Raw genomic sequence first — 71,856 nt, forward strand, 5'->3', positions numbered from 1 at the left:
TGACCCTGCACCACTGGGGCTCACTTGTTTCCTTCCTATCGAGACCATTGTGACACTGCAGCGTGTTGTGGAGCCAAGGGGCATTGCTACCATGTAGGAACCTGTGGAACCAAGGGGATCATTGTGACACTGTGAGTGCCATGGATCCAAGGGCCCACTGTGACACTGTGGGGTCTTGAGGAGCCATGGAGACCATTGTGACACTCGGGAGTCTTGTGAAATGCAGGGCATCATAGTGACACTGCAGAGTACCATGGATGCAATGAACCATTGTGACACTGTGGGGCCTCATGGAACCAAGGACATCATTGTGGGTCTGGTGGGCTTCATGGTCCCAAGGGGCCAGTGTGAAGCAGCGGGGCTGTGTGGAACCAAAGGGCCGTTGTGATCCTGCAGGGCACTGTGGATCTGTGGAGAGCATTGCAAGGCCCCATGGAATCATGGAGACCATTGTGACACTGTGGGGCCCCATGGAACCAAAGGGCCATTGCGATCCTGCAGGGGCTCATGGAAGGAAGGGGCCATTGTGACTCTATAGGAACTTGTGGAACCAAGAGGATCATTGTTGCACTACTGGGCCCCAATAGAACCAAGGGGCCATGGTGATAAAGAGAGGCTTCATGGCACCCAAAGACCATTAGGACACTGTGGGGCCTTGTGGAACCATATACACCATTAAGATCCTTAAGGACTTGTGTAACCAAGGGGCCATTATGACATTGAGGGCATCATGGTAGCAAGGAGCCACTGTGACACTGCAGGGCCCTCTGGAAGCAAGGGAACATAAAATAGGCGTGACTGCCTTGGTCTCCCAGGGTTCACCTGAGAGGTCTGGCTGACCTTGGAATGTGGAAGGCCACTCCCATCTGCCCCTGAAACACTAGGGCCCTGGGCTTTTCTTTTTATGGAAAAGAACTGTCCATTTTTTCCAGGCGTCCATGGTCAAAATTTGGATTCCACCTCCAAATTTCTGTGTATGCAAGGATTGCTGCCAGACAAAAGCTGCCAGGACAGACAGGTCTGTCTGGTCTTTAACTCCTTAGTGCCAGCATTCACCTATTTTCCGAATACTGGAAAGGGCTCTGGCATTTCTTTGCATGGAAAAAATCATCCTTCTCCAGGCACAAATGTCTGAAATTAGGATTCCACATTCATAATTTTGAATATCCAAGTGTTGCTCCAAGCAAACCTGCACGGACAGACAGGTCAGGCTTGCCTTGGCCTCTGGTGGTTGCCGTTCATCAGCTGCTGAAACCTGGGGGCTCCATGGCTTTCTTCTTTTGGAGACCAATGTGACATTTGGGAGCCTTGTGAAATGAAGGAGCCATTGGAACACTGCAAAGCACCATGGATCCAAGGGACCATTGTGACACTGTGGAGCCTCGTGGAACCAAGGACATCGTTGTGGCTCTGTTGGGCTGCATGGTCCCAAGGGGCCAGTGCAAATCAGCAATGTGGGAGTTAGCCCGGCTGTAACTCAGAGTCAGCCAGATTTTACCCCAAAAGAACTGGGCGTGCATTTCACGTCCTAGGAATCATTCTTTTAACTTAGAGTGAGCTTGAGAAATCCCCCATAAGCCTTTAGTGTTGTTATGCTAAGTTGTCCAAGTTCTACTCCCCTATTGGTTTATTGGTTACTTATTTCTTCTATATGAATATTGTTCTAGTTTTCTAGCCCCAAGTTGTTGCTGCTTCCCCTTTGTCTCAGGTTTTAGGATCCTGCCCCTTGTAGTGTGCTAGATTTCTCCATGTTTATTATTTATCACCCTGTTATTAAAGTTCCTTTTAAACAACTCCTTTGATCCTGCTCCTTTTCATTTTCGCCACACTCACCCTGAACTCAGGGAGCCAGAGATGTTTGTCACAGCCACCCTCATTGGGACATTTGGCGCCCAAACAGGGACCATGACATTCAGGGATCCCTGTGTCAGTCATGTCAGCTGGGGTTAGCTCATGGATAGGCCAGTGCTCCCTGGGATTTTAGATTGTGCCGGGCTGGCGGATTCATAGTTGTTTCAAGGGACCTTGCCCAGGATCGGCAGGGACAATGACGGTTTCACCTGCATGGGATTTCAGGTGGGTTTGGGGAAATGCAAGATATTTATCGCCCATTTTGCCATTGTGTTTTTACAGTATGAACCCATGTCCCATAATTAATTTGAGGTGTTGCGGTGGCTCTTCTCCATAAGGCAAAGAAAGAAAAATGGCCAGCCATATGTCCACAGTAGAAAGGAGTGTATATGGATGCTTTAATTCTCACTGGTCATGATGAAATATTTTCAAAGAACGAATAAAAATCAATCACGAGGTGGATCATTAAAAAATTTCCAGACACCTCTGGTGTCGAAATCCATACCACTGAATTTTGAGACTAAGTGGAAGTTAAATTGTACAACCTTTTGATCAAAAGGGACTCCATAGCATCCCACATACTCCCCATCATCCACACCACCCTTGAGACCCTTCACCAGCCAGCAGTGTGTTGAAAACTCAATCCATTGGTCACTCCTAACTCGGGACCTCGCCCCAAACCTGCCTTTATCAGACCTTCCACGATGGTCCAAGATGGCCATGGCCATGCTCTCTTGGAGTATCATGCCCTGGAGAGTTTAGATGGAAGGAGCCTGAACGTGGCTCGAGAGCCCGATCATCCTCCCTCCATCTTGGCTCCTCCATTTCCTGCTACCACAACCTTCTCTTCCGCCTGAACGAACCTCCAGACTCCACCCCCACAACTGTGGGTCACACCCCCACGGTCAATCATTCCACCTCCACCCTGGGCCATGCCTCCAGAATGCCAGCCTAGTTGTTTGCCATCCTAAATCAAGGCCCTTCCTCCCCAACACCTGACAAAATGGCAGTGCCCTTTGCCTCACCCTCCGGCAACAATATGACCCCATGGTCAAAGATACTAAAGCCAACTGTAACACTATTTCTAACCCAAATGTTTCTCCTCCAAGTTATTCTTCCTCCTTAGAAAATAGTTTGGATTACCCAGAGCCACCTCACCCCTTTAACCCCAGAAGATCCCTGGGAAATGATCTGGAAATAAGCAGGTAAGGAAGGAGACTGGCAAATAGTCTCAAAACCGTTCATTGCCCCCCGTATGTTATGAAAGAAGGGGTCAGAATCTCAGGTATCAGCCATTGGTTTGAGGGGAAATCAAGGATCTGTGTAGGGCAGCTAAAGACCATAGGAGGGACTTCCCTTGTTTTAATGGCCGAATGAGGCCCATGTTTACAGCACATGTCTTAACTCCCTATGATTTAAAATATATTATGACCATGTTGTTGTCGCCTACAGAATACAACCTGTGGGAAGGGGGATGGAAGTGTTTACTAAATCAATTAATAGCGACTATGCTAATAATGAGGCAAGAGCGGAATCAACCATCTAGCTGGAGAAGGACAACACAGCCTACCAGATGACCAAGAGGCAGGTATCCCCAGAGAAATATTGGATGATATCAAAGAGATGGCTTTGCAAGCTTTAATCCAGGTATTGGATGGTAGCATTCCCAGTGTGGACTACCTTGGGTAGCTGCAGCTAAAGTTTAGGATATCTTGGGTGCCTGTTAAGTAAGCAAACCAATGCTACCTCCCGCACATTGAGTGGCCTGCTCTCAGACATAGAGACCATCAGACATGCCACCTGGCAGAACAGTGATAGAGTTTTTACTCTGGGCACAGGGGCATGGCTGTGTAGACTCTGAGGGCATGTGTTGCATGGACCTCTCCATCCACAGCGAGTCAATCCACAAGAGCATTCAGGTACTTGAAGGATTCAAGAAGCTTCAAGTGGAAAAAAAAGACTGGTTCAATAAACTCTTCCAGTCGAAGGGACTAAAGGGTTGGATGATGTCTAGCTAAAACAGGACTATTAATTCTCTTAGTGGTTGTTGTTGTATTGTTAATGTTCCCATGATTGTTTGAATGCTTTTAGAAAGTCTTACAAAGTTCTTTAAGTTTCATCTTTGTTGTAAAACAGAAAGGGGAAAGATACCCAACACAGGCTCCTCATGGAGGAGAGAATTGGAGGCCAGGATGGCACAAAAACCTCTCAGAGACTCAGTGAGGAAAGGAAAATCCTTAAAAGTACCTAAAAGTATTCTTAAATCCATAAAGTACCTTAAAAACCTGGAGTATCTCAACGCATTAATGAACCCTTCTAAGTTTCAGTACAAAGCTCTCAAGGGACTCGTTAAAGCAGATAATTGGGGCCATGATTGCACAAACCTCTCACAGAGTCTGTATCAAAAGGGAAACATCAAGTACTTTGAAAAAACTGAAGTACCCTGAAGCATTAATGAGCCCATTGAGTGTTGTTACTGACAAAGCCTCTCCAGGGACTAATTACAGCAGTAATTGGAGGCCATGATTGCACAAGCCTCGCAGAGACTCCAGGGCAAAAGCCAAACCCAAAGTCCTTTGAAAAACCTGCACAGAGGCTCCTGGCACAGAGGCAGCTCCTGGCAAGGGCAGCGCTGCAGAGAGACATCTCTGCCCAGGAGCAGCTCCTGTGCACAGCCCAGCAGGGCTGGGGCACTGCCTGCAGCCACCCCGGGCACAGCACAGAGGCACAGAGGGGTTAAACTCAGCCTGGGCTGGGAGCACAGAGCAGAGCTCACTCAGGGCTCACTAGAGCAGAAATTAGCCCAGGTTTGAAACAGTCATTCCCTGGCTTTGGGAAGAGAAGCTGCCGTTCCTGCAGGGATCTCCTGGAACTGGCACATCCCACAGCTTTGAGGACCTTTCAGGAGGACTCTCAGAGCTGCTCCAGGCCAGGGCTGTGGCCCCAGGGCAGGGCTGGCTTTCCCTGCTGCCCCAGCCCAGGCACAGCCCAAGGCAGCTCCTGTTGCCAGGCTCTGCTGCAGGGCTGAGCAGCCGGGGCTGCAGCCAGGGGTGCCCAGGGCTGTCGTGCAGAGCAGGGTCCTGCAGCCCAGGGCGCTGTGCTGGGGCAGGGACTCTGCTGCCTGCCAGGGACAGCTCTCAGCCGGCCCGGGGAGCTCCTCCCAGCGCTGGGGAGAAGCTGTGGGGGGAAGGAGCCACCCTGAGCAGGGCAGGGGCTGCTGCTGAGAGGGGCTGGGTGGGGCAGGGCTGCTCCCAGCTCCAGACCTGCCTGGGCACAGCTCCAGAGGACACTTCTCAAAGAAGGTAAGCCAGGGATTGCTGTAAAGTTCAGGAGCTTTCCTGAGAGTGTTTCAATTTCCTACTTGGAGAAAGATGGGAATGTTGGGGTGGTGACAAAAAGTTTTTTGTACTTTTTACATTTTTATATATTCGTAGGTCTCTAAATTACTATTATATAGTTACAATTCTATAATCCTTACTTAACTCTATTAAACTCTTAACTGTATTAAACCACTATTATATTCTTATATAGCTTTAATCCTGAATTAAATCTAGTATGTTTCCTTATCTTTCTCTTAATAACCTGAATGTCTAAATATATTCTTAAAATGCTGTATAGTCCTACTCTTTTATATAGTCCTGAAATACTATATAGTCTTCTAGGAACTGGACATATAGGAGCATTTTGGGTTTTGAGAATGAGCAGAATATGAGCAGTCATTATAAAAAGTGAAGGCAAAGAAGCCTTTGCACCTACGCCAATGGGTTGACCCAGGGGTGTGTAACTAGGGAAACTGAATCTCCTTTTGGATGCTCCTGTTAAATATCCTAATTATCAACCTTAATAAATTGTTGAAATCAGGAGGTGGGTGTGCCCTTTCCCACTGGGACACCTGGAAGTTTCCAATAAGTGTCTGGCTTTTACTTTACTTTACTGTTCTAACACTGCTGCAAGGGTTTTTTTTTTTTTTTTCTCTTTGGATTATAGACAACAGGGGGATGAGAGAAGCAGAACAGGAATTGTAATCCCAGAATCACAGAACATTCTGAGTTGAAAGGGACACACAGGATCATCAAAGGAATGTTTGAACATTTACACAGACTCCAGAACTGTGACTTAAGCTGGTCAGTATCTCTGCTGGGAGCCTCCCAAAGGCCCTCAGCCACTCCTCAGCCCTGGACAGCAGCAGCATCACCTCTGCAGGGCCCAGCAGGGCTCTCCTGAGCTGCCCTTGCCCAGCTGCACACAGAGCCTGCCCCAGCCAGGGCCCTGCACACGGGCAGGTTTCTGTAGGGCCCCGGCCAGGGCACAGAGGCTGGGATGGGCTCTGTGAGTGCTGGCAGGGACAAGGCTCCTCTCAGGAGGGAATGTCCAGGCCCAGGGAGATGCTCAGGGAAGGAGAGGGGGCTAAAGAGAGCAGTGCTGGGGGCAGGATGAGGGCACTGTTGGTGTGTGGGAGGTGCCAGGCACAGCTGGGTACAGGAACACTGTCCTGAGTGCCCGGCTGTCTCTGCCCTGCCCTCTCAGGCACAGCACCACAACATCTTCTCTTGGTTCTGCCCTGCCCTGATATTGTCACTGTTATCTGCTGCTCTCAGGGAGGCTCTGGCATTTGCAGCAGCTGAGTCAGGCTCTGCCCTTGGCATTCCTGCCCGGCAGCGGTGTGTCCATGGGAATGGGGTGTCCAAGCTTCCCTGGCACCTGTGGGGCTGTGGGCAAAGCAGTCCATGGGAAAGGGGAATGAGCTGAGCCCCCTCCCTGAGATCCCATCATGGGCACAGCCAGGGGTCTCCTTGCTGTGCCCTTCCAAGCTCTGAGCTGCCCTCCTGGGTGCAAATCTGTGCCAGAGCCTCTGGGAGTTCCCTGAATGTCCCATGGGGAAGGGCAGAGCTGCCAGAGCTGAGGAAATGCTGCTGGGTTTGCCAAGGGAGCCGTGAGTATCCTTGGCACAAGGGGGTGCTGAGACCTTGCCCAGAGACCTTTAGAGAGGGTGAGACATTCAGGGATCCCTCTGCTCTGGGTAGGGTCTGGTTTATCCCATGGTGATCCAGGAGTGTGATTGTGCTCTGATTGCAGCCTAAGGTGCAAAGCCAGGGAAGTTGGGAACCATCCCATCCATCCCCTCACCTTCCCTCAGCCACAGGGAATACTTTCCCTCTCACATCTCTAAGTGGGAAACTCTGAGTGCAGCCGAAATGCTGGGGATTTCTGACCTCAGAGAGCCAGGAATGATGTGTGGGGAGGCAAACAATTCCTAAAACCAACTCCTGCCCTCTATTTCCTTTAGAAATGGGAGTGCAGACACTACCAAGCCTTTCTGCATTAGGAGTGGTTCCTCAGACAAATCCTGAATATCCAGCCTTGTCCCTCTGCCCCATGGCCACAAACCCAGAGCAGTGGGGCAGGGATGGCTCCTCAAGAGCCCCCATACACAAGCCTGGCTGCTCCTGGCAAACTCAGCCTGCACAAATGGAGCTCAGGCAGGGACCCAGGTGAAGGTTTTCCCAGAGAAGGAACAAGGGTGGGTGAGTCCCAGCAAGACAATCTGCAGGGAATGGCCCAGGTTTGGCTCCAAGCAGCCTCTCCTGACCTATCACTGTCCTTTCTTCATGAACAGCTCCCCAAGTGCAGCCCCAGCAAATGTCCAACAGCAGCTCCATCAGGCACTTCCTCCTGCTGGCATTGGCAGACACGCAGCAGCTGCAGCTCCTGCACTTCTGCCTCTTGCTGGGCATCTCCCTGGCTGCGCTCCTGGGCGACGGCCTCATCATCAGCGCTGTAGCCTGCGGCCACAACCTGCACACGCCCATGTTCTTCTTCCTGCTCAACCTGGCCCTCTCTGACCTGGGCTGCATCTGCACCACTGTCCCCAAAGCCATGCACAATTCCCTCTGGGACACCAGGAACATCTCCTACTCTGGATGTGCTGCTCAGCTCTTTTTCTTTGTGTTCTTCATTGGAGCAGAGTTTTATCTGTTGACCATCATGTGCTATGATCGCTACGTGTCCATCTGCAAACCCCTGCACTACGGGACCCTCCTGGGCAGCAGAGCTTGTGCCCACATGGCAGCAGCTGCCTGGGCCAGTGCCTTTCTCCATGCTCTGCTGCACACAGCCAATACATTTTCCCTGCCCCTGTGCCATGGCAATGCCCTGGGCCAGTTCTTCTGTGAAATCCCACAGATCCTGAAGCTTTCCTGCTACAAATCCTATCTCAGGAAATTTGGGCTCATTGCAGTTAGTGTCTGTTTAAGTTTTGGCTGTTTTGTGTTCATTGTTTTCTCCTATGTGCAGATCTTCAGGGCTGTGCTGAGGATCCCCTCTGAGCAGGGACGGCACAAAGCCTTTTCCACCTGCCTCCCTCACCTGGCTGTGGTTACCCTGTTCATCAGCACTGGGTTTTTTGCCTACCTGAAGCCCCCCTCCATCTCCTCCCCATCCCTGGATCTGGCCCTGTCAGTTCTGTACTCAGTGGTGCCTCCAGCCCTGAACCCCCTCATCTACAGCCTGAGGAACCAGGAGCTCAAGGCCGCAGTGTGGAGACTGATGATGGGATTGTATCACAAACATTAACCTTCTGGCCAATTTGTGCAACTCACGTGTATTAAAAGCCATCTTTGATACTCCTTTTTGTTTTCATTTTGGAGGTTCTTTACTGTTGTTTTTATTTTTTTCATATTTACACAGAGAAATATCACTTTTTCTGCTATTTCTCATTTAATTTCTCTCCACCTTCCCTGTGGTCACAGACTGTGCCAATGAGGAGCTATTCCCTTGGTGGGTTTTTAGGGAACTAAATGATGTCCCAGCAGAGTTTTCTGCAGAGATGCCGTTTAGTTGCCTTCTCTGGAGCTACAGCAGCAATGTCTGTGTGCAGAGCTGGTGGCAGATCAGGGCTGGCCCAGCAGCTGTGCCCAGCAGCAGCAGCAGCACTTGTCGTTGCCAGCGTTGCTGCCGTGGCCCTGCCCCACTGCCCTGGTGGCCCTGGTGTTGCTGCAGGGCCTGAGTGCTCTCGGGGCCGGGCACAGTCCTGGGGGTGGCAGTGCCAGGGCTGCAGCAGGGACAGGCCATGGGCACTGCTGGGGCAGCGCTGACGCCACAGCCCAGGCCCTGGGGGCTCCCGGCTCCTTGCCCAGGCTCTCTCAAGAACACACCCAGGCCAATGCTCAGCACAGAAAAGCCCCGTGAGCAGCCCCAGGCTGGCCGTGGGCAGGCTGGGGGCAAACAGCATGGCTGGGGCTCTGCAAGGGCCCTGGGGGAGACGGGAAGGAGCAGCAGAGCAGGGGCTGATCCATCCCCAGTGCGCTGCACAGCTCAGGGCAGTGTCCCAGAGCGTCCTGATGGAGCTGCCAACATCCCCCCTCTGCAGCCCTGGCCTCTCCCCCAGCTCACACAGGTGCCCCATCCTTGCAGGCACAGACACGGCAGCACTGGCGCAGCAGCCCCTGTTTGCATTGCACAGAGCAGGGGGAGCACCCCCATGCTGTTGGTGTGGGGACATGAACCTGAGGGAGCACAAATGCCATCAGCCCCTGGGGCCAGCAAGGGCTGAGGGACACCAGGGAAACCACTCAGCTTTGTCCTGGCCTCTGCAGTCAACCAGAAAGTTTGTTCCCATCAGCTGGGAGTTTCCTGTCCCACTGCAGATGCTGTTGCTCAGAGCCAGGACAGCCTGGCAGCCACCCCCAAACTGCCCTCAGCATTTCCTCTGCTTCGCATTTGCTTTTTTTATGCCCCCTGCTTCACATTTCTACTAATTGCCCACCCCAGGGGGCCCACAACTGGACACAGCACTTGAGGTGCTGCCCAACCAGTGCTGAGCACAGGGGAAGAATCACTGCCCTGCTCCTGCTGGCCACACCATGCCTGATCCAGGCCAGGAGCCATTGGCCTTCTTGCCCACCTGGGCACACTGCTGCCTCATGCCCAGCCTGCTGTCCATCAGTGCCTGCAGGTCCCTTTCTGCCTGGCTGCTGTCCAGCCACTCTGTCCCCAGCCTGCAGCACTGCAGGGATTGTTGTGGCCAAAGTGCAGAACCCACCACTCGGTTCCTAAACCTCACCTTTTTGGATTTGGGCCCTGGATCCAGCCTGTCCCAGGCACTGTGCAGAGCCCTCCTACCCTCCAGCAGATCAACACTCACACCCAGTTTGGTGACATCTGGAAAGATGTCCTTGGTTGCATGGGGCCCCTCAGTGTCACAAAGCCTCTTGGTCACACCAGGCCATGCACTGTCACACTGGTCTTCTTGGATCCATGTGACCATGCAGAGCAAATGGTGTCCTTGGTTCCATGGGGCTACACAGTGTCACAATGTTCTCATTGGTGCTGCAGTTTCACAGGAGCCCCTTGGTTCCATGGGCCCCCGCAGTGTCAGAATGGCCCCTTCGTTCCACTGGGCCCTGGAGTGTCCCAATGGTCTCCTTGATTTTGCAGTGCCAAAATGGTGAAACCCCTTGGTTACACAAGGCCCTGCAGTGTCACAATGGCCTCTGTGGTTCCACGAGGACCCCGAGTGTCACAGCGCACTCCCTGGCTCCGTTTGGCCCCAGAGCACCACAGTGGACCCCTGGTTCTGTGGGCCTGCACGGTGTCACCACGGTCCTCTTAGTTCCCTAGGCCCTGCAGTGTCACGATGGCCCCAGCGCGTCCCAATTATCACAGAATGACAGAGTCAAATAGGCTGGAAAAGACCTTTGGGATCATCAAGCCCAACCAATACCCTAATACTGCCTTGTCACCCAGATCATGGCACTAAGTGCCACTGGAGAGGGACAGTGACTCTGCCACCTCTCCCCTGGCCAGCTCATTTCAATGCCCACTCACCCTTTCTGTGAAGAACTTCTTATTGTCCAGCCTGAACCTTGCCTGGTACAGCTTAAGGCTGTATCTTCTTGTCCTGCCCTCCAGCAGATCCACACTCACACCCAGCTTGGTGCCATCTGCAATTTGTGAATAGTGGACTCGATCCCCTCACCCAGATTATCAGTGAAGATATTAAACAGGACTGGGCCCAGCACAGATCCCTGGGGAACAGCACCAGTGCCTGGACACCAGCTGGGTGCAGCACCATCCCCACCACTCTCTGGGCCCAGCCTCCAGCCAGCTCTTTACCCTGGGAAGGGTGAACATGTCCAAGCCATGGGCTGCAGTTTTTCCAGGGAATTCTGTGGCTCATGGTTTTAAAGCCTTTGAAGTCCAGGCACACAACATCCACAGCCTTTCCTGCATCCATAGGTGGGTCACCTGGTCATAAAAGGAGACCAGGTTGGCCAGGCATGACCTGCCACCCCTAAATCCACGCTGACTGGCTCTGATCCCTCGGCCATCCCATGGGTGCCCTGTGATGGCACTCAAGGTGATCCGTTCCATAACCTTGCTGGGCACCCAGGTCAGGCTGACAGGCCTGGAGTTCCCCAGATCCTTCTTCTAGCCCTTCTTGGGGATGGGCTCACACTGGCACCTCCAGTGCTCTGGAACCTCCCCATTAAGCCAGCTCTGATGGTAAATGTTGGTGAGCAGCCTGGGGAGCTCACCCACCAGCTTGTTCATCCCATTAGGATGGATCCCATCCAATCCCATACACCTGTGAGAATCTGAGGGGCTCAGCAGGTCAGCAACTTCTTCCTCCTGGATTACAGGGGGCTGTTCTGCTCCTTGTGCCCACCTACCAGCTCAGGAGAACACTTGTCCTGAGGACAGCCTGCCCTAATATTGAACATTGAGACATACAAGGTATTAAGCAGCTCAGCCTTTCCGTATCTTTAGTGACTATATTCTACACTGTGTCAAAAAAAGAGTAGAGGTTCTCCTTATCCCATATTTTGCTAAAAATTTATTTGTAGAAACATATTCTACTATTTTTCACAGAAGTGGCCAGGTTAAGCTCTAATTGATCTTTCACCTCTCAGCTTTTCTTTCTGCATGACCTAGCAAGATCCTTAAACATTTCCTAAGTTGCCTGAACTTTTGTCCAAAGTTGATGCTCTCTCTTTTTTCCCCTGAGTTCCCACAAAAGCTCCATGGACAGCCAGGCCAGTCATTTTCCTCAATCGCTCGTCTTTTCCCACACTAGGACAGGCTGCTTCTTCCCCCTTAAGATTACTTTCTTGAAATATGTCCATCCTTTCTGGACCTGTTTGTTTTTAAGGGCTGTTTCCCCTTCAAAAAAATCAATACCTGATTTGGTACTCCCCAAATCAGCATCCTAAATAGGACAAAGTCTGCCCTTCCTAATTCCAGTGCAGAAGTTTTGTTGCTGCCCCTCCTTCTTTCCCAGAACATTGAAAACTTGATTATTTCATGGTCACTCTGTCCCAGGCAGCCTCCGAACCCCACATCTGCCACCAGCTCTTCTCTGTTTGTGAACAGCAGCAGACAGAGCTTTCCTTGCCAGTGGGAGTGTTACCAAAAATTCAGTAAAACAGAAAACTCCTTAACACCAGTGTAGCATTAAGAATCAGCATTCTTTATTCAGCTGGATGCACGGGGGAGAGCTCCTCCCAAAGCCCTGCAGGTTGAGTGCAGGAAAGTTTCTCTTTATTTTCTCTATTTTGCACACATATTCATTGATTTTCCTGGACTAAACTTACATATGATAATCATTTCCCCAAAATCATTAACATATTTCCCATCCCCTATACCCATGGGTTCTTCTCTTCTGGGGGTCTCTCTGTTGGTCCCTGGTGGTCGTGGACCCCAATGTTCCAGCGGGCCTGGCTGAGCTGGCAGGACACTGAGGCTGCTGAACTTCCAGTTCTCCTTCTCACACAATGGGATTGTGTGGTTTCCATAGGCCTGGGGTTTTGGAGAACAAGCTCCAGGTGTCAGCTCACCTGGTGTAGACAATTTATCATCTGGTAACATGAGGTGACAGAGTGGGCTTTGACATCACAGAGTGGGTTATGTGAGGTGTTTGGGCAATATGACATCATATACTACCTCTGTGACATCACAGAGCTGGCTGTGACATCAGAGGGCAGATGTCTGACATCACAGAGCAGACTGTGACATCACAGAGTTGGCTGTGACCAGCTGTGACCAACCATCAGAGACCAGCTGTGCGGCATTGGAAAATGGGCTGTGAAATCACAGAGTTGGCTGTGACATCCCAGAGGGGCTGTGTGACATCCCAGCAGGGCTGTGTCAGGTCACTGGGTTGGTCACTCAGCCCCAGCCCCCCCTCACAGTTTCTCCCAACAAGTCCAATGCTGTTCATGCACAGCAGAGTCCCTGTCCCCCGGGATCCCCCCGGCCCACCTGGAGCCACAGCCTCCACCAAAGGATGTTCCACAGGATCCACCCCAGAGCCTGACATGGGGACAAGGGGCCAGGGCTGTGTGACCAGGACATCAAGGACGTGGATTATCCAGGTCACTGTGGCCTGGGTGGGGTTCCCCAGGCTAGGAAAGATGTCTGGCAGCTGGAGCAGGGTCTGGGAAGGGCCTCCAAGGTGGGGCTGGAGCCCTTGGGCTGTGAGCAGAGGCTGAGGGAGCTGGGCTTGTCCAGCCTGGAGCAGGGAAGGCTGAGGGGCTCCTCATGCCAGCCTGGCAGTGCCAGCGAGGAGGGGATGGAGAACACAGAGCCAGGCTCTTCATCAGGGAGCCTGGGGGGAGACAAAAGCCAATGGGTGGAAGGGGAAAGAGGGGAGATCAGCCAGGACAGGACGAGATGAAATGAGTCAGGCGGCTTTCAGCATTTCCTCAACACCAAAAGCAGCCTGACTTCCCTTCTCCATTCACCACTGACAGCTTTGCAAATCAGGAATTGTTGGAGCTGTTTTGCACCTACTCCAGGACGAGCATCCTGATACAAGAACTTAATTGTGCTTATATCTATCACAGAACCACATTTGTCTGAAATTATTTTAGTATGGAAATCACTTGTGGATGGTGGACTCATCAGGTGCTGCTGGAGTGTTGCACATAGCTCAAGGAAGAGCGTGATGGTTATTAAATTTTGTCCTGTACAACTGTGGTCCGTTGGCCATGAAGAGAATCTTTCCATGCCTCTGAGTCTCATCAGTTCCTGACCCCCAAAGGACAGAAACCCTTATGAGCTGTGCTTCTAACTCCAGTGGTGGCACTTCCACCCTCCTCTATAGCCAGAGCAGAGCTGCCTTGTCCCAGAAAGTCCCTGGGAAAGGAGGAATGAAGGAAACAGGAGAGGCTGTGGGGATCAGGTGCGGGGTAGATCCAGGGACAAGACTGACTTTTGCATTTGATGGAGCTGTGCCTTCCCTTGGCTTTGTTGGCTGACAAGAAATGAACATCCCTCAGTGTCTTCTCCAAGGAAAGCAGGTGGGAGCTGGAGCCAAGGAGCTGAAAGCTGCAGGCGCAGCCTGGGCTGGAGGGAGCTCAGATTTCCACAAGGCTGCTCTGAGTGCCAGGGCTTGGATGGGGGAAATGGTGGGGTGTGGGTAGGGACAGAGTCTGATTGATTGTCAGCCATGAAGGGTCTTGCTTTTCCTATCTATTCAAACTGCATGAGGAGGTACTTGGATTCAGTGTCAGCTGGAGATTGCACGTATCAATAAATGAACAGGGAGAAGAAACTTAAATTGGACCTAGGAAATCTTTTCTCACTGTCTCTTTAAATAGAATCTATTCAACTTGAATACAATACTGGAATTCATCTAATTAACTGCAAAAGATTTGAAAATAAATCAAATTCCCCCCAGAGACTTGGGTTGTTTAGCTGTTCTGAATGTTAATGAGCCCTGGGACACTGAATTCCTGCACTCAGGAGCTGAAGGCTGAACAAGCCTCTGGAGCACGAAAATTCAGCAGCAGCCTCCAAGGTGCTGAGGATGTCAGCAGCCCCCACTGAGGCCATCCCTGCCCAGAGACCGTGGGGGAATGGGCAGACAAGGAGAGCGTCCCTGGGGCTGGGGCAGCACAACTCAGAGGCAGCAGTGGCTCCAGCTGGGAAATGGAGTGTGGAATGTGGCTGGGAAAGCCCTGCCTGGGCTGTGCCAAGCAGGACACACAAGCCCTGACTCCCATCCCCCAAACAATTCCCTCAAGGTAACATTTAAAAGGAATTACAGTTGTTTGTGTACTCTGAGTTGGACTCCCTGAAGAAACACCAATAAGAGATTCTCAGGAGCCCAAACCAACCAAACGGCCTTTACTGGCAGCTTTAGAAAATCAGCAAAACTTTGGCAAAGGGTTAATGATAACATTGTAGTGGTTTTGGTCTGTTAATTTAGAATTTTTCCCATCTTGAGATTTCTTAATTAATGGATTGATGAGTGTGGTCGGTTTGAGTGTCGGTTAATTATTTATGTGTTTATTTTGTTGTGAGATAGGATTACGAGAAAGGTAAAGTAGACTTAAAATTTTAAAAGGGTATAAAGAAAATTTTATTAAAAGCAAGTAAAAGAGATAAGGTAGTAAGAATTTAAATAAATTCTTTAGAGCATTTTTTTTCTTTACAATTTTTTTTAAATCTGACAATATAAAGAAACTAAACTTAAAATTTCGAGTGGTTTACTATTTCTAGAATTGTCTTTTCTTTAGTTTTAGGGTGATGAGTTTTTCTTGTTAAGATTATGGAGGTTTTTTACAGGAGGAAATTTTTTTTTGTGGTACTTAATTTTGTCATGGATAACAGTTGTCTGGGGAACTTCGTTATTGTGAAGTTGTCTTTATAGCTACAAGCTTTTTTACAGCTTGTTTTAGGGCCATGTTGACTTGTGGGGTATTGTTTTAAAGATGAGTTATAATAAAGTTTTTATTATTTACTTTTTAAATTATTTTTATTTCTGGGAATGGAGATCTTCTCTTGGGGATACTGAATTATGTTATTTTTCCTGTTTAAACTTCTCATGAAACTGCAGGTTTTTTACATTTGTTTATTTTAACATGGAGGTTTTTGTTTGATACAAATTTGAATTTTTAAAATAGTTTTGTAAAGAAAAAGAGTTTTTTCTTTATAGTTTATAGGAAGATTTTAGTTTTAAGATTAAGGTATTTTTTTCTTTTTTTTTAAATTGGGATTTCATTTCTTCTTTACTGACTTTGATGGTGTTATGGGCATTTTTTATATGCTTGCATTATTTTTTTTCTTTAACTCGAGGGAGGATTGAGGTATTGAAAGGGTTAACATCTGACCTGCCAGTAACTTGTGGTGGAAGTCGTGGTTGTGTTGTGCTACAATTGGTTTTATGGTTGGTTTTTGGCTTTTTTTATGTTTAGGTTTTTAGTTGTAAGGTTATTTTGTATGGGTTGTAGTTTGTAGGTGTTTTATATTTTAGTTGTGTTTGGGGGAGGGGACTTGGTAAGATTTCAATAGCTGTGTCTTGCTTTGTTCTGGTTGTGGTTTTGTAGCCTCTTGTTTTCCTGTTTGGTAGTTGTTGGTTTGGTTAGAATGGGGCCAATGTTGAGAGGGGCAGCCCATGGCAGGGTTGCTTGGTTGAGTTTGGTTTGGTTTGGTTTGGTTTGGTTGAGATGGGGGCCAGGGCCAGGGCCCACTGCTCCTTTGTTGTCTGGAAAAGAAAGAGGAGGTTCTTGGACTTTTTCATCTTTAACATTTGTGTTTCACAGAGACATGTTCAGTATCTTAGTGGTTTAACAGATTGTCACTTACACGAAAAAGTTTTATTTTTGAAAATTCTTCTCATCTCAAATCACAACAGACATTAAGTCAACATAAAACACTTCTCAAAGCATTGACTTGAGCCATTCAACTTCACAAATTCTAAGCCTGTTCCATTTCATATTAATCAAAATTTGCTGTAGCACAGAAATAGAAGAAGACACAGAAAGAGAGCAAGGCAAAAAGATGCAGAGAAGCACACACACAGTTACCAACTCCTGGATTCCAGCACTGTTCAGGTGGAAATTCCAAGAGGCGGTAGGGTCAAGATGTGTGCTTGCCCTGTGGTCAGTCTTCAATACCACTTGGTCTTCCTGGGCCCTTCCCCCAGGTGGGCCCTGGGCTCACTTGGTCCCGCAGGAGCTGGGCTGGGGATGCAGAGGTGGCTGTGGAGCATTGCCTGTGCTGTGCCAGGGACTGGCAGCCACTGCTGGGCTGGGATAGAGGCTCTGGGGCAGATGGGGTTCCAGGGCAGGGCAGGGCTGGACCTGCCCCTTCCTCCCTCACACATGAAATGTTTTGAGCCAATAATCTCCTCCAGTCTGTCACAACAGGCAATGTTGGAAGTGGAACCCCAATTCTGGCCATGGGCGCCTGAAAGAGAACGGCAGTTCTTTTCCATAGGAAGGAAAGCACAGAGCCCCAGTGTTTGGAAGGCTGGTGAGAGCCTCACTTGGCCAAGGCCAGCCAGACTTGTCAGGAATGGTAGATTTTGTCTGGGAGCAGTCTTTGGATTTAGGGAATTTTGGAGGTGAAAACACAATCTCGGCCACGGACACCTGGAGAAGCAGGACAGTCCTTTCCCATAGGAAGGAAAGCACAGAGATTTCTCCAATGTTTTGGGGACAGATGGGAAGTGACCCTTGTGAAACCACTGCAGCCAGATTTGTACTGGCAATATTCCTATGGGAACAATCCCTGGATATAAGGAAATTTGGAGGAGAAATCCCAAATCTGACCATGGGTTCCTGGAGGAGAAGGAGAGTTCTTTTCCATAGGAAGGAAAGCATGGAGTCCCCGTGCTTCAGCAGCAGATGAGAAGAGATCCTCAACATGCCAGGGTCAGCTGGACCAGTCAGGTGGCCCCTGGGAGGCCAAACCAACTAGACCTGTTCTTTGTTCCTTTTGTTTTATGGGGCCTCACACTGTCACAATGGTGCCTTGGATATATGAGGCCCCACAATGCCATAATGGTGACCTGTTTCTATGGGGTCCAGCAGTGTCACAATGGTCCCTTGATTACAAGAAGACCTGCAGTGTCACAATAGACTCTTGGTTCAATGAAGTCCACAGTGTCGCATTGGCCTCTAGGTTCCAGAAGGCCCCACAGTGTACAATGGTCCCACTGATTCCATCAGGCCTTGCAGTGTCACAATGGTCTCCGTGGTTCCCCAGGTCCCACAGTGTCATGTGACTCTTCTTTTCCATGAGCCTTGCAATGTCACAATGGACCTTCGGACCCTGGGGGTTTGCAGTGTCACAATGGTCTCTTTGGTTCCACCGTGTCACAATGGACTATTGATGACAGGAGGCCACTCTGTGTCACCCTGGAGCTTTGGTTCCATGCAGGCCTGCAGTGTCACAATGAACCCTTGGTTCAATGGAGTTCCACAATGTCACCATGGCCTCAAGGTTCTGTGAAGCCCTGCAGTGTCACAACGTCTCCTTTGGTGGCCCAGTGTCACAATGGACCACTGATGACACGAGGCCCTGCAATGTCACAATGGACTTTTGGTTCCATGCAGCCCTGCAGTGTCACAAAGGACATTTGGTTTCACAAGGCCCCACAGTATCACAATGGTGCTCTTGGTTTATGGGGACCCCCAGGGTCACAATGGTCTCACTGGTTCCATGAGGCCCTGCAGTGTCACAATGCTTTGCTTATTCCATGGGGCCTCATAGTGTCACAATGATCTCCATGATTTCATGAGTCCCCTCAGTGTCACAATGGCCCCTTGGTTCCATGAGGCTGTCAAGTGTCTAAGTGAAGTTAAATGCTGCCTAAGAATTGTTTTTTTGCTAAGTTTTGAAGTTTAATATAAGTTATAAGCTAAGTTAAATATTGTTAAGTGTTAGTCCTCTTTTAAATTGCTAAGTCATAGGTTATAATTTATGTTAAATACTGTTTAGCAGCATTTAACTTCACTTAGACCTTGTGACTTAACCTTACCTACAGGCCTGACTGATTCAGCTATCCAAGGCACTCCAACCCCTCAGAGAGCAGCATTTCTGCCACATTTCCCCAGCACAGGCACTCCTGTGTGCACACAGACACAAAGAGTCAGTGCAAGGCACCTGTGAGCAATTCCCCTGAGGGCAGGAAATGCTCCCTGTGGATCCTTTGGCATATCCCCAGCTGGTGAAGGGCTGAGCCTGGAGGAGTGGGGGGATCAGCCCAGGCTCCGTCGTTGTTTGGGATCCCCGAGTGCAGCAAACGGGAGAGTTCCCGGCTGGGAGAGGCCCCACTCAGAGAGAGTCGCTGGCCCAGGAGTGTCATTATAGGACACAAAAGAACACAAGCTCACATCGTTGTTCTCAAGATGAAGAAAAAAGGGCAAGTTTATTTTCTGACTCCAACATTTACAGTTTTCCAAAAGTGACAGTGGATTGGAGGGTGACAGTGACACCTCTCCAATGACACTGGACAAACCAACAGTCCATCAACTGTCTCCTCTTCCATAAATGAATGCAAAACAATGAGTTATTTATAGAAAGTGTGTGAGAAAGTTCACTACAAGAATGTCAACATCAGAAGGCTTAGAAAATCTTAAAATACCAGGGCAACATCTCACTGTTTTCCTTTAAAAAAAGAAAAAAAGAAAATGAACAATATGATAAAGAAAACATGAACACTGTTCAGTGTCCACTTGGTGAGGAATCATCAGAGTGATCACTCTCATCATCTGCATCCGAATCATCACTCAATGATTCCCCCGCTTGATGCCATGGTTTCCATCTTGCTCATCAGCTGGATTCTGTCTCTGCGGTTGCAGGTCAGGGTGAACACACTTTAAAGGTACCCAGCCTACCCCAGTGTGTGTGGATACACAAGCATACCCGCGCCCCGAAGCGATAAGGTCATAGGGACCTTCCCACTGTTTGGTGACTAAATTCTGCACCTGTACCTTCACTCAAGGCTGATGTGCCTCGTCTGCAGCCTGCAATGAGAGATGGTGATTCAAAATGACAGGGTTATTTGAGTTCTGCGGCACAGTGAGATGATTGATTGTGCACAAAGCTTTTGCCAACCGACTGTGCGGGGTTTCATCCTGCATTCCCCGTTTTTGTTTTTGAAGAACCTGCTCCAGAGTACCATGAGTGCATTCTACAATAGCTTGACCAGTCGGAGAATGAGGGATACCAGACTTGTGCAAGACACCCCACAACTGCAGGAACTGCCACACTTTTGCAATGCGTAAGCAGGACCATGGTCGGTTTTCACAGCAGAAGGTATGCCCAGAACGGCAAAGGCCTGCCTCCAGTGGGCAAGGACATCACGGACTTTCTCCCAAATGTGTGAGCCAAAGCCCACATCGCAGAGGAGAATGTGTTCACCATGACATGCACATACTTCAGCCGGCCAAACTCAGCAATCTGGGTGACATCGGTCTGCCAAAGCTCCAAGGCCCTAAGGCCTCTGGGATTTACCCCAGCCGGCAAAGGCGGAGCAAGTGCGTGGCAGTCATCACATGACTCAACAATGTCACGAGCCTTAGTTGGCGTCAGCTGAAACTGCTTCTGCAAGGTATGTGCATTTTGGTGGAAAAACCCATGCAATGCCTCAGCCTGCGCGAGTGTATCAGGCTGAGGCGCTACCCAGGCTGGGTTAGCCAACTTGTCAGCCCTTGTGTTACCTTCCACTATAAAGCCTGGCAAATTGGTGTGACTCCTCACATGCAGAGCACAGAATGGATGAACCTGGGCTTGAATGGCACACCACAAGGTCTTCAGTAAATGAAACAAGGCAGGATTACTGACCTCCTTCAAAACGGAATGACCCAAACTCTGTGCTGTATTGGCCACATAGGCGGAATTCATGACCAGATTGAAAGGTTCCTGGGAAAATCAACCAATTGGGCTGACCCATCCTCATGAGCTTCCAGAACCTGCCACTCTGATTGGTCTCTCCAAGTAACAATGTCCTTTCCTGTTCTCCCTGAACCGTCAGTGAAGACAGTGGGTCCTTGCACAGGTTCCTGGCTATTTTTGGGCTGCAAAGAGATTTGTGTGAATTTCACCATATGCAGTAGCCTATAACTGGGCAGATGACAAATGATCTGCCCTGAAAAATTTTCCAGAGCACTCTGCAGGGACACACTGTTTGCAAAGCTCCAGTCAAAATCCTCCCATTGCACCGGGAGTATGACCTTGCAGGATCCGCACCCATCAATTGCAAACACCGTTGCCGGCATTTGATTATCCAGCGAACAATCAGCTCAAACAATGCAGTTGCCGTCTTCTGCAGCTGATGAGGCAGGAAAACTGATTCCAACATATGCAAGGAATCGGACCATTTCTCACTCCACTGGCCAATAATGCCCGTGGGATGCGAATCTGGAGTGGTGATGAACACGGTGACATCAACAGAGGGATCAATGCGATAAACTTGGCAAGCCGAAACAGCTTGCTGAACCACCTCCAACGCCATAAGTGCCGCAGGGGGCAGTGTGAGAGGCAACTTTAGATCAGAGTCTCTTTTCAACAAATCATACAGAGGAGACAGCTGTGCATCAGTTAGCCCCAAGTACAGACATGACCAAGTGATGACACCTATCAATTTCTGAGCATCATTCAGTGTCTTCACAGAATGGACAAATTGCAACTCCTGGTGACGGATCATCCCTTCCAGAATTTTGACCCCCAAGTATTTCCAGGTGGTTGTTATTGAACCTTTTCTGGAGCCACCTGCAGTTCATGAGCATGCAAAGCATCGAGCAACTGAGGCTGAATCCTCAGCAGCTCATCCTGGGTGGGCATACCCACCAGAATGTTGTCCATATAATGATACAGACGTGCATCAGGAAACTGCTTGTGAACAACAGACAAGGCAGGAGAATTCTGCATGCCTCGGGCAACGTCCTCCATTGATATCTCTGTGCGGGTTCAGCCTCGATAATCGCTGGCACTGAGAAGGCAAACTTTGGTCTGTGATCAGGATGCAAAGGAATCGTAAAGAAACAGTCCTTCAGATCCACAATGAGGACCAACCAGTCTGGGGGAAGCATGGTAGGCGATGGCATGCCCACCTGCAATGTCCCCATGCTTTCCATCATGGCATTAACCTTTCGGAGGTCTTGCAACAACCTCTACTTCCCAGATTTCTTTTTGATGCAGAAGACAGGAGTGTTCCAGAGACTGGTAGAAGGCTCCAGAAGACCCTGTGTGGGAATCCACAAAATTAGAGGATTTTGGGAAAGCTTCAAGATGCAGGCCTCAGACACAGCAGAACTGTGAGCAGAGCTATGCAGCAGCCATGAGATAGGTCAGCAGAAAAATTATTTAAACTGTAGAAAAGCAAGGGCAACTAGAACAATGGTCTGTGTATTAATACTTGTCTAGAATAGCTCTGTAAGCTACAGAAAGTTTATCTAGCAAGATATTAGGAAGATTAAAGCTTAATAATGGAGCTCTGTGCATTGTGTTTTAAGATTTACAAGCAAGTATTGTATTTCAAATAAGAAAGCATGTTTTTAACCAAAGGTACATGTGCTTATGGTGATGGGCTAGAACTACTGTCAATGTGCTTTTGCTTTGTGTGATTGGTCAAGAAACGTATAAAGTAAGTAGTACCATTAAGTTCCTGGTCTGCTGCCTGGAATGTGAGCTGCTGGCATCTTCCCATTGTCATAACCATGTAATGAGACTGATGCTGAAAATTAAAGCAGCTCGAGGCGTGTTCTACAGCAACCCTGTCTGGTTCATGGTTTGTACAAAGCCCCCCTGCCGGCTTCACCCTGGTCCAACTGCTCCTGCACCAGATTCTGAAGGGCGACCAATTTATCTTGAGGGAGAAGCCACTGCTTCTCCCAGACAGGTTTGTCGACCAGACACCGAATAGGAGGCGTAAGACCGTCTGCGCCCTTCACTGCAGTGGCCCCCATCAAAAATCCATCCCAATGTGCACTCCCAGACAGAAGAAAATTTCTCCCCTAGAGGTTGGGAGGAGTTGAAGTAACATGAGGCCTAACCCAGGCTGTCTGTCCCTCTGGGTTCGCAAGCAGCATGGGCCTCAAGCTCAAGTAGCATTGCGCTGTCCCTCCCAGACCTGCGACAGACGTCCTCACCGGATCCAGGGGCCACTCTGGGGGCCAGGCTGAAAGGGAAAGAACCATGATATCAGCACCCCTGCCGAGAAGCCCAAGGAGGTGGATTTCCAATGGCGTCGCACCAGGAACAGACAGGGTACACAGCATCTCGGGACGGTCCTTGATCAGGACAGCAGTCCAGCTAACTTGAGGCGGCCCAGTGGATCCAAAGCCACCAGCTACATGCAACCGGTCAGCTGTCCTGCAAACAGAAGACTTAAAAGGCACAAGCTGAGCAAATTGTGTCCCTTTTGGGATCGTGACGGGAGGGGGTGGGTGTGGAGACCATGGCACAAATCTGCCCTGTGAAATCTGCATCAATGAGCCCCAGGGGCACAATGATGCCCTGAAGGGTGGCACTAGACCTCCCCATAAGGAAAGCACTCATGCCCCCACCCACGGGATCAAAGGAATCCAGGAGAACCTTGTGTATTTTACAAGATTCCTAAGACAAGTGTTGCTGCGGTGCAGACATCCACACCTGCTGATCCATGGGTGCTGGCTGCAAGATGGCAAAGGAGACCTCGATCGGTTCCTGGGGATGGAGAGAAGCTTGTGTCTGGGTGCGTCTTGTCTGCGCGCTCTGCTTCATGTTTCCCGAGCCCTGAAAAGCCTGGCCATTAACATGAACAGTCCCCTTGCAGATATTGGACATGTGATTCAGCCTACCACACCGACCAAAAAGAAAAACATGGGAAATCTGAACTTCTGTGCTTTCTTCCCCTGCTTCTTGCCAGCCTGCTCATTCCCCTGCTGTGGCCACCTGCCCTGCGGTGCTGCCCAGACTGGCTGCACAGCGGCAGCCACGGCAGCCAACTTCCAACCCGAGGGGATGATGTCCGCACAGGCCGCCGCCATCTGAGAGACAGTAGGAAAACCAGGCAGAGCCACTATGACCCTCCTACAAGCATCAATCCAATTACACCTCACATGGTTTGCAATCACAATCATCTTTGCCACAGGATCAGGCACCTGCCCCTAATCAGATGCAGTCAGCCTTGCCGCAAATGCCATGAAAGACTCATCAAATCAAACCCCTGGACAGTGGTCACAAATGGCTTCCTCAGAGCAGCCATTTCCAGGGTCTGAACAATCGCTGCCATGCCCAGTGTGGGGCACTGGTCAAGCACAAGGGGATCGAAGCCAACGTGCCCCTGAGCATTTTCATAAAGCCCTGTGCCCAGTAGCATGTCAGGGACATCCACACACCTGGGGCCCTGCGGCACCAGTGCAGCATTCTGCACTACCGCTTGGGCTGCCAAACAAGCCAACTTGGTCTCAAAAACATCAAACTGCACAAAGTCAAAAAGAGAATGTGCTACACGACAGAGGTCATGAGGTGTCAGCACATCCATAGCAACCCTCCAAAGAGTCTGCATAACCTCAGCAGACTCCAAACCATGCTGAGCAACTGCATCATGGACTTCCCTCTCCAGCTTATACAAAAGCGGTTCATGGGTGTTATGAGTAACACCCCTGAGCATAGGGAAAGCCTGGGGACCTTCCGACAAAGCCACAGCAGCTGCTGTGTCCCAGTCCTTGAGCCCCACAGGGACAAGAGGAGATGATTGACTGGGAGCCAGGTAAACACCACTCGCCCCTGCACCCCTTGCAGCCAGAGAAGCCCCCTCCATGACCCTGCAGATGCCATGAGGAGGCAGGCTCAGACATCTCCTCGGACTTGGTTTTGGCTGCTTGCCAGAAACGCTCGGGTTTCCTCGGACGCACGGTCACCAGGCATGAGGAAAGTGTCCACAAATTCAGTAAGGAAGCGCCATGGCCCCGGGCACCCACCGGCCTCCCGCTGGCCGTGTTGGCATTCACACTAAAGGTAAATACCTCAGCGCCCTGTCGCGCCACAGCCCTGGCATGGGGCGCCTTGGCGGGCACAGGTGCCAGCACGGCCTGCAAACCCAGTGTGGACTGGGACAATGTGATGGTGGTCACAAGGGTTTTCAGGATGAGAGAGAGACAAGAATGTTGACTCCATGATCAGAAGGCTTGATTTATTATTTTATTATATATATATATACTACATTTTACTGTACTAAAAAGTAATAGAAATGGAAAGGTTTCTCAGGAGGCTAAGCTAAGTATACAATCGAAAAGAATGAGTAACAACGATCTGTGTCTCGTCATACAGCAAGAGCACCTCTGCCATGAGTGGTCAGTAAATACAAACATCCACAGGAGTGCAATCACGGATCCACCTGTTGCATTGCACAGCAGCAGATAACCATTGTTTACACTTTGTTGCTGAAAGGTCTCAGCTTCAGTAGGAAAAATCCTAATGAAAGGATTTTAATGAAAAGTTGCCTGCGACAGGATGAGACCGGCGCGGGGCCCTGTCCCCGACATGGAGGAGGGGAGGGGTGCCAAGAGAGGTGCAGCCCGTGGAGCCGCATCACTGCAGAGCGGCACAAGGGAGACTGGCACAGCCAAATCCACCCCGGGGGAACCATCGCCATCCCCCATGTTGGACCCGTCCCCCAGCACACCGTCCCAGGGTGGGGAGAGAGCTCCACATTGCACAGAAACTCAAACTTCCCCTCGTCCATGTCCGAGACAGAAGGGCTCCACTGGGAACTCCGAGGGGTACAAGAACCAGACCCCCGCCAAAGCTCCTCACACTTTTTCCACTGCACCAGCAGGGATCCCACGTCTACGGTGCAATCATCAAAGAAGGCCTCCATGAGGCGGACCCCCACAAGAGACCACTCCTCTTTGGAGAACAGCTTTGCAGAGTCCGAAAAGAGCCCTCACAGAAACAATCGCTCAAAATCATACCAGGAAATAGAAACCTGTTTCCACTCCAGGACCCCCCCTCCAGAGATCCAAAATGAGGGAATCCTCCTTGAAACACACAGCGGTTGCCATTACCCCAAGAACAGCAGGCAAAGCACCAAAGAGGGGTGACAATAAAATCTCACCGGCAATCTGCACTCTGTCTCAGCCTAGGCTGCAGTACTTTGGCAGTCACCAGATGTCACTAGAGGACAGGAAAGAACAGAAGCACACATGGCTGTTCTCAAGGTGAAGAAAAAATGTGAAGTTTATATTCTGTCTCCAACATTTATAGTTTTCCAAAAGTGACAGCGGATTGGAGGGTGAATAGTGCCACCTCTCCAATGACACTGATTAAACCAACAGCCCTTCAACTCTCTCCTCCTCCATAAAAGGAATGCGAAACAATGAGTTACTTACAGAAAGTGTGTGAGAAAGTTCACTACAAGAATGTCAACGTCAGAAGGCTTAGAAAATCTTAAAAAACCAAGATGACACAAGTTGGGCTAAACTTGACCTCTGCTGACTGCTTCTCTGGTGACTGCCCCCGCACCACTGGGGCTCACTTGTTTCCTTCCTATGGAGACCATCGTGACACTGCGGAGCATTTTGGAAACAATGGGCCATGGTGACACTTAGGGACTTGTGGAAGCAAGAGGAACATTGTGACCCCGCAGAGTACCATGGATCCTAGGGGCCACTGTGACACTCTGGGGCCTTGTGGAACCAAGAACATCTTTCTGTTCTCATCAAACCAAGAACATGTGGCCCAGTTGCGTGTCACGGTCCCAAGGGGCCAGTGTGAAGCAGCAGGACTTTGTGGAACCAAGAGGCTATTGCTGCATTTCAGGGCCTTGTGGAGCCAAAGGGCCATTGTGATCCTGCAGGGCACTGTGGATCCATGGAAAACATTGTGGCATTTCAAGGCCCCATGGAATCAGGGAGACCATTGTGACCCTGCAGGGCCTTATGGAAGGAAGGGGCCATTGTGACACTATGAGAAGTTGTGGAACCAAGGGAATCATTGTTGCACTACTGGGCCCCAATGGAACCAAGGGGCCATTTGACAAAGTGGGACTTCATAGAACCAATAGACCATTATGGCACTGTGGGGCCTTGTGGAACAATGGAGACCATTAAGATCCTTAAGGACTTGTGTAATCAAGTGACCGTTATGACACCTGAGGGCATCATGGAAGCAAGGAGCCATTGTGACACTGCAGGGCCCTGTGGAAGGAAGGGAACATGAAATAGGTGTGGCTGCCTTGGCTTCCCAGGGGTCACCTGACCGGTCTGCCTGACCTTGGAATGCGGAAGGCCATTTCCATCTGTCCCTGAAACATTGAGGCTCTGGGCTTTTCTTTTTAATGGAAAAGAACTGTCCATTTTTTCCAGAAATCCATGGCCAAAGTTCCGATTCCACCTCTAAATATCTGTCTATTCAAGGATTGCTGCCAGACTAAAACTGCCAGGACAGACAAGTCTGGCTGGTCTTTAACTCCTTAGTGCCAGCATTCATCTATTTTCCAAACACTGGAAAGGGCTCTGTGGTTTTCTTTGTATGGAAAAAAAAATTCCACTTTTCCAGGCACAAATGTCCTAAATTAGGACTCCGCATTCGTGATTTCAAATATCCAAGGGTTGCTCCAAGCAAACCTGCCAGGACAGACAGATGAGGCTTACCTTGGCCTCTTAGATGGCTGCCGTTCATCAGCTCCTGGAACACTGGGGCTCTGTGGTTTCCTTCCTATGGAGACCAATGTGACATTTGAGAGCCTTGTGAAATGAAGGGGCCATTGTGACACTGCAGAGCCTTGTGGAACCAAGGACAGCATTGTGGCTCTGTTTGGCCGCATGGTCCCAAGGGGCCAGTGCAAAGCAGCGGTGTGGGAGTTAGCCCAGCTGTAACTCACAGTCAGACAGATTTTACCCTGGAAGAACTGGGTGTGAGTTTCAAGTTCTAGGAATCATTCCATTTACTTAGGGTGAGCTTGAGACTTTTCCCATAAGCCTTTAGTGTTGTTATGCTAAGTTGTCCAAGTTCTACTCCTGTATTGGTTTATTGGTTACTTGTTTCTTCTATATGGTTATTGTTCTAGTTTTCTAGCCCCAAGTGTCTATGTTGTGACTTCCTCTTTGTCTCAGGTTTCAGGATACCGCCCCTCGTACTGCTCATGTTTATTGTTTTTCACCATGTAATTAAAGTTCTTTTTTGGGAAACTCCATCGAACCCACTCCTTTTCATTTTTGCCACCCTCGCCCTGCTGAAGTCAGGGACTCAGAGAGGTTTGTTGCAGCCATCCTCATTGTGACATTTGGCACCCGAACAGGCACCATGATATTCAGGGCTCCCTGTGTCAGTCACGTCAGCTGTGGTTAGCTGATGGATAGGCCAGTGCTCCCCGGGATTTTGGATTGTGCCAGGTCTGGCGGATTCATTGTTGCTTCGAGGGACCTCGGCCCGGGATCGGCAGGGGCAAAAACGGTTTCACCTGTATAGGATTGCAGGTGGGTTTGGGGAAATGCAAGACATTTATTGCCCATTTTGCCACTGTGTTTTTACAATATGCACCCAAGTCCCATTATTGATTTGGTGTGCTCTGGTGGCGGAGAGGGAGAAAAATGGGCAGCCAGATGTCCAAAGTAGAAAGGAGCATATATGGATGCTTTAAGTTAATTCTAACAGATTGTGAAAAATATTTTCAAAGAAAAAATTAAAATCAATCATGAGGTGGATCATTAAAAATTTTCAGATGCCTCTGCTGATGAAAACCATACCACTGAATTTTAAGACTAACTGGGACTTAAACTGTACAAGCTTTCAATCAAAAGGGTGCCCATTGCAGCCCACATGCTCCCCATCTTCTATACCATCCTTGAGACCCTTCAGCAACAAGCAATGTCTCAAAAACTCAATCCGTTGGTCACTCCCAACTCAGGACCTCCCCGCAAACATGCTTTTCTCAGACCTTCCACAATGGTCCAAGATGGCAACGGCCTCGTGGTCTTGGAATATCATGCCCTGGAGACTCAAGATGGAAGGAGCCTGAATGTGGCTTGGGAGCTGGATCATCCTCCCTCCATCTTGGCTCCTCCACTTCCTGCTACCACAACCTTCTCTTCCGCCCGGAACAAACCACCAGACTCCTTCCCCACAACTGTGGGTCATGTCCCTACTGTCAGTCATTCCACCTTCACCCTGGGCTGTGCCTCCAGAACTCTACTCCGGAAGTCCTCCATTGTAAATCAAGGCCCTTCCTCCCCAACACCTGACAAAATAGCATTGCCCTTTGCCTCACCCTCGAGCAACAATATAACCCCATGGTCAAAGATACTAAGCCCAACTGTCACACTATTTCTAAACCAAATGTTTCTCCTCCAAGTTATTCTTCCTCCCCGGAAGACAGTTTGGATTCCCCAGAGCCACCTTTCCCCTCAACCCCAGAAGGTCCCTGGGAAAGGATTTGGAAGGAAGCAGTTAAGGAAGGAGACTGGCAAATAGTCTTGAAACTCCTCGTTGCCCCGGTATGTTATGAAAGAAGGGGGCAGAATCCCAGGTATCAGCCATTGGTTTACAGGGAAATCAAGGATCTGTGTAGGGTAGCTAAAGACCATAGGAAAGACTTAGCTTGTTTTAATGGCCTAATGAGGCCCATGTTTACAGCACATCATAACTCCCTATGATTTAAAATGTATTAGGACCATGTTGTTGTTGCCTACAGAATACAACCTGTGGGAAGGGGGATGGAAGTGTTTACTAAATCAATTAATAGCAGACTATGCTAATAATGAGGCAAGGGCGGAATTGACAATCAACCATCTAGCTGGAGAAGGATAGCAAAGCCGACTAGATGATCAAGCAGCAGGTGTCCCCAGAGACGTATTGGATGATATCAAAGAGATGGCTTTGCAAGCTTTAATGAAGGTATCGCATCGTAGTACCCCCAATTCGGACTACCTTGGGTGGCTGCAGCTAAAGCTTTAGGACAATCAGATCATCTTGGGTGCCTGTTAAGTAGGCAAACCAATGCGACCTCCCTCACACTGAGCGGCCTGCTCTCAGACATAGAGACCATCAGACATGCCACCTTGCAGAACAGCGATAGAGTTTTTACTCTGGGCAAAGGGGCATGGCTGTGTAGACTCTGAGGGCATGTGTTGCATGAACCTCTCCATCCACAGCTAGTCAATCCACAAGAGCATTCAAGTACTGAATGAAGAGTTCAAGAAGCTTCAAGTGGAAAAAAAAAGACTGGTTCAATAAACTCTTCCAGTCCAAGGGACTAAAGGGTTGGATGATGTCTAGCTAAAACAGGACTATTAATTTTCTTAGTGGTTGTTGTTGTATTGTTAATTTTCCCCTGATTGTTTGGATGCTTTTAGAAAGTCTTACAAAATTCTTTCAGTTCCATCTTTGTTGTAAAACAGAAAGGGGAAAGATCCCCAACACAGGCTCCTCATGGACTCCTTGGAGGAGAGAATTGGAGGCCAGGATGGCACAAAAACTTCTCAGAGACTCAGTGGGCAAGGAAATCCTTAAAAGTCCCTAAAAGTATTCTTAAATCCATAAAGTACATTAAAAACCTTAAGTATCTAAAGCCATTTATGAGCCCCACTGAGTGCTTGTACAAAGCTCTCAAGGGACTTGTTAAAGCAGATAATTGGGGCCATGATTGCACAAACTTCACACAGAGTCTGTATCAAAAGGGAAACACCAAGTACCTTAAAATAACTCAAGTACCCTGAAGTATTAATGAGCCCCATTGAGTGTTGTTACTGACAAAGCCTCTCCAGGGACTAATTACAGCAGAGAATTGGAGGCCATGATTGCACAAACCTCTAAGAGACTCCAAGCCAAAAGCCAAACCCAAAGTCCTTTCAAAAACCTGCAATCCCTGGGAGCATGAAGGAGCCCTCAGGGCCATTCCTGAGCAAAGCTCCCCAGGGCCTCCTTCCAGCAGATCCTTGAGGGCACTGGGATGTGGGCTAGGGGGGGATACTGAGGGCAGGACAAGGGGCTGACAGTGCCCAGCCTAGCTGGGGCTGTGCCAGGAGGCCCCAATGCCTCAGCACAAGGTGTCTCCTCACAGCCCTTCGTGGCACAGACCCTGCTTTGCCCCAGGGCACCAAGACTTGGCTACTCTTTGTCCCCACCTATCATCACTGCCTCCAGTTCTCTGCTCTGCCTGGGGCCTGAGGACACTTTCTCTGTCGTGTTCCTCAGTGGGACCCATTAAAAGTCCAAGAAACTTTGGAGTTGGATTCTGACTTGGAGTTCTGGAGCGGTTTCTTCAGCTCCCTCTCAGGGACTGATGTTCAGGGCCTGAGCACAAAGCCCCAGAGGCTCATTAAAGTCCTTGCACTGTGTCTGTGCTGCTGAGCTGGGCTGGGCTCCTGGCACAGAGGCAGCTCCTGGTAACCAAGAAGAGTTTCAAAAGCACATTTCTCTTGATGAGCAGCTCTTCTGCCAGCCCAGCAGGGCTGGGGCACTGCCTGAAGCCAGCCGGGGCACAGCACAGAGGCACAGAGAGCTTCAATCAGTCAGGGCTGGGAAGGGGCTGAGAAATGCTTGGGGCAGAATCACTGCCAGCCCTTGGCACAGGAACCTCTGGCTGCAGGACAATGCAGCTGCAGCTCCTGGAGCCATCTCCTGAAGCTGCAAAAACCCAATGCCTTCAGACTCTGTGAGTACAACTCTGGGTATTTCTGGTGCAGGGGAGGTGAAATGCTTATTAAAGTCTGGCATGCTGAGGGGTTCTGATCAGTCACAGAATATTTCCAATACAATGAATTTAACAAAAATTAGGACTTTTACAATAACTAAGTAGGCGTTTAGTTTCCTACTATTGGAGAATGGTAGCCAAGAGGAGATAAATATTAAAGCTTGCTTATGAGTTACTATTAATTCTGACAAATGCCAGAAACATCTGAAGTGTTACTTTTAGTGATCAATAGGTTCACAGGAGATCCCTAATGTGCTTGCAGCCACTCTGCCCATGGACAGCACCAGAATCATCTTTGATGGAGCCATCAGGCTCAGCCTGAGTTGACCTTTCTCCAAGCTGCAAATAGAACCTGCCTCCAGCCAGTGCCCTGCAAACAGGCAGGATTCTGTCAGGCCAAGGAGAGTGCACAGAGATTTGGGGTCTGTGAGTGCTGGCAGGGAGAGATCAGGCACAGGGAAACACCTGCAGGAAGAAAATCTGCAGGAAGCAGAGAGAAGATCAGGCAATGAAAGAAAACAATATCCAGCAATGCTGTGCCAGGGAGAGTTTAGAGATGTCCACAGGATCCCCTCCAGTGCAGCCCCTCCCTCTGAACAAGCCCCCTCCCTCCTGTGCCCTAGCCAAGCCTCTGCCTTCAGGGCCAGGGCTCCAAGGCGTGCAGCCCCTCCTGTGCAGGCAGAGCTGCAGCAGAGCTGTGGGGCAGCTCTGCAGCCCTGGGCCCAGTTACCTCTACAGAGCGCATGGTTGGGAGCAGCTGCCCAGCCCTGGGGGCTCTGGCAGGGGGCACAGCTGGCTCAGGGTGACGCTGTCCCCAGTGCCCAGCTCTGGGCAATGCTGTCAGTGTAGCCAGGGAAGGAGCTGCAATCTCCCTCAATCCAGTGCCATCATAAGGACACTTGGAAATCTCCCTGAGATTTCAGTCCAAGCTGGGACCTTCAATCCTGGGTGCAAACCTGTCCTAGAGCAATTCTGAGTTTTAAGATTGATGGGGAAAGGCAGAGGTGTTCTGACACAGAAAATGCTGTTGGATGTGTGAAGTGAGCAATGTGAGTCCTTGGCTACAAATCTGGAGCTGGGCTGTGGTGGATCCATCTGCTCTCAACAGTACCTGGTGACATTTTAAGGGGGAGCATGACAAGGTGATCAACCTCCATGTGAGAGAGCTTGAAGCCCAGAAACACTCTGAACAGGTCAGAATGACAGACCATCTCCCCTCTCTACTCATTATCTGCCTCAGGGAAGCTCTGTTCTACCAGAGGGCAGCAGAAATGCAGAGGGTTTCTGATATCCTAGAATACCTGCAGAAACATAGGGAGAGCTTAAAAAGAAAACCTCAAAACTCTTAAAAAGATAAGTGGGTCTGTGAGAGATCCAAGGAAGAGTGTATGGGAAATGGCTTTGAGTTTGGTTACAAGTATCTGCTCCAACACTTCCCTGTCTTTTTCTCCATGAACAAGTCCCCATGCCATGACACCACAAATGTCCAACAGCAGCTCCATCAGGCACTTCCTCCTGCTGGCATTGGCAGACACACGGCAGCTGAAGCTCCTGCACTTCTGCCTCTTGCTGGGCATCTCCCTGGCTGCCCTCCTGCCCAACGGCCTCATCATCAGCGCTGTAGCCTGCGGCCACCACCTGCACACAGCCATGTTCTTCTTCCTGCTCAACCCGGCCCTCAGCGACCTGGGCTCCATCTGCACCACTGTCCCCAAAGCCATGCACAATTCCCTCTGGGACACCAGGAACATCTCCTACACAGGATGTGCTGCACAGCTGTTTTTCTGATTATCTTTTTCCTTGGTACAGAATTTTCCCTCCTGACCATCATGTGCTATGACCGCTACGTGTCCATCTGCAAACCCCTGCACTACAGGACCCTCTTGGGCAGCAGAGCTTGTGCCCACATGGCAGCAGCTGCCTGGGCCAGTGGCTTTCTCTATTCACTGCTGCACACAGCCAATACATTTTCCTTGCCCCTGTGCCATGGCAATGCCCTGGGTCAGTTCTTCTGTGAAATCCCCGCAATTCTCAAGCTCTCCTGCTCCAAATCCTACCTCAGGGAATTTTGGCTCATTGTGTTTTCCATTTTCTTAGTATTTGGTTGTTTTGTGTTCATTGTTTTCTCCTATGTGCAGATCTTCAGGGCTGTGCTGAGAATCCCCTCTAAACAGGGACGGCACAAAGCCTTTTCTACCTGCCTCCCTCACCTGGCCGTGCTCTCCCTGTTCCTCAGCACAGTAGTATATGCCTACCTGAAGCCCCTCTCCATCTCATCCCAATCCCTGGATCTGGTCCTGTCAGTTCTGTACTCGCTGGTGCCTCCAGCCCTGAACCCCCTCATCTACAGCCTGAGGAACCAGGAGCTCAAGGCTGCAGTGTGGACACTAATGACTGGATGCTTTTAAAAGCATTTAAATGCTGGCCCCTTTCTGCAAATCATTTGTAATAAAAGTCATCCTAGATACTTTTTGTTGCTTTGGTTGAGGTGTTTTTTACTTTGTTTTACTTTCATCATATTGTCCACAGGTAAACATCATTGCTTGTGCCATTTTTCCTTTTTTTTCTTTCTGCCTTCTCTGTGTCCACATACTGTGTCAATGAGGGGCTGTATCCCTAGTGCCTCTAAAGGATCTCCCAGCAGAGTTTTCTGCAGAGATGCCCTTGTGTTGCCTTCTCTGGAGCTGCAGCAGCAATGTCTGTGTGCAGAGCTGGGGGCAGATCAGTGCTGGCCCAGCAGCTGTGCCCAGCAGCAGCAGCACTTGGTGTTGCCAGTGTTGCTGCTGTGACCCTGCCCCACTGCCCTGGTGGCCCTGGTGTTGCTGCAGGGCCTGAGTGCTCTCGGGGCCGGGCACAGCCCTGGGGGTGGCAGTGCCGGGGCTGCAGCAGGGACAGGCCATGGGCACTGCTGGGGCAGCGCTGACGCCTCAGGCCAGGCCCTGGGGGCTCCAGTCTCCTTGCCCAGGCTCTCTCAAGAACACACCCAGGCCAATGCTCAGCACAGAAAAGCCCCGTGAGCAGCCCCAGGCTGGCTGTGGGCAGGCTGAGGGCAAAGAGCATGGCTGGGGCTCTGCAAGGGCCCTGGGGGCGATGGGAAGGAGCAGCAGAGCAGGGGTTGATCTATCTCCAGTGTGCTGGCCGCTGCAGTCAGCCAGAAAGTTTGTTCCCATCAGCTGGGAGTTTCCTATCCCACTGCAGACGCTTTTGCTCAGAGCCAGGGCTGCCTGGCAACTGCCCCCAAACAGCCCTGAGCATTTCCTCGGCTTCACATTTGCTTTCTTTGCACCCCCTGCTTCACATTTCTTCTAATTGCCCACTCCAGGGGGCCCTTGAGGTGCTGCCCAACCAGTGCTGAGCACAGGGGAAGAATCACTGCCCTGCTCCTGCTGGCTACACCATTCCTGAGCCAGGCCAGGAGCCATTGGCCTTCTTGCCCACCTGGGCACACTGCTGCCTCATGCCCAGCCTGCTGTCCATCAGTCCCTGCAGGTCCCTTTCTGCCTGGCTGCTCTCCAGCCACTCTGTCCCCAGCCCACAGCACTGCATGGGTTGTTGTGGCCAAAGTGCAGAACCCAGCACTTGGTCTTCCTAAACCTCACCTTTTTGGATTTGGGCCCTGGATCCAGTCTGTCCCAGGCACTGTGCAGAGCCCTCCTACCCTCCAGCAGATCAACACTCACACCCAGTTTGGTGACATCTGCAAAGATGTCCTTGGTTCCATTGGGCTCCAAATATGGCAATGGTCTCCATGGTTCCATGGGGCTACACAGTGACACAATGTTCTCGTTGGTGCTGCAGTTTCACAGGAGCCCCTTGGTTCCATGGGCCCCCACAGTGTCAGAAAGGCCCCTTCGTTCCACTGGGCTGTGGAGTGTCCCAATGGTTTCCTTGATTTTGCAGTGCCAAAATGGTGAAACACCTTGGTTACACAAGGCCCTGCAGTGTCACAATGGCCTCTGCAGTTCCACGAGGACCCCGAGTGTCACAGCGCACTCCCTGGCTCCGTTTGGCCCCAGAGCACCACAATGGACCCCTGGTTCTGTGGGCCTGCACGGTGTCACCACGGTCCTCTTAGTTCCATGAGGCCCTGCAGTGTCACAATGGCCCCAGCGCGTCCCAATTATCACAGAATGACAGAATCAAATAGCCTGGAAAAGACCTTTGGGATCATCAAGCCCAACCAATACCCTAATACTGCCTTGTCACCCAGATCATGGCACTAAGTGCCACTGGACAGGGACAGTGACTCTGCTACCTCTCCCCTGGCCAGCCCATTCCAATGCCCACTCACCCTTTCTGTGAAGAACTTCTACCTATTGTCCAGCCTGAACCTTGCCTGGTGCAGCTTAAGGCTGTGTCTTCTTGTCCTGCCCTCCAGCAGATCCACACTCACACCCAGCTTGGTGCCATCTGCAATTTGTGAATGGTGGACTCAATCCCCTCACCCAGATCACCAGTGAAGATATTAAACAGGACTGGGCCCAACACAGATCCCTGGGGAACAGCACCAGTGCCTGGACACCAGCTGGGTGCAGCACCATCCCCACCACTCTCTGGCCTCCAGCCAGCTCTTTACCCTGGGAAGGGTGATCATGTCCAAGCCATGGGCTGCAGTTTTTCCAGGGAATTCTGTGGCTCATGGTTTTAAAGGCTTTGAAGTCCAGGCACACAACATCCACAGCCTTTCCTGCATCCACAGGTGGGTCACCTGGTCATAAAAGGAGATAAGGTTGGTCAGACATGACCTGCCACCCCTAAATCAACGCTGGCTGGCTCTGACCCCTTGGCCATCCTGTGGGTGTCCTGTGATGGCACTCAGGGTGATCTGTTCCATAACCTTGCCAGGCACCCAGGTCAGGCTGACAGGCCTGGAGTTCCCCAACTCCTTCTTCCAGCCCTTCTTGGGGATGGGCTCACACTGGCACCTCCAGTCCTCTGGGACCTCCCTGCAGAGCCAGCAGTGATGGTAAATGATGGAGAGCAGCTTGGGGAGCTCATCCACAGCTCCCTCATCCCCCTGGGATGGATCCCATCTGTTCCCAGAGACACCTGTGAGCATCTGAGTAGCTCAGCAGGTCAGCAGCTGGTTCCTCCTGGATTACAGGGGGGGTTGCTCTGCTCCCTGTGCCCATTTACCAGCTCAGGAGAACACTTGTCCTGAGAACAGCCTGCCTAATATTGAAAATTGAAACAAACAAGGTGTTAAGTAGCTCGGCTTTTCTTTCTCTTTAGTTTCTATATTCTCCACTACATCCAATAAGGAGTAGACATTCCCTTATCCCTCCTTTTGCTATACACTTTTTTATACTAAGTTTTTTTTTTATTTTTTTTCCAGAATGGGCCAGGTTAAGTTCTGATTGAGCTTCACGTATCTAATTTTCTTTCAGGTAACATAATGACATCCTTAAACACTTCTTGAGTTGCTGGTCCTTTTTTACACTGGAGTTCCCACAAAATCTGAATGGGCAGGCAAGCCAGTCATTTTCCTCACTAGATCATCTTTTGCCACATTGGCAGAGGCTGCTCCTTCCTCTTAGGATTACTTTCTTGAAATGTGTCTATCCTTCCTGGACCCCTTTGTTTTTAAGGGCTGTTTCGCTTTAAAGAATCAGGACCTGATTTGGTACTCCCCACATCAGCATCCTAAACAGGCCAACGTCTGCCCTTCCTAATTCCAGTGCAGAAGTTTTGTTGCTGCCCCTCCTTATTTCACAGAAGTTCACAGAGTGGGCTATGACATCACAGAATGGGGTATATGAGGTCATAGAGCAGCTATTACATCACAGACTGCCTCTCTGATATCACAGAGCAGGCTGTGACATCACAGGTTAGAGGTATGACATCACAGAGCAAACTGAGACATCACAGAGCAGGCTGTGATATCACAGAGGGGCTGTGTGACATCCCAGCAGGGCTGTCTCAGGTCACTGGGTTGGTCACTCCGTCCCAGCTCCCCCTCACAGTTTCTCCCAACAAGTCCAATGCTGTTCATGCCCAACGGGGTCCCTGTCCCCCAGGATCCCCCCGGCCCACCTGGAGCCACAGCCTCCACCAAAGAATGTTCCATAGGATCCACCCCAGAGCCTGACATGGGGACAAGGGGCCAGGACTGTGTGACCAGGAGCAAAAGGGGAGGCCTTTAAGGTTCCCATTATTGAAGAAGTACTTATTGAAGCAAAAGGAAAGGGGATATTAGTTATCTATTACTAGTTTCAGAAGCAGAATACAATCTTTTGGGGAGAGACCTGATTCTTTTGCTAAAAATTGGTATTCAACCCCAAAATGATCAACTAAAGGTACAGATGTACAAACTGACAGACCAGAACGAGAGTAAAATATGTCCTAATATCTGGTCCACTCCTGGGGAAATCGGTAAATTGGATATAGAACCCTTAAAAATCACCATTGTAAACCCTGAGTTTCCTGTAAGAGTGAGACAATACCCTATTCCACTAGATGGCAGGCGAGGGCTGAAACCAGTAATTGAAGAACTCTTAGGGCAGGGCAAGTTAGAAGAATGTATGTCACCCCACAATACCCCCATATTCCCTGTGAAGAAAAGTGACGGCAGCTACCGTCTAGTCCAAGACCTGAGGGCTGTTAATCAGCAAACAGCCACAAGGTTTCCTGTGGGAGCTAACCCGTATACATTACTAAGTAAGGTTTCCTCTGACTATACCTGGTATAGTGTAGTGGATTTGAAAGATGCCTTTTCGTCCTGTCCTTTGGAGAAGGGATGCAGGGACTATTTTGCCTTTGAGTGGCAAGATCCAGACACAGGGAGAAAACAACAATTAAGGTAGTCCGTTCTTCCACAAGGCTTTACAGAATCCTCAAATCTTTTTGGCCAGGTTTTAGAAAGAGTTTTACAAGATTTTGAAAGACCAGAAGGAACTAAACTAGTACAATATGTAGATGATTTATTAATTGCAGGAGAGAATCAGGAGCAAGTGAGAGAAGCAACAATCAGTCTGTTGAACTTCTTGGGAAAGAAAGGCCTAAAGGTTTCAAGGGCTAAATTACAATTTGCTGAAGAGGAAGTGAAATATCTAGGTCACTGGCTGAGTAAAGGAACAAAGAAATTGGATCCTGAGAGAATATCAGGAATACTGAGTCTGCCTTCCCCTAATAACAAAAGCGAAGTACCACAACTCTTAGATTTATTGGGATATTGTAGACAATGGATAGATAGATGTAGTCAAAATGTGAAATTTTTGTATGAAAAACTAATAGTAATACAGTGAAATGGAATCAGGAGGATGAAAAACAATTTAAGAGTTTGAAAGATGCTCTAATTCAAGCCCCAGTACTCAGCCTACCTAACTGAGGTAAACCTTTTCAATTATTTGTAAATACTGCTGAGCAAACTGCTTATGGAGTCCTTACCCAGCACTGGGGAGGAGACAAAAAACCGGTGGGGTATTATTCAAAGTTACTGGACCCTGTTAGTCGAGGATGGCCAATATGTTTACAAGCTATAGTAGCAACTGCTCTTCTGGTAGAAGAAGCAAAAAAAGTTACATTTGGAGCTCCTTTAGTAATATATACCCCCATAATGTTAGAAGCATATTGCATCAAAAAGCAGAGAAGTGGCTCACTGATAGCTGGATTTAAAAGTATGAAGCTATCTTGATACATTCCTCTGAACTGGAACTTAAAGTCACTCCGGCTCAGAACCCTGCTCAATTTCTCTGTGGGGAGCCAGCTGAAGAGCTTGCTCATAACTGTGTGGAATTAATCGAATTACAAACAAAAGTGAGACCAGATATAAGTGAGATGGAGCTATCTAATGGGGAAAAATATTTTATCGATGGCTATCAAGGGTGACAGAAGGGAAAAGAAATTCAGGATACGCTATTGTAGAAGGAGAAAATATGTCTGCAATAGAAAGAGGAAAAATAAGTTCAAGCTCGTGAATTATTTGCTTTATACTGCGCTTTAGAACTTTTAAAAGATAAGGTGGGGACTATTTACACAGACTCAAAATATGCTTTTGGAATTGTACACACATTTGGAAAAATCTGGATGGAAATAGGTTTGATAAACACTCAAAGGAAGAAACCAATCCATCAGGAGTTAATAATTAGAGTGCTTGAAGCCCTGAAAGAACCTAAGAGAATAGCTGTAGTACATGTAAGAGGTCATCAACGAGGGTCAAGCTACTTAGCAAGAGGAAACAACACAGCTGACCAAGCTGCAAAAGAGGTAGCATGTAAATTAAAAGAAACTATCCAGCTGAACACTATAGCGGAAATTCAAGAGGAGCTGCCAAAAAGCTATAGTACTCAAGAGGAGGAAGCTATAAAAATATTAGAAGCTAAGAAAGAGCTGGGAAAATGGGTACTATCAGATGGGAGGGAGATTTTACCAAAAGCTTATGCTAGAAAGATTCTAAGCCAGTTACACCAACGTACTCATTGGGAACAAGAGCCTTATGTGATCATTTTTTAAAATATTATGGATGTATTGGAATTTTTGATCTAGCAAAACAAATAACACAGGGTGTTCAACTTGTCAAAAAGTTAACAAAAAGGTAATGAGACAATCTTCAACTGGCAGTGGAAAAATAGCCTACAGACCATTTGAAAGGGTTCAGGTGGATTATACTGAATTACCAAGGGTGGGCAAAGGAAATACTTGTTAGTATTAGTAGATCAACTGACTCATTGGGTGGAGGCCTACCCAGCTGCCTGAGCCACGGCGAAGTTTGTAGTAAAAATATTGTTGGAACAAATCATTCCTCAATTTAAGGTTATCAGGGCCATTGATTCTGATCAGGGCTCCCACTTTACTTCCAGCATCATAAGAGGAGTAACACAAGCCATGGGATTTCCTGGGAATATCACACCCCTTAGCACCCCCAGAGCTCTGGGAGGGTGGAAAGAATGAACCAAAGTATAAAACAGCAATTAACAAAATTGATGATTGAGACCCAAATGTCATGGGTAAAATGTTTACCTTTAGCGTTACTTAATATAAGAACACTTCCAAATGCAGATATGGGACTTTCTGCGTATGAGATGATTTATGGAATGCCCTATTCCCAGGAGGTACCCCAAACATCAGTAGTTGTAGCCAATATGACTATTCAAAAATACATCCAGAAGATGGGACAACATGTCCTAGAACTAAGGGAGAAAGAAGTAATTGCTCAAATAGCCCCTCTTGGATTTAGCATACATCAAATAAAACCGGGTGACTGGGTGCTGAATAAAAGCTGGAAAGAAGAAAGTTTGTCTCCTAGGTAGGAAGGTCCATATTTAACTCTGCTGACCACCGATACTGCTGTCCAACTGCGGTAAAAGGCTGGACGCACGCATCGTAGGTCAAAGGACCAGCGGAACCACCGACAGAGATGGATCCACCGACAGAGACGCCTGCTGAGTCCCAGTGGAGAATTGCATCTACCCCCGGAGAACTGAGAACCAAGTTAAAAAAAGACTGATGTATGTCACGAAAATGCTGTACTCACCAGAGGTAGAATGTACTACTCCAGACTGTAAGTGTTATCCATGGGGTTGTTTTAAGTGTATAGAGTGTGAAGAATTTTGGTATACAAACCTACCAAGGGGACAGATCCCTAATGCTCTCTGCTGTAATTGTATAAAAGAAATAGAGAAAGAAATTGACAAAACTTTGTGGGCTACAGTAAGGAAAGGATATATATTAAAACAGGTGATAAAGATTGGTAGAGAACTTGCGTACACAGAACAAGAGCAGGAATTGATTTGCAGGAAGTACCAAAGGCCAAATTAGAAAAAGTAGAGTGTGACAAGGGCAATTGGATACTGGATGAATATCAAATTAAAGCAAAAGAGTGGCAGGAAGCCAAGTATCGCTGGAAGAGGGGGAGGCACATACACCAACCCTATTGTAGTCGCACATTCCCCAAACTCAGGGGCCAATTGGCCTGAATTAAAAAGAATCGGACCACAACCACGATAAATAGAGATCTGAAGGCTCATGAGGTGAAAGGCAAAAATGAAACAAAAGATATCAGTGACTAAATCCCAAGGTATAAACTCTGCTACCAAGAAGATCTACATTTCGGCCCTTGGATGCAACCCAAGGGGCCTTGAGAGAGATAGAGAGTTAAACGCTTGAGGATTATTTTCACTGTATTGATCATTGCATCCCAGGCAATGGGCCTTAGTAGCCTCACTCCTGAACTCCACATAATCCACGAGCGAGCTGCAGGATCAGAGCCTGTTGCTCCGACTGTCTGTGACAAATGCAATCACACTGTCTGGATTGGGGGAAAAATGGAATCAATGTTCATGGCACATTCCCATGTTAGTGAAGTGTGCTATGACCATAACCAATTAAAGATGTGCACTACAGGTGGCAAATATAATGGTTTGGAGGAATTTGAAAACATGGACTGAAAGTTTCTTCCAAAGATAGACCCATTTTTAACCAACCTTCTAAAAGATGATGATGAACGAAGTTGTCTGCGATATGCCAAATTCTTTTGTTTAGCAAAGGACAGAGAAAGAAGAGACCCAGAAAGTAAAATATCAGAAGCAATTAAGTGAACAATACAAACAGTTAGAACAGCAGTATGGTGATGGGGGTCTTCTGACTTCAAATAAGAACCTTTTTGTAGATCTAATGCAAAAAATTGCGACAGAATAAGAGTTATCCAACTGCTGCATTTGTGGGAGATTAAAATCAGCCGAAAAATGGTCATGGAGAGGTGAGGGTCTAGCTTCAGAGCAATTTCTAAAATACAACCGTACTCAAATTTCCAAAACATTGAACCAGCCTGAGGATGGATTTTAAATCATCGAATAATTGGGACAGTTTGCATCAGCAGGGAGGGGAGAAAATATGCTGAAGTGGTAGGGTATGCTCCCTGCACGTCTACTTTAGCTGTAAATTCAAACAATAACGCTAGAACTTGGCAGCCAACACCTCCTGCTGTATACTGCAGCTTAAATAAAGAGAAAAATTGCAAATGGAACAACAAAACGAAGTTGTGCTGGCATAAAAGTCCTGAAGCTAACCCTTACCAATCCCTGGAGACCCTAAGAATATACTGAGAATAACCTGAGGCGGTAACTGACCCATGGAAAGCCCCAAATGGTATATATTGCATTTGTGGGCAAAAAGCTTTCAGTGAACAGCCCTGTAGATGGAAAGGATCCTGTACTTTGGGGATTACACAACCCTCCTTCTTTGTACTACAAAGTCCAAGAGTAACCTGTTAGGAACCCTTATATGAAAACCTCAACAGGGAAAAAAGAGAATTGAAACTTGAGTTTCCAAGGGCAGGAGGGGACCAAAAATGGGGAGAAGAAGAGTGGCCAGCAGAAAGAATAATTATGGGCCAGCCACTTGGGCTCAAGATGGAAGCTGGGGATATAGGACCCCAATTTACCTGTTGAATAGGTTGATTAGACTGCAAGCAGTGGTAGAGGTAGTCTCGAACCACTCCTCAGAGGCCCTGGACTTGTTAAGCCGGCAGCACATTCAGGTGCGGGCTTTTGTGTATCAGAATTTAATAGCCTTGGACTATTTGCTGGCCGAAAAAGGGAGAGTGTGCGGGAAATTCAATGAGTCAGAATGCTGTGTTGAAATTCATGATTACGGAGAAACCATCCAGGGTTTGGCAGCAGAGATCAAAAGGGTAGCTCATGTCCCTGTCCAAAAATGAAATTCCATTCTTCAAGCCCCATGGTGGGACCAGATGCTTCAAGGGGGAACTTGGTGGAAGAAAATAGGGTTCCTGATATTGTGTTCATTAGCTGGGTTATTGTTTCTACCTTGCTTTATTACAGGTTTTATCCGACTAATCCACTCAGTCATTCAAAGCATGCAGATTGCAGTAACTGACTCAGAATTGGCTACCGGAGAAGATAGTCAGTTTGAGAAAACAGCTAAGATAACAAAAATAATGAAATTAAAGAAAAGAGACCAAAAGAGAAAGCTTCAAAAGTCTTGGCCAGATTTGAGGCCCAGACAAGAATGAGTAAGATAAATGAAAATTTATACAAGCAGAATAAGGACTGTGAAACGCAAAGCTGTATTTCATATCAGGTACAAACAGGCGACGTGTGTATTTGTGATTGTGATATATGTAGAGACTGACAATGGGATAGTTGCGAATTCTAATAATAACTGAGAAAAATAAAGCATAGGAAAAGGCCTTTGGAACTATCTTTTTTTGCAATTAACCCTGATTCATTTAGGAACATTGGAATTAAGGTGTTAAAGATGTTGCTTTTTGTTTGCATTTAATCCATAAAAAGCTCTGCAATAATAACCTTTTGAAGTGTAATTTTAGAATATTACCTGTATCCGTGAAACTATAGCTTTGGAATATATATGAAGGAAATATGCTTATCTCACGCCTTATTGAAGCAGAGAAAAACAGCTTGAGAAAGGAAGATGAACATCACCTCAAGGATTTAGGGTTTCGACCAAAGGGAAGCTGGACATCACTGTTATGAGATTTATAGTCTCTGCAATTAAAAGGTGGACACATCTGGGGAGCTGGACTCCGCCAGATGGGATTCGTCTTTATTCTTTCAGAAACTGGACCGTCACCATCTGGGGATACTCCTTTGAGATACATCCTGAGAAATTAAAATCACAACAGTGTAGAGAATTGTGATGTAATAATTTGGAATAAAAATTGCTGATGAGTAAAAAATTGGAAATAGAAACTGCCGAAAAAAGCTGATGAGTACCCCTATAAACACCTGTAACCATCAATTATTGGTGCGCAGTTGGAGGGAAAACTTCCCCCACTGTACCCAGAGCTGTATTGCTTATACTTTACCATACTAAATATTAAATTGATTGCTGTTTGAATATTGGCTAGTCAAGCTTCTTATTCATAACACACAGCAGGAGCACGGCATGAGAAATCAGAGGCAAAGGAAACAAGGAAGGATCACTTGTCTGAGTTTCCTAGGAGGCTTTGTCTGAATTTCCAAGGAGGCTTTATTCCTGAAAGGGGTCAGGTGCAAATCACAAAGAAAGTGGGTCCGACTAGCATTTTTCAAGAGGGGATGGTCCAAGGGGGGGATACAACTCTCACCCAATGAGGGGATCTTAGGGCAGGAACACATCACTTAGCAACTCCAATAAGGATCATTCAGGGGAGGGAAGAAGCCTCACAAACCAATCAACCATCGAGACATATCTAACTGACACAGAACATTCAAGAATACAAGGCGAGTGACTACAGAGACTGACAAGAGTAAGGGGTAGTACAACTGAGATTGACAAGGCTTATAAGGGAATGAGGGGAGGAGCAGGGAGACTGACACACTGATGGGCAGACGAGTGGTGGGAAAACTTTGTGGTAAACAACATAGGAAGAGCCATCAGGGAGAACAGAATGGGGTACGTGGGAGAAACCATTATAACTGACTAACATAGGAAATCTAACTTTTATGTTAAAACAGCTGTAAAACACCAACTGCCACAGGTAGGGTCTGAGGGCTGGAGGGAGGGAGCTGTCAACAGGGAGGGAGAAGGCAGGAGCTATGGGAGCTTCCCACAGGCTCAGCTGTGCTAATCATCAGCTGTGCCTGGAGCTCCAGCGGGTCTCCTCTGATCTCCAGGTCTCACCTTCCAAGAGATCTGGAGGTCTTAAAGAGACACTGGTTCCTGTGAGCCAGCAGATGAAAGTAATTCTGCAGTTCTTCCCTCAAGCATCACCTGAACAAATGTACTTATGTGGGAAGGGCTGTTGTCTTGAGGGCTTGAGGGGCTGGAAGAGAGAGGAACAGAGCCATGGTCAGAACCTGGATCTGCAGGAATCCAAGGAGACCTTTCTGCCAGGGCCATCCCACCCAGTTCTTTCCGTGGCCACAAGAGAGGAGGGGCCAAAGGGATCAGCTGCAAGGTGCTGGCCATGAATCCCCTCAGCAATGTCCCTGAAATCTCTGTGTGCTCTGCCCACACCACCCCTCGTCCACACAAGGATCAAAGCCCACCGCAGCCGGGGCAGGGATTGCAACTCCCTGCTCAGGTATTGCAGCTCACCCGGCCCGCCCCACTGACAGCCCGCTGCCCTCATCACCTTCACAGAGGGCCTGGATCTCCTCCTTCTGCCCCATCCAGGAGCACCCCAGCCATCCCTGGGAACACAGGCTAACCATAACTAAGGCTGCTGTGGCTATTATCCAGTTTGCTTTATGGCTTAATGAGGTGAGGGATTCATGGATTTTTAACTTCCACTGGAAGGCAGGCACATGGATTCAGAGCTATCACACACTACCTGTGTGGTTTTGGGCTTACTTTAATAATGGTACTTACTTTGAGGAAATTACACCGGTGGACATTTTCTCCCAACCCTTCACCCAGCTCTTTGGGCCTTCCCCACCAGTTTTCAAAGGGTTCAGATCCACTCTAAATGCTAATGATATCATACAGTGGTTGGTGTTGCTGATAGGCCTGTTCTATCTAGCATTCAGAGATAAGGGAAAATTAACCTGGATAAAACCATCTTGACACCAACCCCAGAGACAAGGGATGCTGCTGCCCCAGAGCCTGACCCTATCCCACAGCCCACCTCAGAAATGAACCACCCAGATTGGGTGGTGGTTCTGGTGAAGGAGATGGGCCAGATGCTGAAGGAGCACATTTCCCCAGCTGGTGAGAAACCCTCCCCCTGCCTCAAAGAGAGAGAGTCTGAGGGGGCAGCAGTGGAACCCACAGATGTTACAACTGTCCAGGTTCCAGCTGAACTGCAAAGGCAGACACAGCCAGCAGCAGTCACTCCTGTGGAAACAAGGAGATCTAAAATGAAATCAGAGCACCCAGGCAAGGATAAGAAAGGAGGGCCTTCACAACCCACAGGGGAGCCAATGGTTGAGATCATCACCAAGTCCCTGATGTACAAAAGTCCCTGTAATCTGCACAAAGACATTATACGACGGGGACATGAGGCTGATACAACCTGGTTACTCTGGATCTGGGACCTCATGGGTACAGGCCTGCGACTGGATGGTGGTGAGGCAAGGAATTTGGAGCCCTTGACCCACGATTCAGGTGAGAATCAGATTTTTGTAAGGGAGTAAGGGTCCCTTTCCCTCTGGGAGCAGCTTTTAATGAATGTCAGAGAGAGGTTTTTCCACAGGGAGAGAATGCCTGAGCACCACCATAGAATGTGCTGGAAGACCCTCAAGGAAGGGATCCAAAAACTGAGAGAAGTGGCAATATTGGAGGTACTCTTTGGGAGGGATGGAAAGCATGATAATGACCCGACAAGGTCAGGTGCACAGGGCAAATGTTGTGGAGTCTGGCAAATCTGGGGCCATCCCAATACACCACCTTTATTGCAACAATTAGTGATGATAACAACCAAGAGACAGTGTGTTCTGTCACCAACAAGCTTAGATATTGTGAGAGTATGATCAATGGCCCCATGCAGGCTCATGTCTTTGCTGTGATCAAGGACCTCAAAGAGGAGATAAGGGAGTTGAAGGAGGAGGTGAGGAAGATCCATGTGGCACCCGGGCAAGTCACAGGCCCCAAAGTCAGAGATCAACAACCCCCAGCCAGAGAGAGAGGGTACACCCCATGGGCTGACCTGTGGTTCTTCCTGCATGACCATGGGGAAGACATGGGAAGGTGCGTTGAGAAACCCACTTCTGTCCTAGCAGCATGGGTGCATCAACTCAAGGAGGGAAACACTAACTGAGGGAGTTCCACCCAAATGAAAGTAGCCTCAGCCTCCCACGATTGAGCTTGTGGACGCTACAGAAGGGAGGACGATCTGTTGGATTACCTTGAAGGAAACTCTACCATGTATGCCCAGGAAAGAAATAATAGCCAGGGCTAGAGGAGACCTGCCTCTAGTCAGGAAGAGGCATGAGACAGTGTGGATCCGATGGCCTGGCACATCAGAACCACAAAAATATGAAGCCTTAGTTGATACTGGTGCGCAGTGTACCCTGTGAACATCGGGACATGTGGGGGCAGAACCTTTTTCCATTGCTGGGGTGTTGGGGGGATCACAGCAATTGACCCTGTTGGGAGCCCAGGTGAGCCTGACGGGAAGGAGTGGCTGAAACATCCTATTGTGACTGGCCCAGAGGCCCCATGGATTCTGGGCATAGACTTCCTCTGGAACAGCTTTACAAAGACCCAGAGGGACTCAGGTGAGCTTTTGGAATAGCTGCTGTAGAGGCAGAGAACATTAGGCAGTTGAACACCTTGCCTGGATTATCAGAAAGCCCATCTGCAGTACGACTCCTGAGGGTGGAAGAGCAGGAAGTGCCAATTGTCACCTCGACTGTGCACCGCTGGCGATATTGAACAAATTGAGGTGCCGTGATCTCCATCCACAAAATGATCCGTGAGCTGGAGAGCCAAGGGATGGTCAGCAAAACCCACTCACCCTTCAACATCCCCATCTGGCCTGTGCAAAAGTCTGACAGAGAATGGAGATTGACAGTGGACTATTGTGGCTTGAATGAAGTGACTCCACCACTGAGCGCTGCCGTGCCGGACATGCTGGAACTCCAGTACGAGCTGGAGTCCAAGGCAGCAAATAGGCACGCCACTATAGACATTGACAATGCATTTTTCTCCATTCCTCTGGCTGCAGAATGCAGGCCTCAGTTTGCTTTCACCTGGAGAGGCGTGCAGTACACCTGGAACCGACTGCCCCAGGGGTGGAAGCAGAGCCCCACCATCTGCCATGGACTGATCCAGGCTGCACTGGAAAAGTGTGAAGCTCCAGAACATCTGCAGTACATTGAGGACATAATTGTGTGGGGGAACACGGCAATCGAAGTGTTTGAGAAAGGAGAGAGGATCATCCAGATTCTGCTGGAAACCCACCTCACCATCAAGAAGAGCAAAATGAAGGGACCTGCCCGAGAGATCCAGTTCCTGGGACTGAAGTGGCAAGATGGATGGTGTCAGATTCCCACTGAGGTCATCAATAAGATCACCATGATGTCTCCATCAACCAGCAAAAAGGAAACACAAGCTTTCTTAGGTGCCATAGGCTTTTGGAGAATGCACATTCGCGAGTACAGCCAGATTGTGAACCCTCTATACCCGGTCACCCGCAAGAAGAACGATTTTCACTGGGGCCATGAACATCAAGAAGCCTTTGCCCAGATCAAGCAGGAGATCACTCATGCAGTAGCCCTTGGCCCAGTCAGGACAGGAACAGAGGTGAAGAACGTGCTCTACTCTGCAGCTGGGAACCACGGCTTGTCCTGGAGACTTTGGCAGAAGGTGCCTGGGGAGACTCGGGGTCAACCACTGGGATTCTGTAGCCAAAGCTACAGAGGTTCTGAAGACAACTACACTCCCACAGAGAAGGAAATCTTGGCCACCTATGAAGTAGTTCAAGGGGGCTTAGAGTTGACTGGTACAGAAGCACAACTCCTCCCTGGCACCCTGAATACCAGTGCTGGGGTGGATGTTTAAAGGAAAGGTTCCTACTACCAACCACGCCACTGACCCCACATGGAGCAAATGGATTGCTCTCATCACACAGCATGCCTGTATTGGGAACCTGAACCACCCTGGGGTTTTAGAGATAATTACAAACTGGCCAGAAGGTGAGGACCTTGGTCTCACTGATGAAGAGAAACAAGTGACAAGGCTAAAGAAGCTCCACCATACAATTAGCTATCAGCAGAGGAAGTGCACCATGCTCTTTTCACTGACGGTTCCTGTCATATTGTAGGGATGAGCCAGGAGTGAAAAGCAGCCGTATGGAGCCCCACACAACATTTGCACAAGCTACTGAAGGAGAAGGTGGATCAAGTCAACTTACTGAACTCAAGGCCATTCAGCTGCCCCTGGACATTGCTGAGAGAGAGAAGTGGCCAAAGCTCTACCTTTATACTGATTTGTGGATGGTAGCCAATGCTCTGTCAGGTTGGCTGGAAAGGTGGAAAAAGGCCAGCTGGCAGAGTAGAGGAAAACCAGTCTGGGCTGCTGATGAGTGAAAAGACATTGCCTCTTGGGTAGAAAATCTAGCTGTGAATGTCCACCATGTAGATGCCCATGTCCCCAAGAGTAGAGCCAATGAGGAGCACCAAAACAATGAGCAGGTAGGTCAGGCTGCAAAGATAGAGGTGCCAAATATAGACCTAGACTGGGAACATAAGGGGGAATTGTTCCTAGCTCAATGGGCCCATCATGCCTCAGGTCATCAAGCCAGAGATGCCAGCTATAAGTGGGCACGAGACAAGGGGTGGTTTTAACCATGGACAGTATTTCTCAGGTTATCCATGACTGTGAGACGTGTGCTGCCATCAAGCAGGCCAAGCGAGTGAAGCCCCTGTGGTACGGTGGGTGATGGTCCAAGTACAAGTATGGGGAGACCTGGCAGATTGACTACATCACACTGCCCCAGACATGCCAAGGAATGCACTATGTGCTGACCATGGTGGAAGCCACCACTGGATGTCTGGAGACCTACCCTGTGCCTCACACTACTGCCCCTAACATGATCCTGGGCCTGGAAAAGCAAATCCTGTGGAGACATGGTGTGGGAGGATCGTCGTCTGTTTGTCCCAGGTGTCCACAGGGTTGGGTTTCTTACCTAGGTACGGGCAGTCATTTGGTGACAGGGGGACTCCCACCAGGCATGTTGAGAGCAGATCATCTATGCTTCCCATGGCCATACAAAGATTGTCTGGCTTTAATGACTTCACCAAAGTGACCCAGATGTTTTGTTTTGGCTGAGGGACGATCCATCTGGTGGTCATTTGGATACGGATGAGGGCGCTGATAAAGACAATGGCAATGGTGGCACTGCTGCAGGGTGCCCTGGAAGGCATTGCAGAAAGAATCATACTTCTTCTTTCCCAATGGATAGTTTTCACTTGTGGATGGTAAAAACACACATTAGTTGACTTATTTTAAGTCCTTCCTAAATATTCTTAAGTTCTCCCTATAGTTCTTACCAACTCCTCCCAATTTTTCCGTTCTCTTTTTTGAGGGAAGTTTGAGGCAGGGAAAAAGGAATAGTTTCTAGAAGGGAAGGAGGGAGGGAGTAGGGATAAAAGGTCACTGGTAGAGAGATGGTGGAAAAGGCAGGAGTATGTCTGCATTTCAGATTTACATGGACATTATCAGTGGGATATATCTACGTGTGATGAGTGTCCTTGCCACAATGTTTGGATATGTGAATTTCTTTTTTCTTCATCTCCAAGAGAAAGCTGCTTCTGTGGCATGGTGGGAGAGGGAGCTGACTTTGTGTTCATTCGAGGGGTTGTCTTCAGATCTGTGGTCTATGGGGTTGTCTTCAGATCTGTGGTCTATGTAGGGACTGATAAATCTTCTGGGAATCCACCGGGATCCTGTATCTGTGGAAACACAAGCATATTCTATCCCCCACATAATGAGAGGCTATGGCCCTTCAACAATTTTAGATTCATGATTCTGGTCAAGTACTGGAAGTCTTTCTTTGAGGTGTGTGTACCTGTTGTTCTGAAAGTGCCTTAAAACAGGGGGATTTGATTCATTTTTGAGAGCAATTTTTGAAATATATATGATATTAGAATTCATGAAATTCGAATAATGTAAAGTACTTTGCACAGTCTCTCTTGTATAGAGAAAGCCGGGGGCTATGTACAAATCTCAAACCGGAAGGAACTGCTGTGGAATGTGCCTTGAGAGGTTTTATTTTTCAGCATCAGTCTCATTACATGGTTGTGACAATGGGAAGATGCCAGCAGCTCATATCCCGAGCGGCAGAACAAGAACTTAATGTTACAACTTACTTTATAAGTTTTTCGACCAATCACACAAAGCAAAACCACATTGACAGCAGTTCTATCCAACCACTATAAGCACAAGTACCTTTGGTAAAAACAATGCTTGCTTATTTCTTATACAATAGCTGCTTGTAAGCCTTAAAACACAATGCACAGAGCTCCATTATTAAGCTTCAAACTTCCTAATATCTTGCTAGAAAAACTTTTCTGTATCTTAGGGGGTTATTCTAGACAAGCGTTAATACACCAACCATTTTTCTATTTGTCCTTGCTTTTCTACTTTTAAAATAATTTTTTTGCTGACCTATCTCATGGCTGCTGCTTAGCTCTAATCACAGTTCTGCTGTCTCTGAGGCCTGCCTTTTGCAGCTTCCCCAAAACCCTCTGATTTTGTGGATTCCCTCACTGAACACAAGTTCAGCTATTTTAAATCAAATTCTCACTGATGTAGATAGTATTAGACATGGCACACTGCAAAATGGAGATGCTATAGATTTTTTGCTGTTAGCACATGGGCACAAGTGTGAGAGTTCTGAAGGAATGTGTTTTATGAACCTCTCTTTCATTCACAGGAAACTGAAACAACTACAAGACAACATGAAGAAATTGACTGTGAACGATTTGGGCTTGGATGAATGGTTTGAGGGATGGGGAATACTTGGATGATTGAAAGATCTCTTAAAGGGAGCTTTGTTATTACTAGTAGTTATTATTGTATTGCTTTGTGCTATTCCATGCATAGTGAAATTGGTGACCCGCTTGGTAAAAAATACAGTGAAAAAAGGGTTTGGCTGGTGCAAGAAGAAGGGGGAATTGTAGCAACTGTGCACCAGCCATATTGCTTGTAGTTGTTCCTATCAGAGCCCTCTAGAATTCATCAAGGTTACTAAGACATAAACTGTGCTACATGAAGAAAGAAAAGGCTGAGAAACAGAATACGAAGACCACAAGAACTCGATAACAGAGGGCTGAGAACCACCTGAACTGTAACCAGTCACATACTCTGAGAAGTGCATGCAGAAAACAAGGACAAGAGAGAGGCATCAATGTAGAGATGTGTGATCAGTGTATGCAGTAGAGTTAGAATGTATAAATAAGTATATTTATACAGATGTATATATATAAAAATGTATAAATAAGTGCATAATGTAAGCAGTAAATGGCTTCTGCTTAATCATACTGGCTAGTTGTATGGGAGTCCTGTTTCCCATAATGGGTGCCTGGGACAGAGGGATGGTTCTTTTCCATAAAAGAAAAGCACTGAGGCCGGAGCAGGAGACAAGTGACCCTTGCAGGCCTGGGGCCTCATTGCCTCCTTGTCCCTGCTCAGCAGCCTGGCAGGGGCCGCCCCATGCTCCTGCCCTTGCCATTGCACATCCCCACATGCCAGTGCCCATCCCGGGAAGACCCCTGAGCAAAGAGGGAGGGACAGGATCTGCTTGGCCAGGGGCTGGGGCTCAGGCCTTGGCCCTTTGCATTTCTCAAACACGTCCAGCTTTGCTTAGAACCAGAGACACCTTTGCCTTGTTTGTCCCCAGCTGTCATCACTGCCTCCAGTGTTCTGCTTTAACTGGAACCTGGGGAAACTTTCCCAGTTGTGTTCCTCAGTGGAACCCATTAAAACTTTAAGAAAGTTTAGAATTTCAATTTAATTTTGAGTTCTTGAGAAGTTTTTTGAAGACACTCTCAGGGACTGAGTCTGATGCAAACACCACCAAATCCCCTAGAGGCTCATTAAAGTCCTTGTGCTGTGTCTGTGCTGCTGAGCTTTAAAGGAACAGCTCTTGCCAGGGCCAGCTCCTCTCCCAGCCCAGCAGGGCTGAGGGCTCCGCCTGCAGGCACTGAGGGGACAGGAGCCAGGCAGAGACAGGCTGAAGGCTATCAGGATTGGGAAGACATTGAGCTGAGACTTCACTTGGGGAAAGATCTTCACAGCCCTGGGCATGGTGAGTCTGTGGGTGCAGGGCAATGTCCCCTGTGCTCCTGCAGGGATCTCCTGAAGCCAGCACACCCCACAGCCTGGGGGATGTGTCAGGAGGACTCTCGCAGTTTCTCTGTGGCACAGGAGCAGAAGGAGGAGGAGGAGGAGCAGGAGCAGGAGCAGAAGCAGGAGCAGGAGCAGGAGCAGGAGCAGGAGGAGGAGGCTGTTCTGCAGAGTGGGGTTGCCCTGGGCACCGTCAGAGGGACAGGGCAGGACGGCTCCTGCTGCCACGGACGGCTGCAGGGGGTGAAGCTGGGGCTGCAGCCAGGGCTGCCCAGGGCTGTCCTGCAGAGCACCTCCTGCAGCCCTCAGGGCTCTTGGCCAGCCCAGGGCATGTGCCACCTGCCAGGGGCAGCTCTCAGCCTGCCTGGCAGCTCCCCATGGACGCTGCAGGGCAGAAGTTGGAGGTGGAAGGAGCCACCCCCATCAGGGCAGATTCCTCCTGCTCTGGAGATGGTGCTGCATGGCCAGGGCTGCTCTCAGCATTCTCCTAAAGGGAAGGGAAAGGGGCTGTCAGCTTTGGCTGTGTCACTGAGACTCCTGTATGGTCACCCTGGGCATTCGCAGATGGGCCTCAGATCTCCCTCTGAAAGTGCCTCCTCAGCCTCATCTCCCTACAGACAGCAGCAGCAGCTGCTTGGCTTGCAGCAGCTCCTTGGCTTCCTGCATCTCTGTTTGTCTGCCCTGCCCTTAAGGCCCTGCTGCCAGGGAGATGCCCCTGGGCAGTGCCCTGTGCTGGGAGGTGTATGCTGGGAGGGGTATCAGGGCAGAGCTGAGCCCCCAGGGCTGGGCTGGGCTCTGGCAGCACTGGCAGGGACAAGGCTTGGATAGAGAGAAACAACTCCCAATAGGCACAACCCGAGGCAGCAGAGAGCCAGACCAACCCTTGGTATCCCTCCCTGTCTACCAGCACAGGGACAGAGAGAAGGGCCTAAAGAAACTAACCTGGTAACTGGAGTCTTTAAAAACTCCACTTTATTTATCAAGCACGTTTTATGTTCGATCACCCTGAAATATAGGGAGGCGTAATGGGCAAAGGGCACCTGTGTGGGGACCAGCAGGCCTGACTGCCCTGGGGCACAGGAAGCCCTGTTTTCCCTCTGGGCTTCCCCGGGGTTCAAGCGGAGAGCAATGCTGAGATGAGGCAGGAACTCAGCAGCACAAACCCAAGCTCAAAAATGAAATTGTTCAGTGAAGTATCCCCACAGGTAGCGAAGTAGTTTTGAGGGAATTCCTAAAATAACTCTATTAGATTGAGTCAAAGAGCTTGTCAATGTCTTCTTTCAACAGTCCACTACGGACAGAGTGAAGGAATGTCCAACAGCAGCTCCATCAGGCACTTCCTCCTGCTGGCATTGGCAGACATGCGGCAGCTGCAGCTCCTGCACTTCTGCCTCTTGCTGGGCATCTCCCTGGCTGCCCTCCTGGCCAATGGCCTCATCATCAGTGCTGTAGCCTGCAGCCACCACCTGCACATGCCCATGTTCTTCTTTCTGCTCAACCTGGCCCTCAGCGACTTGGGCTCCATCTGCACCACTGTCCCCAAAGCCATGCACAATTCCCTCTGGGACACCAGGAACATCTCCTACTCAGCATGTGCTGCACGGGTCTTTTTCTTTATCTTCTTCATTGCAACAGAATTTTCCCTCCTGACCGTCATGTGCTACGACCGCTACGTGTCCATCTGCAAACCCCTGCACTACAGGACCCTCCTGGGCAGCAGAGCTTGTGCCCACATGGCAGCAGCTGCCTGGGCCAGTGCCTTCCTCTATTCACTGCTGCACACGGCCAATACATTTTCCCTGCCCCTGTGCCACGGCAATGCCCTGGACTGGTTCTTGTGTGAAATCCCCCAGATTCTCAAGCTCTCCTGCTCACATTCCAAACTCAGGGAACGTGGGCTCCTTGTGGTTGGTGCATCCTTGGGTTTTGGTTGTTTTGTGTGCATGGTTTTCTCCTATGTGCAGATCTTCAAGGCTGTGATGAGGATCCCCTCTGAGCAGGGGCGGCACAAAGCCTTTTCCACCTGCCTCCCTCACCTGGCTGTGGTCTCTCTTTTTTTCAGCAGTGGCTTTTTTGCCTACCTGAAGCCCCCTTCGATCTCCTCCCCATCCCTGGACCTGGCAGTGTCAGTTCTGTACTCAGTGGTGCCTCCAGCCCTGAACCCCCTCATCTACAGCCTGAGGAACCAGGAGCTCAAGGCTGCAATGTGGAGACTGATTAGTAGATGGCTTCAAAAACATTAAACTGCTGGCCAGTTTCTGCAAATCACTTGTAATAAAACTTATCTATCACTTGTAATAAAACTTATCTTTGACAGTTGTTGCTTGATTTGGTGGTTTCTTTGTTCTTTTCTTTCCTTTGTTTCAGTTTTTTAATAGTGTCAACAAAGAAAAGATATTATTTGTCCTTCATTTCATTTTGTTTACCTCCAAATTTGCTGTAGCTCACAGACTGTGTCAATGAGGAGCTGTGCTCTCGGTTGCTTTAAATGAACTAAAGGATCTCCCAGCAGAGTTTTCACCAGAGATCCACTTTTGTTGCCTTTTCTGGAGTTGCAGCAGCAATGTCTGTGTGCAGAGCTGGGGGCAGATCAGTGCTGGCACAGCAGTTGTGCCCAGCAGCAGCAGCACTTGGTGTTGCCAGTGCTGCTGCCGTAGCCCTGCCCAGCTTCCCTGGTGGCCCTGGTGTTGCTGCAGGGCCTGAGTGCTCTCGGGGCCGGGCACAGCCCTGGGGGTGGCAGTGCCGGGGCTGCAGCAGGGACAGGCCATGGGCACTGCTGGGGCAGCGCTGACGCCTCAGGCCAGGGCCTGGGGGCTCCAGGCTCCTTGCCCAGGCTCTCTGAAGAACACTGCCAGGCAAATGCTCAGCACGGAAAAGCCCCGTGAGCAGCCCCAGGCTGGCCGTGCACAGGCTGGGGGAAACAGCATGGCTGGGGATCTGCAAGGACCCTTGGGCAGATGCGAAGGAGCAGCAGAGGAGGGGCTGATCCATCCCCAGTGTGCTGCACAGCCCAGGGCAGTGTCCCAGAGCATCATGATGGAGCTGCCAACAGCAGCCTTGGCCTCTCCCCCAGCTCACACAGGTGCCCCATCCTTGCAGGCACAGACACGGCAGCACTGGCTCAGGAGCCCCTGTTTGCATTGCACACAACAGGGGGAGCACCCCCATGCTGTTGGTGTGGGGACATGAACCTGAGGGAGCACAAATGCCATCAGCCCCTGGGGCCAGCAAGGGCTGGGGGACACCAGGGAAACCACTCAGCTTTGTCGCAGCCATTGCAGTCAGCAAGAAAGTTTCTTCCCATGAGCTCGGAGTTTCCTGTCCCACTGCAGACTCTGTTTCTCAGAGCCAGGGCTGCCTGGCAGCTGCCCCCAAACTGCCCTCAGCATTTCCTTTGCTTCACATTTGCTTTCTTTATACCCTGCTTCACATTTTTTATAATTGCCCACTGCAGGGGGCCCAGAACTGGACACAGCACTTGAGGTGCTGCCCAACCAGTGCTGAGCACAGGGGAAGAATCACTGCCCTGCTCCTGCTGGCTGCACCATTCCTGATCCAGGCCAGGAGCCATTGGCCTTCTTGCCCACCTGGGCACACTGCTGCCTCATGCCCAGCCTGCTGTCCATCAGTCCCTGCAGGTCCCTTTCTGCCTGGCTGCTGTCCAGCCACTCTGTCCCCAGCCTGCAGCACTGCAGGGATTGTTGTGGCCAAAGTGCAGAACCCAGCACTTGGTCTTCCTAAACCTCACCTTTTTGGATTTGGGCCCTGGATCCAGCCTGTCCCAGGCACTGTGCAGAGCCCTCCTACCCTCCAGCAGATCAACACTCACACCCAGTTTGGTGACATCTGCAAAGATGTCCTTGGCTCCATGGGGCCACTCAGTGTCACAAAGGCCTCTTGGTCACACCAGCCTCTGCACTGTCACACTGGTCTCCTTAGATCCATGTGACCATGCAGAGCAAATGGTGTCCTTGATTCCATGGGGCCCCAAATATGACAATGGTGTCCTTGGTTCCATGGGGCTACACAGTGTCACAATGTTCTCGTTGGTGCTGCAGTTTCACAGGAGCCCCTTGGTTCCTTGGGCCCCCGCAGTGTCAGAAAGGCTCCTTGGTTCCACTGGGCCGTGGAGTGTCCCAATGGTCTCCTTGACTTTGCAGTGTCAAAATGGTGAAACCCCTTGGTTACACAAGGCCCTGCAGTGTCACAATGGTCTCTGTGGTTCCACGAGGACGCAGAGTGTCACAGCGCACTCCCTGGCTCCATTTGGCCCCAGAGCACCACAGTGGACCCCTGGTTCTGGTGGCCTGCACGGTGTCACCGTGGTCCTCTTAGTTCCATGAGGCCCTGCAGTGTCACAATGGCCCCAGAGCATCTCAAGTATCACAGAATGACAGAATCAAATAGGCTGGAAAAGACCTTTGGGATCATTCAATCCAACCAATACCCTAATACTGCCTTGTCACCCAGATCATGGCACTAAGTGCCACTGGACAGGGACAGTGACGCTGCCACCTCTCCCCTGGCCGGCCCATTCCAATGCCCACTCACCCTTTCTGTGAAGAACTTCTTATTGTCCAGCCTCAACCTCGCCTGGTACAGCTTAAGGTTGTGTCTTCTTGTCCTGCCCTCCAGCAGATCCAAACTCACACCCAGCTTGGTGCCATCTGCAATTTGTGAATGGTGGACTCGATCTCCTCAGCCAGATCATCAGTGAAGATATTAAACAGGACTGGGCCCAACACAGATACCTGAGGAACACCACCAGTGCCTGGACACTAGCTGTGTGCAGCACCATCGGCACCACTCTCTGGGCCCCGCCTCAAGCCAGCTCTTAAATCTCCCAGCGAGGAGGGAACCTGCCCAAGCTGTGGGCTGCAGCTTTTCCAGGCAGTGCTGTCATAGAGTGTCAAAATCTTTGCTGAAATCCAGGCACACAACATCCACAGCATTTCCTGCATCCATAGGTGGGTCACATGGTCATAAAAGGAGACCAGGTTGGTCAGGCAGGACCTGCCACTCCTAAATCCACACTGGCTGGCTCTGATCCCTCGGCCATCCCATGGGTGCCCTGTGATGGCACTCAAGGTGATCTGTACCATAACCTTGCCGGGCGCCCAGGTCAGGCTGACAGGCCTGGAGTTCCCCAGCTCCTCCTTCCAGCCCTTCTTGGGGATGGGCTCACATTGGCACCTCCAGTCCTCTGGGACCTCCCTGCTGAGTCAGCACTGATGGTAAATGATGGAGAGCAGCTTGGGGAGCTCATCCACAGCTCGTTCATCCCCCTAGGATGGATCCCATCCAATCCCATACACCTGTGAGAATCTGAGGGGCTCAGCAGATCCCCAGCTGCTTCCTCCTGAAATACAGGGGGCTGTTCTGCTCCCTGTGCCCACCTACCAGCTCAGGAGAGCACTTGTCCTGAGGACAGCCTGCCCTAATATTGAACATTGAGACATACAAGGTATGAAGCAGCTCAGCCTTTCCTTATCTTTAGTTACTATATTCTACACTGTGTCAAAAAAAAGTGTAAAGGTTCTCTTTATCCCGTATTTTGCTAAAAATTTATTTGTAGAAACATTTACTACTATTTTGCACAGAAGTGGCCAGGTTAAGGTCTAATTGATCTTTCACCTCTCAGCTTTTATTTCTGCATGACCTAGCAAGATCCTTAACATTTCCTAAGTTGCCTGACCTTCTGTCCAAAGTTGATGCTCTCTCTTTTTTCCCCTGAGTTCCCACAAAATCTCCACGGGCAGCCAGGCCAGTCATTTACCTCACTAGCTCATCTTTTGCCACACTGGGACAGGCTGCTCCTTCCTCCTTAAGATTATTATCTTGAAATGTGTCCATCCTTCCTGGATCCCTTTGTTTTTAAGGCCTGTTTCCCTTAAAATAATCAGTACCTGATTTGGTACTCCCCAAATCTGCATCCTATATAGGCCAAAGTCTGCCCTTTCTAATTCCAGTGTAGAAGTTTTGTTGATGCCCCTCCTTCTTTCACAGAACATTAAAAACTTGGTTATTTCATGGTCATTGTGCCCCAGGCAGCCCCACATCTGCCACCAGCCCTTCTCTTTTTGTTGACAGCAGGAGACAGAGCTTTCTTTGGCAGTGGGAGTGTTACCAAAATGTCACTAAAACAGAAATCTCCTTAACCCCAATGTAGCATTAAGAAGCAGCATTCTTTATTCAGCTGTATGCACAGGGGATAGCTCCTCCCAAAGCTGTGAATGCTGAGTGCAGGAAAGTTTCTGTTTATTTTCTGTATATTGCACACATATTCATTGATTGTCTTAGACTAAACACACATATGGATAATCATTTCCTCAAAATAATTAACACATTTCCCCTCCCCTTTGCTCATGCGTTCTTCTATCCTGGGGGGTCTCTCTGGTGGTCCCTGGTGGTCACGGACCCCAATGTTCCAGTGGGCCTGGCTGAGCTGGCAGGACACTGAGGCGGCTGGACTTACAGTTCCCTTCTCACACAATGGGCATTGTGCGGTTTCCAGAGGTCTGGTGTTGTGGAAAACAAACCCCAGGTGTCAGCTCAGCTGGTGGAGACAATTGATCATCTGGTAACATGAGGTCACAGAGTGGGCAATGACATCACAGAGTAGGGTAGGTGAGGTCATGAAGAAGCTATGACATCATAGACTTCCTCTGTGACATCACAGAGCCAGCTGTGAAATCACAGGGCAGGGGTCTGACATCACAGAGCAGATTATGACATCACAGAGTGGGCTGTGACATCAGTGACCAGTGGTGTGATATTAGAGAATTGGCTGTGACCTCACAGAGCAGGCTGTAACATCACAGAGGGACTGTGTGACATCCCAGCAGGGCTGTGTCAGGTCACTGGGTTGGTCACTCTGCCCCAGCTCCCCCTCACAGTTTCTCCCAACAAGTCCAATGCTGTTCATGCCCAGCAGGGGCCCTGTCCCCCGGGATCCCCCCAGCCCACCTGGAGCCACAGCCTCCACCAAAGGATGTTCCACAGGATCCACCCCAGAGCCTGACATGGGGACAAGGGGCCAGGGCTGTGTGACCAGGACATCAAGGATGTGGGTTATCCAGGTCACTGTGGCCTGGATTGGGGTACCCATGGCAGGAAAGATGTCTGGCAGCTGGAGCATGGTCTGGGAAGGGTCTCCAAGGTTGGGCTGGAGCCCTTGGGCTGTGAGCAGAGGCTGAGGGAGCTGGGCTGGTCCAGCCCAGAGCAAGGAAGGCTGAGGGGCTCCTCATCCCAGCCTGGCAGTGCCAGCCAGTAGGGGATGGAGAACACAGAGCCAGGCTCTTGACAGAGGGCTGGGAGGAGACAAAAGCCAATGGGTGGAAGGGGAAAGAGGGGAGATCAGCCAGGGCATGAGCAGGTGAAATGAGTCAGGCTGGTTTCAGCATTTCCTCAACACCAAGAGCAGCCTGACCTCCCTTCTCCATCCACCACTGACCACTTTGCAAATCAGGAATTGTTGGATCTGTTTTGCCCCTACTCCAGGATGAGCATCCTGATACAAGAACTGAATTGTGTTTATATCTATCATAAAACCATGTTTGTTTGAAAGTAGTTTTAGTATGGAAATCACCTGTGGATGGCAGAATCATCAGAGACTGCTGGAATGTTGCACATTGCTCAGGGAAGAGCTGTGATTGTTATTAAAATGTGTCCTGTTGCACTATGGTCTGTTGGCCATGAAGAGAAACTTTCTGTGCCTCTTGAGTGTCATCAGTTCCTGACCCCCAAAGGACAGAAACCCTGATGAGCTGTGCTTCCCACTCCAGTGGTGGCACTTCCACCTTCCTCCATAGCCAGAGCAGAGTTCCCTTGTCTCAGAAAGTCCCTGGCAAAGGAGGAATGAAGGAAACAGGAGAGGCTGTGGGGATCAGGTGCGGGGTAGATCCAGGGACAAGACTGACTTTTGCATTTGATGGAGCTGTGCCTTGCCTTGGCTTTGTTGGCTGAAAAGAAGTGAACATCCCTCTGTGTCTTGGGCAGCTCCTTCTCCTGGGAAAGCGGGTGGGAGTTGGAGCCAAGGAGCTGAAAGCTGCAGGTGCAGCCTGGGCTGGAGGGAGCTCAGATTTGCACAAGGCTGCTCTGAGTGCCAGGGCTGGGATGGGGGAAGTGGTGGGGTGGGTGTAGGGACAGAGTCTGATTGATTGTCAGCCATGAATGGTGTTGATTTTTATATCTTCAAACTGCATGAGGAGGTATTTGGTTTCACTGTCAAGTGGAGATTGCTATTAACAGGGGAAAAAAAAATAAAAAAACTAAACAGATCCTAAAAAATGTTTTCTCACAGTATTTTTAAATAGAACATATTCAGTTGAGCACACTTCTGAAATTTCCATTTTTAACCACACAAGATTTGGAAACTGAAATAAAATTATTCCCAGAGGCTTGGTTTGTTTAGGTGTTCTGAATGTTAATGAGCCCTGGGACACTGAATTCCTGCACTGAAGAGCTGAAGGCTGAACAAGCCTCTGGAGCAGTGAAATTCAGCAGCAGCCTCCAAGTTGCTGAGGATGTCAGCAGCCCCCACTGAGGCCATCCCTGCCCAGAGACCGTGGGGGAATGGGCAGACAAGGAGAGTGTCCCTGGGGCTGGGGCAGCACAACTCAGAGGCACCAGGGGCTCCAGCTGGGAAATGGAGTGTGGAATGTGGCTGGGAAAGCCCTGCCTGGGCTGTGCCAAGCAGGACACACAAGCCCTGACTCCCATCCACTAAACAACTCTCTCAAGGAGCAATTTAAAATTAATTACAATTCTTTCCGTACTCTGAGTTGGACTCATTGGAGAAATATCAACAAAAGATTCTTAGGAGCTCAAAACAACAAAACAGCTTTTACTGGAAACTTAAGAAAATCAGAGAAACTTTGGCAAAAGTTTTAATAAGGCATTCAATCAACACGAAACACTTCTCAAAGCAAGTAACTTGGCTCCTTCACCTTCAGAAACTGTAAGCGTGTTCAATTTTAAGGTACTCAAAATTGGCAAGAAGAGGGAATTAGAAGAAGGAAAAGAAAACACAGAAAGAGAGAAAGTAATAAAAGAAAATACAGAGGTCACACACACAGCCACCAACTCCTGGATTCCAGCAGTGTTCAGATGGAAATTCCAAGAGGAGGTAGGGTCAAGATGTGTGCGTGTCTTGTGATCAGCCTGAAATTCCCCTTGGTCTTCCTGGGCCCTTCTCCCAGGTGGGACTTGGGCTCATTTGGTCCCTCAGGAGCTGGACTGGGGGCTGCAGAGGTGGCTGTGGAGCATTGCCTGTGCTGTGCCAGGGACTGGCAGCCAGTGCTGGGTGGGACAGAGGTGCAGTTTTGCTCAGCACCAGAGATACCTTTCCCTTGCTTGTCCCCATCTGTCATCCCTGCCACCAGTGTTCTGCTGTACCTGGAACCTGGGGACACTTTCCCAGGCCTGTCCCTCAGATGGATCTATTTAAAGTATGACAAACTAAAGTTTCACTCCCTTTTGAGTCCCTGAGAATTTTTTGGCACACTATGTGGGACTGAGTCTGATGCAAAGAGCACCAAATCCCCAGAGGGTCATTAAAGTCCCTGTGCTCTGTCTGTGCTGCTGAGCTGGGCCGGGCTCCTGGCCCAGAGGCAGCTCCTGGCAAGGGCAGCGCTGCAGAGAGACAGCTCTGGGCAGGAGCAGCTCCTGTGCACAGCCCAGCAGGGCTGGGGCACTGCCAGGGCCCCTCAGGGACACCAGCAGGGCACAGACAGAGCTCACAGGGGCTCAGCACTGGCAGGGGCTCTGGGATGGCCCCGAGGGGGCTGTGTCACAGCAGCACCTCTGTGGCTGTGTCATAGAGGCACAGAGCAGCTGGGATGTCAGCAAGGGGCTGTGTGACAGCACAGAGTGGGCTGTGTGAGGTCACAGATTGGGCTATGACATCACAGAGTTTGTTGTGTGAGGTCATTGAGCAGCTATGACATCATAGAGGGAACTGTGTGACAGCACAGAGGAGGCTGTGAGGTCAGAGTGTGCGCTGTGACATTACAGAGTGGCAGTATCACATCACAGGGTTTGTGAAATCACTGAGGGGATTGTGACAGCATAGAGCTGCCTGTGATGTCATAGAGTAGGGTATGAGGCCATAGAGCAAATTCTGCCATCATAGAGTATGGAACTGGGGCATCAGAGAGTGGGTTGTGACATCCCTGGGTGACTGAATAACTTCATAGAGCAGGCGGTGAAATCACAGTACAGATTGTGAAATCATAATGTGACTTTGTGACATCACAGAGACTTCTGTGACATCACGGACAGCTGTATCACATCAGAGGGTGGCATCTCAGAGTTGGCTCTGTGACATCACAGGGGCTGTGTGACATCACAGGATGCTCTCTGATATCACAGGGACTGTGTGACATCACAGGGGCTGTGTGAGGTCACTGGGAAGGTCACTCTGCCCCAGCCCCCCTCACAGTTCCCCCCAGAGCAGTCCAACCCTGCTCGTGCACAGCAGGGTCCCCTGTCCCCCCAGGTCCCCCTGCCCCCGGCCCCGCAGCCTCCCCCAGAGGATGTTCCACGAGATCCACCCCAGAGCCTGACACAGGGACGGGGGGCTGGGGCCCTGGGGGTGGCACAGGGGGACAGGGACCCCCCGGCAGCGTCCCTGTGTCCCCCAGGGCCAGAGCCTGGGCCAGGGCTCCTTCACCCTGTTATAAACGAGGCCTTGAGAGTGCTGAAAAAATCCCCAGCAAGGGATCAGCAAAAACCAGATTGAATATTAAGGGACAGCAGCACAAAGTTCCTTGGCAAGAGCCACTGTGCTCCTGACTGGACACTTCAGGCACACCAAGGAAACAAAGCAACAACAAAACCAAACAAAATCCAGGCAATCAAACCAGAAATCAGGCAAGAACTCTTCCTGGGTATGTGTGAGACACAAGGACAGTGAGGGCAAAGATAAAAGGAATATGGGCCAAAAGCTTAACAGAGGTCAAACCTAACAGGACTATACTCAAACCTTAACTTTAACCTTCAACTCCCCAGTTTAGCAAAAGAACAGCACTTAACACTATTTAATGTAACTTAAAACCTATGAGTTAGAAATTTAACAGAGGAATTACACTTAACAATCCTTAACTTAGATAATAAATTAAATGTAACAACTTAGAAAAAGAGCAACTCTTAGCAGCATTTAACTTTGTTTAGACCTCGTGACTTATACTTGCTTACTGATATCTGGATATCTGAGTGACTCAGCTATTCAAGGCACTCAAGCCCCTCAGAGAGCAGCATTTCTGCCACTTTCCCCAGCACAGGCACTCCTGTGTGCACACAGACACAAAAAGTCAGTGCAAGGCACCTGGGAGAAATTCCCGTGAGGGCAGGAAATGCTCCCTGTGGATCCTTTGGTATCTCCCCAGCGGGCAAAGGGTTGAGCCTGGAGGAGTGGGGGGATCGGCCCAGGTTCCGTCGTTGTTCAGGATCCCCGGGTGCTGCAAACGGGAGAGTTCCCGGCTGGGAGAGGCCCCACTCAGAGGGAGTGGCTGGCCCAGGAGAGCTCCAAGGGCTCCTTTTGGAGCGCTGTTTGCAGGGCCCCAAGAGAGGGGCTTCAGTCCCAGCAATGGTTCATCCTGGCCGCACTTGGCATCAACAGCTTTCTTTGGCAGGGTGAGAACAGGGATGTTGTGCCACTGAGGGAACAAAAACACCTCCCAGGGCTGCTGCTAAAGGAACCAGGAGCTGGTTGGGCAGCAGCAGTGCCTGGAGCAGACAGTGTTTGTGATGAGCTGCAGAGGAGCAGAGCCCAGGGGCTGTTGGCCAAGACCGAGGCCCAAGGAGCATTTCTCAGCTGGCAGGGTGGCCTGAGAAGGGCAGGGGGGAATGCAGCAGCACAGGGCCATGGAACCAAGGGACCATTGTGACAGTCTGGGGTCTCATGGAATCGTGGAGAGCACTGTGACATTGCTGGGCCTCATGGAACCAAGGGAACTGTAGTGACACTGTGTGCCTCCATAGAATGTAAGGATGATTGTGACACTGAGAGGCCCCATCAGACCAAAGGTCCATTGTGATACTGTGAGCCTCACGGAACCAAGGGGCCATTGTGACACTGGGGGGCACCATGGAGCCAAGAATATCATTGTTACACTGATGGGACTCATGGGATTATGGAGACCATTGCGATGATGAGGTACCATGGAATAAGCAAAACATTGTGACACTATGAGGCCTCATGGAACCAGTGAGACCATTGTGACCATGGGGGTCCCCATAGAACCAAGAGGACCATTGTGATACTATGGGGCCTCATGAAACTAAGAAATCTTTGTGACATAGCAGGGCTGCATGGAACCAAAGGTCCATTGTGACATTGCAGAGCTCATGGAACAGAGGAGTCACATGACATTGTGGGGCCTGGGGAGCCACGGAAACCATTGGAACACTTCAGTGCTTTATGAAATGTAGGGGCCACTGTGACACTTCCTGACTCCATAGAACCAAGGATCCATTGTGACACCACAGGTCTTCTTGTAATCAAGGGGAAATTTTTACACTGCTGGACCTCATGGATTCAAGGCACTGTTGTGACAGGCCCCATAAAAGCAAGGGAACATGGAACGGGTCTGGCTGGTTTGGCCTCCTATTGACTGCCTGACTGGTCCAACTGAATGTTGGGGGTCTCTTCTTATCAGCTGCTGAAACACTGAGGCTCCATGCTTTCCTTCCTATGGAAAAGAACTGTCCTTCTTAGTCAGGTGCCCATGGCCAGAATTGGGATTTCACCTCCAACATTGCCTGTTGTGACAGACTGCAAGGGATTGTTGGCTAGAATAATTTTGTGTGTTGGGAAGGAAGGGCCAGGTCCAGCCCTGCCCTGCCCTGGCACCCCAATCCCCCCAGAGCCTCTATCCCAGCCCAGCAGTGGCTGCCAGTTCCTGGCACAGCACAGGCAATGCTCCACAGACACCTCTGCAGCCTCAGCCCAGCTCCCGAGGGACCAAATGAGCCCAAGTCCCACCTGGGGGAAGGGACCAGGAAGACCAAGGGGTATTGAAGGCTGACCAGAGGGCAAGTACACATCTTGACCCTACATCCCTTTGGAATTCCCATCTGAGCACTGCTGGAAACTGGGAGTTGGTAGCTGTGTGTGTGCTTCTCTGTATCTTTTTTGTCTGTCTCTCTTTCTGTGTCTACTTCTTCTATATATGTCCTCTTGCAAATTTTGAGTAACTTAAAATTGAACAGGCTTAGAGTTTGTGAATTTGAATGGCACAAGGTAATGCTTTGAGCTGTGTTTTTTGTTGATTGAATAACGTATTAAACTTTTTGCCAAAGTTTCCCGGATTTTCTAAAGTTCCCAGTAAAGACTGTTTTGTTCTTTTGAACTTTTTAGAGTCTCTTGTTGTTATTTCTCCAGCACATAAAACTCAGAGGACACAAACAATTGTAATTCCTTTTAAATGTCTTGTTGAAAGAATTGTTTGGGGGATGAGAGTCAGGGCTTGTGTGTCCTGCTTGGCCCAGCCCAGGCAGGGCTTTCCCAGCCACATTCCACACTCCATTTCCCAGCTGGAGCCCCTGGTGCCTCTGAGTTGTGCTGCCCCAGCCCCAGGGACGCTCTCCTTGTCTGCCCATTCCCCCACGGTCTCTGGGCAGGGATGGCCTCAGTGGGGGCTGCTGACATCCTCAGCACCTTGGAGGCTGCTGCTGAATTTTCGTGCTGCAGAGGCTTGTTCAGCCTTCAGCTCTTGAGTGCAGGAATTCAGTGTCCCAGGGCTCATTAACATTCTGAACACTTTAACAAACCAAGCGTCAGGGGATAATTTGATTTTAATTTTCAAATCATTTGTGGTTAGGTAGATCTCAGTAGTGTATTCAAAGTGAATCCAAGATATTTAAAAAGACAGTGAGAAGAGATTTTTTATATCCTGTTTAGGTTTTTTTTTCCTGTCAAATTATTGATATGTGCAATCTCCAATTGACACTGAATCCAAGTACCCCCTCATGCAGTTTGAGTAGATATGAAAATCAAGACCCTTCATGACTGAAAATCTGTCAGACTCTGTCCCTACACCCACCCCACCATTCCCCCCATCCAATCCCTGGCACTCAGAGCAGCCTTGTGCAAATCTGAGCTCCCTCCAGCCCAGGCTGCACCTGCAGCTTTCAGCTCCTTGGCTCCAACTCCCACCTGCTTTCCTTGGAGAAGGAGCTGCCCGAGACACAGAGGGATGTTCATTTCTTGTCAGCCAACAAAGCCAAGGCAAGGCACAGCTCCATCAAATGCAAAAGTCCATCTCTTCCCTGGCTCTGCCCTGCCCCTGATCCCCACAGCCTGTCCTGTTTCCTTCATCCCCGCATTGCCAGGGTCTTTCTGGAACAAGGGAGCTCTGCTCTGGCTATGGAGGGACGTCCAAGTGCCACCACTTGGGTGGGAGCCAAAACTCATCAGGTTTGTGTCCTTTGGGGGTCAGGAACTGGTGAGACTCAGAGGCACAGAAAGTTTCTCTTCATGGCCAACAGACCATAGTTGAACAGGATACATTTTAATAACAATCACAGCTCTTCCCTGAGCAATGTGCAACATTCCAGCAGTCTCTGATGATTCTGTCATCCACAAGTGATTTCCATACTAAAACTACTTTCAAACAAACATGGTTTTATGATAGATATAAACACAATTCAGTTCTTGTATCAGTATGCTCATCCTGGAGTAGGGGCAAAACAGATCCAACAATTCCTGATTTGCAAAGTGGTCAGTGGTGGATGGAGATGGGAGGTCAGGCTGCTCTTGGTGTTGGGGAAATGCTGAAACCAGCCTGACTCATTTCATCTCCTCATGCCCTGGCTGATCTCCCCTCTTTCCCCTTCCACCCATTGGCTTTTGTCTCCCACCAGCCCCTGGTGAAGAGCCTGGCTCTGTGTTCTCCATCCCCTCCTCGCTGGCACTGCCAGGCTGGCATGAGGAGCCCCTCAGCCTTCCCTGTCGGTTTCTCGGCTGTTTAGGTGGCCTGGAAAGGCCCAGGGTGGCCTCGGACAGCCCAGCGCTTCAAAGGACGAGGAGAGACTTCTGATCTTTTCTCGGTCTCGGTGTTTATTAATTGTTTATCTAAAAGATTTTCTTTCAGCCCAACAGAGGTCTGCACAGCAAGCCAGCCATGAGCACACTGCGAGCCCCCGGGGCGGTCACTTATCTTTATACCCGAAGTTACGTATACAATATTTATAATTCTTCCCCAATACTTTTTACCCTTATTAACCGGTGCACTTCTAGTAACGACCAATCCCAAAGTGCCACCATCACCACAGAAGATAGAGGCCAAGAAGAAGGAGAAGAAGGACAGCACACACCCCAATTCCTCCATCTTACTTCTTTAGACCCCCCTGTACAGAAATCCTAAACCCGGTGTTTTACACTCTAATTAAATTATCCCTTCACCATTCACCCCAGTGAAATCCTCCCATCCTCATACAGGTGTCGTCTCCTGTGTAGGGTCAAAGTCCTGCCACCAGACACTTCTGGCAACATTCCAGGACTCCCGAGACCCCCAAGGGTGGTCTCGGCCACTCTGCACCTCCATCCTGAGGTGCTGAGATCCCACATTCCCTGCTCCAGGCTGGACAAGCCCAGCTCCCTCAGCCTCTGCTCACAGCCCAAGGGCTCCAGCCTCACCTTGGAGACCCTTCCCAGACCCTGCTCCAGCTGCCAGACATCTTTCCTGCCCTGGCCAACCGAATCCAGGCCACAGTGACCTGGATAATCCCTGTCCTTGATGTCCTGGCCACACAGCCCTGGCCCCTTGTCCCCATGTCAGGCTCTGGGGTGGATCCTGTGGAACATCCTTTGGTGGAGGCTGTGGCTCCAGGTGGGCTGGGGGGATCCCGGGGGACAGGGACTCTGCTGGGCATGAACAGCATTGGACTTGTTGGGAGAAACTGTGAGGGGGAGCTGGGACGGAGTGACCAACCCAGTGACCTGAGACAGCCCTGCTGGGATGTCACACAGCCCCTCTGTGATATCACAGCCTGCTCTGTGATGTCTCAGTTTGCTCTGTGATGTCATACCTCTAACCTGTGATGTCACAGCCTGCTCTGTGATATCAGAGAGGCAGTCTGTGATGTAATAGCTGCTCTATGACCTCATATACCCCATTCTGTGATGTCATAGCCCACTCTGTGAACTTCTGTGAAATAAGGAGGGGCAGCAACAAAACTTCTGCACTGGAATTAGGAAGGGCAGACGTTGGCCTGTTTAGGATGCTGATGTGGGGAGTACCAAATCAGGTCCTGATTCTTTAAAGCGAAACAGCCCTTAAAAACAAAGGGGTCCAGGAAGGATAGACACATTTCAAGAAAGTAACCCTAAGGGGAAGGAGCAGCCTCTGCCAGTGTGGCAAAAGATCATCTAGTGAGGAAAATGACTGGCTTGCCTGCCCATTCAGATTTTGTGGGAACTCCAGTGTAAAAAAGGACCAGCATCTCAGGAAGTGTTTAAGGATGTCATTATGTTATCCAAAAGAAAATTAGATATGTGAAGCTCAATCAGAACTTAACCTGGCTACTTCTGTAAAAAAATTAAAAAAAAAAAACTTTTTATAAAATGTGTATAGCAAAAGGAGAGATAAGGGAATGTCTATTCCTTGTTGGATGTAGTGGAGAATATAGAAACTAAAGAGAAAGAAAAGCCGAGCTACTTAACACCTTGTTTGTTTCAATTTTCAATATTAGGACAGGCTGTTCTCAGGACAAGTGTTCTCCTGAGCTGGTAGGTGGGCACAGGGACCAGAACAGCCCCCCCTGTAATCCAGGAGGAAGCAGCTGGTGAACTGCTGAGCCACTCAGATGCTCACAGGTGTGTGGGATCAGATGGGATCCATCCCAGGGGGATGAGGGAGCTGTGGATGAGCTCCCCAAGCTGCTCTCTATCACTTACCATCACTGCTGGCTCTGCAGGGAGGTCCCAGAGGACTGGAGGTGCCAGTGTGAGCCCATCCCCAAGAAGGGCTGGAAGGAGGAGCTGGGGAACTCCAGGCCTGTCAGCCTGACCTGGGTGCCCAGCAAGGTTATGGAACAGATCACCCTGAGTGCCATCACAGAGCACCCATGGGATGGCCAGGGAGTCAGAGCCAGGAAGCGTGGATTTAGGGGTGGCAGGTCCTGCCTGACCAACCTGGTCTCCTTTTATGACCATGTGACCCATCTGTGGGTGAAGGAAAGGCTGTGGATGTTGTGTGCCTGGATTTCAGCAAAGCCTTTGACACTCTGTGACAGCATTCCCTGGAAAAGCTGCAGCCCACGGCTTGGGCAGGTTCCCTCCTTGCTGGGAGATTTAAGAGCTGGCTGGAGGCGGGGCCCAGAGAGTGGTGGGGATGGTGCTGCACACAGCTGGTGTCCAGGCACTGGTGGTGTCCCCCAGGGATCTGTGCTGGGCCCAGTCCTGTTTAATATCTTCACTGATGATCTGGGTCAGGGGATTGAGTCCACCATTCACAAATTGCAGATGGCACCAAGCTGGGTGTGAGTTTGGGTCTGCTGGAGAGCAGATAAAGAAGACACAACCTTAAGCTGCACCAGGCGAGGTTCAGGCTGGACAATAAGAAGTTCTTCACAGAAAGGGTGAGTGGGGCATTGGAATGGGCCGGCCAGGGGGGAGGTGGCAGAGTCACTGTCCCTGTCCAGTGGCACTTAGTGCCATGATCTGGGTGACAAGGCAGTATTAGGGTATTGGTTGGGCTTGATGATCCCAAAGGTCTTTTCCAGCCTATTTGATTCTGTCATTCTGTGATAATTGGGACGCTCTGGGGCCATTGTGACACTGCAGGGCCTCATGGAACTAAGACGACCATGGTGACACCGTGCAGGCCACCAGAACCAGGGGTCCACTGTGGTGCTCTGGGGCCAAATGGAGCCAGGGAGTGCGCCGTGACACTCTGCGTCCTCGTGGAACCACAGAGACCATTGTGACACTGCAGGGCCTTGTGTAACCAAGGGGTTTAACCATTTTGACACTGCAAAATCAAGGAGACCATTGGGACACTCCACGGCCTTTCTGACACTGCGGGGGCCCAAGGAACCAAGGGGCTCCTGTGAAGCTGCAGCACCAACGAGAACATTGTGACACTGTGTAGCCCCATGGAACCAAGGACACCATTGTCATATTTTGGGGCCCCATGGAACCAAGGACACCATTTGCTCTGCATGGTCACATGGATCCAAGGAGACCAGAGTGACACTGCATGGCCTGGTGTGACCAAGAGGCCTTTGTGACACTGAGTGGCCCCATGCAACCAAGGACATCTTTGCAGATGTCACCAAACTGGGTGTGAGTGTTGATCTGCTGGAGGGTAGGAGGGCTCTGCACAGTGCCTGGGACAGGCTGGATTCAGGGCCCAAATCCAAAAAGGTGAGGTTTAGGAAGACCAAGTGCTGGGTTCTGCACTTTGGCCACAACAATCCCTGCAGTGCTGCAGGCTGGGGATAGAGTGGCTGGACAGCAGCCAGGCAGAAAGGGACCTGCAGGGACTGATGGACAGCAGGCTGGGCATGAGGCAGCAGTGTGCCCAGGTGGGCAAGAAGGCCAATGGCTCCTGGCCTGGATCAGGAATGGTGCAGCCAGCAGGAGCAGGGCAGTGATTCTTCCCCTGTGCTCAGCACTGGTTGGGCAGCACCTCAAGTGCTGTGTCCAGTTCTGGGCCCCCTGCAGTGGGCAATTATAAAAAATGTGAAGCAGGGTATAAAGAAAGCAAATGTGAAGCAAAGGAAATGCTGAGGGCAGTTTGGGGGCAGCTGCCAGGCAGCCCTGGCTCTGAGAAACAGAGTCTGCAGTGGGACAGGAAACTCCGAGCTCATGGGAAGAAACTTTCTTGCTGACTGCAATGGCTGCGACAAAGCTGAGTGGTTTCCCTGGTGTCCCCCAGCCCTTGCTGGCCCCAGGGGCT

The 71,856-nt window shown here is 49.6% G+C and overlaps 1 protein-coding gene across 1 annotated transcript; it reads left to right on the forward strand.

Annotated features, from left to right (window-relative positions):
- Positions 1-7,872: 7,872 nt before the first annotated feature.
- On the forward strand, positions 7,873-48,932 carry LOC134420893 (olfactory receptor 14J1-like; the record flags this gene model as incomplete). The annotated part of the gene is made up of 3 exons (XM_063161301.1): positions 7,873-8,334; positions 46,650-46,709; positions 48,927-48,932. Coding segments are annotated over 3 exons (528 nt in total), but the record flags the coding sequence as incomplete, so codon positions are not given.
- Between the last annotated feature and the right edge of the window lie 22,924 nt (positions 48,933-71,856).

This window comes from Melospiza melodia, chromosome 7 (genome assembly GCF_035770615.1).
Source record: "Melospiza melodia melodia isolate bMelMel2 chromosome 7, bMelMel2.pri, whole genome shotgun sequence".
NCBI classification, from domain to species: Eukaryota; Metazoa; Chordata; class Aves; order Passeriformes; family Passerellidae; genus Melospiza; species Melospiza melodia.